At 44.2% G+C, this 72,089-nt stretch overlaps 1 protein-coding gene across 3 annotated transcripts; it reads right to left on the reverse strand.

The window, feature by feature from the left end:
• Positions 1-23,204: 23,204 nt before the first annotated feature.
• Positions 23,205-58,229, reverse strand: INKA2 (inka box actin regulator 2). Of its 3 annotated transcripts, none has more exons than XM_048498648.1 (2): positions 57,547-58,229; positions 23,205-25,134 (listed from the first exon to the last, which is right to left on the reverse strand). In XM_048498648.1, exons 1-2 carry the CDS (start codon positions 57,613-57,615, stop codon positions 24,091-24,093), a joined length of 1,113 nt encoding a protein of 370 aa, XP_048354605.1. In that variant the 5' UTR covers positions 57,616-58,229; the 3' UTR covers positions 23,205-24,090. The 3 variants fall into 3 exon arrangements, with proteins under 3 accessions (XP_048354605.1, XP_048354606.1, XP_048354607.1); XM_048498649.1 differs by lacking the exon at positions 57,547-58,229 and adding an exon at positions 27,000-27,273; XM_048498650.1 differs by lacking the exon at positions 57,547-58,229 and adding an exon at positions 26,321-26,964.
• Between the last annotated feature and the right edge of the window lie 13,860 nt (positions 58,230-72,089).

Raw genomic sequence — 72,089 nt, forward strand, 5'->3', positions numbered from 1 at the left:
TTCCAACCTTTCAAATACTTTTCTTCTTGGCCAGACATACTGCCTTACCCTCAATGAATTATTTGGTAGGACATTTCCTTGGGTATGTAAATCTTAAATGGGTGGTGGTGGGGAATAGGTGAAACATGCAGAAAGGCGATGAATGCTGGGGGGAGGGGGAGAGACGAGGAAGGGTGGCAAGAGCTTTTTCAATGAACCCAGCCTTCTCAATTTCACTAGATTCCATCACTCCAGTGATAGACTTTTAACATGGAAAAAACCCTGAGGAAATTGTCCTGACATGATTTGGGGGTGGTGAGGGGTGGAAATCCCTACACTATCAATAGATGGAACATTGAAAAGTTAAAAGGGGGGGGGGATCCACTGGGGGAATGTCCCAAAACTTCAGCTGGCCAAAACTAGATGAGGCATGGAAGGTAAGGTGGCCAATGGAATGGGAGGAACTGCTGTGATGTGGGCTGGGGATATTGGGGAAAGCAGGGTGAAGCAAGAAAACATGAGGAAATCTTAATGCATGGGGATCTCCTTTGCTTTCTCTGCAAAAGGAGAAAAAAAGTTGTCTTTACAGAACATTCAGAAAATGCAGGAATTCTTTATCTGAGAGTGGGGTGAGTGCTGAAAAGGGAAAACGTGTGTATAAATGAAAATCAAACCCAAAGGGAACGTATGCTCAGAACAAAGGAGACCACACGTATGTAAATAGCCTCTGGACATAAATGTAGTCTGCCCGTGTGGAAAGGCAAAGACAAAGGCACCAATTTTTTATTCAGTTATGATTTATATTCTTCTAAAAGATCTTCTTTTTTAATTATTCCATATCTCACACTTTCCAGTCTGTTCACATGATTATCATTTAATATATTTGCTGTTAGCCTATCTGTCGTTCATTATTTAACAGCTGCCTTGAAGATGCATCCAAAGCTATAATCAACTTATGCCTAAATACTCATTTGCATACAGGTGCTCATTTTGCGCTGGAACTGGAGGTAAGTTGTGCTTCATTTCTAAAATGAGAGGGGCCAGGAGATGTCAAGACTATTGGAAAATTGACTGGATTTATCATTTTATTGTTAAGCCAGTTCAAGTTTAACACATGGAGAAGTACTACCTAATCATCTGAAACAAACAAATAAAAACACAATGGCCTGCATCCAGCCATCTGTGCTCAAAAGGCTTACAGAATTTTCCTGTGCTTCTCTTCATTCTTGTAGTCCCTTCTGACTTTCCCAGAAAGATAATTCCAGGGGTTGTGGGATCCGTCAGGAGGAACAGTGAGCTGCAGTGAGGAGACACAAGGGATGAAATCAGTTCCTATTTTGAGAATAACTGTGTTTACAGGAAAGGGGAAAAGCATGATTTCAACCCCCTCTGACCTTAATCACTTTATACACCCAGGCCTTACGGTTATTCCTCTGGTTTTTTCTGTGTCCCATGATCCTGAGATAAGAACTTTCTGAAAGTTAGAAGTGGCTGCAGGAATAGATAGAAATGTGGGGAAACTCTGCATTCCATGGACGGAGTGGTTTGAGACAGTACACTTGAACCTTCTACACCACATGTTCTTCTACTAACTCTTATAGACTTCATCCATACATTTTTGGACGTTGTGCTACTGTTGCACAATGATTTGCAAAGGTTTTTTTTCCAGTGGTGAGATTCAACTGGTTCTGGTGATGGGATTCGAATAATTTAACAATTTAACAAATAATTTAACAATAGAATGGAAACTTGTAGAATGTAGAGGCAGAGCTTAGGTGGAAGCATACAGAGAGATTCTGCACTCCCTAAGGTATTTCAACCAACATCAAGCAGCATCTGCCTGTTTCTCAGTCCCAGCATACTAAACACTGTTCTTCATTTACACACACAAATATCAGCTCCCTTCCTCCAGCTAGGCAATGTGGGAGGGTCGCCTCTTCCAATCCTGATAGCACTTAGAAAAAAACTATTTCCTGATGCTGAAATCCATTAAGGAAGAAATCTATGAAGGAAATCATCAGGAAACATTATCATTATGCCAGCCATAGATGCAGGCAAAAATTTAGGATGCAAAACTACCGGACCACAGCCACACAGCTCAGAAAACACAACAGCCTGATCCACAGAGGCCAAGTCCATGACAGTGCTGTTTTATTTTCTCCAGACTGGTAACTGACTTCACTCACTGGCTATGTGTGTGACTATTTTGAAGCAGTTCTGTTTATTCTCAGAGGGTTGGCCCCAAAGGAATGTGCTTTTCCGGTCCTTGAGACCTTCTTAGTCAAGGGATGGCTGTGGGTGGGGGAAGGTGGCAAGGCATAAGGGGGAGGGGGAGAGCGGATAGGGGAGGGGGAGAACGGGTGACTAGGGGTGGGGAGTGGGTGGGAAAGGGTGGATAGGGATTGGAGAAGGTGGCAAGGGATGGCTAGAGGTGGGAAAGGGTGGGAAGGGGTTGGAGAGGTTGTCAAGGGGTGGGGGAAGGTGGAAAGGGGTAGGGAGGGGTTGGAGAGGGTGTCAAGAAGTGGCTATGAGTGGGGGAAGGTGGCAAGGGATGGATAGGGATGGGGAAAATGGGAAGGGGTGGTTAGGAGTGGGGGAGGGTGGGTAGGAGAGGGTGTCTAGTGGGTTGGGAAAGTTCTTGTGTGGACAAGATAGTCCATATGGGGAAGAGGAGCATAGAAACCAAAGAAATAAAAAAACAGATATCCATTTGCAAATGACTGAGACCTGGACTAGGATCTGGGGGACCCAGGTTTGAATCTCTGCTCTCTCAGTGCCATAGAAGCTTGCTGGGTGCCCTTGGGCCAGTCACACACACACAGCCTAACTTAATATGGAGGAAAGAAGAATGATGTAAACACCATGTTGGGTGTGCACTGGGGAGAAAGGTGGGGTATAAATGAAGTAAGTAAAAAATAAATAATGCAATATTTTGCTGTGTGTGGATGCTGACCAGGAGAAGCTTTTGCTCTTGGCTCTGCAAAGTGTGTGTAGTCTTTCTGGCTAGAACAAGAAAACTGCATACATTCTCTATTTAGCAGCACCAAGCCTTTATTGGCACATAAGACAATACAGGTAGAATACAGAGGAAAAAAAAACAAAAAACAAAAACCAGATTTAAAACAATCCCCAAAGAGAATGATAACAAAGAATCTCTTAACAGAGTGACACAACAAAGTTAAAAAACAGAACTATCCTTTAGGGTGTATAATTTCTAGTAAAAACTTGACCACCAATTCACAAACAATAAAATCAGGGTTATTTATTCTCTATTTGATGTCTTTTATAAGCATTACTAATGTTGCCAATTTTGCCAGTTCTCCTTTTTTTCACTATAGATTTTGTAGATTTCTGTGTGTTTCATTTGCATGTTGTGCAAATTTTATATGCAACTGACACAGAATTTACACTATCGTTTACCACTGATATGCCCAAAGTTGATTGATTGGAACCCAAATAATACTGAAAAATGTGCACACTTTACAGGAAAAATGTGTGAGAAAAGAAACAACAGCGCAAAACTGAACAAAGTCTAGGATTACACAAGGGAGAAGCAAAACTAAAAAAGGGATTTTTAAACTGAAACAACAGGATGAGCAATTCAAAATCAGCCTTAGTCTTTGCATGTTGCTCATAAGGTCCATTTCTTTTTGAGATGATTTATTTTCTTGTTAGGCTTTTAGCTGAAATTCCTGATAATTATGGAAATACTATTTGTAATTAAGCAGGATTCAAGTAACTGAATAAATACAAAGTCCTACACAGAAAATTAGAACAAGAAATAATAGCTGATAAAGAAAAAATTGGGCTTGGTATACATTTTTCAGCTCTTCAGTGTCTACCAATGGCCACCAGCTCTGATGGATAAATAATAGCCCCCTCCTTGTTTAATCATCCCGTTTTTGCATACTAATATTAATTAAATATTCCTTTGGGATTGTTTGCCTACCAATTAAATAGGGAACTCACAAAAGATTCAGAAGGTAACAAAGGAAGGAGCATGAGTAATCAGGAAAGGGGCAATCTCATTTTTTAATAGCTTGCAAAATGAAATGGAAGTTGATCTGGGATTTAGCCAAAAATAATACTTTGCAGAGCTGGATGTGCCTCCATCGGAAGGTGAGGGACATTTGGTTAGTTTCAAGGAAAGTGCTTTAGATGGAAAAATAGATGGGCTTTACTTGTTGTGAACAAATGGTTTCTTTCCTCTCTCTTCTTATCCTCCTCCTTTTAGACAACTTTGGCAAAGACCCATGAATGGTATCAAAGGGCCAATTAGCTGGCAGCTGCTATAGAAAGGGGGTGGGAAATAAAGGGAAGTGAAAGAGGCAGATTAATATTTATTCATACTGAGAATGACTATCAAAAAGATAGCAGCTGGGAGGTGAGCACATCGCATAATAACAGGTTAGTGGGAAAATCCCATTTTGCCTGATGGTGCCACACCAGGGAATGGGGTGGGGAATATAATTCTTTCCAAGCCAAAAAGAAAAACAGACCGTAAACATCCTTTCCAGTTCCTGCACAACACCTACCTTTCCTTCTCCATTAGTATGAGTACTGCATAGGCTAGAGAGGATGGTCCAAGGACTAGAATGTTGAGTTTCAGAGTGCTAGACACTGTTTCCAGTTCGCCTTCTTTTTTAGGTAGCCTAATTTCAGGTTGAAAGGGAGCCAGCTGAAGTTAAATCCATTGAAGACATTCACTTCCAATCCCTAAACGGCCTTGAGCCATTGTATCTATGGGACCATCTCTCTTGCTTGTGTCTCAAAGAGCACTACACTCATTTAACAAGAACTTGCTGGTGATTCTTGGCCCCAAGGCTGTCTGACTGGCCTTGACCAAGACCTGAGCATTTTTGGCCCTAGCCCTAGCCTGCAGGAACACTCTGTCAGATGAGACCTAGACCTGGTGGGATCTGACACAGTTTCACAAGGGCCTGTAAGATGAAGCTATTCCATCAGGCCTATGGTTGAGGCAACAACAGAATTCCATCCAGCGAGCCTCCCTCTCCTTCTCCTTCCACCCACTTCAAATAATTCTGTCTGTTTCTTATGTTAAACTGGTATACATGTTTTAATTATTTTTTCGTCATCAGTAAATTTACAACAATTGTAAATTGTTGTGTTTTATGCTGGAAGCTGCCCTGAGCACATAAAGTGAAAGGCAGTCTAGAAATGTAAGCAAACAAACAAACAATCTGCATCCAATGTTTCAGCAAAGGCTCAGTAGGGATGAATCCTGAACAGCAAGAAATAATCACTGCTTGACAGTCTATAGACTATACATGTGTAAAGGTAAAGGTGCAAGTGCCAGGTCAATACTGACCCATGGGGTGACATCACATTTATGACTTTTACTAGGCAGACTATGTTTATGGGGTGGTTTGCAATTGCCTTCCCCAATCATCTGCACTTTACCCCTGCAAGCTGAATATTCATTTTACTGACCTTGAAAGGGTGGACGGCTGAGTCATACTTGAGCCACTTACCTGAAACTGACTTCCACTGAGATCAAGCTCAGGTCAAGCTACTGCTGCTTACCACTCTGCACCACAGGGCTCTTCTATATACATGAAATAGACTTTTTTTTAAAAAAAGGGTGTAAATGCAAAACACATGCAAAACACATGCAAAACACATGCAAAATAAACCTTCACTCATATTTGTGCGACAAGAGTAGTCATTGCTCCTTACAGGACTGCATACTTACTTAGTTGGATATTGCATTGCCATTGCCCTACAGCAATCATTTGCTCTTGGATTGTCTTGTCCACATATGAAAAAACCCAGTGGTGGAATTCAGCCGATTCGCACCGATTCACCAGAACCTGTACCTAATTTTTTGTAGAGTTTGGCGAACCAGTTGTTAAATTAATCCCAACTTCTCCTAGATGCCGGTTGAGCTGAGGTGCTTGCATGCTGGCCATTCATGAGGCTGGCCACAAACAGCCCCATCCCTCGGCAAGCTGCAGCACCCTCCACATTGCCCTCCAGGTAGACTCAAGGTGCCAGCAGGTACGCCCTGCTGATCCCCACACCGGATTCCTCCCTCCCGGGGTCTTGGCCTGGGCCCTCCACCCCCCATCCCAACTCAAGCCAGGTTTGGAGGAATAAAATTTCCTCAATGCATCTGAAAGTGTAGGGTCACCAAAGTGTGGTTTAGAGATAATTACCTGGATAGTACGAGGCTCAAAGTACCTCTAATATGCTAATAGTTACCATGAAACAACTTTGCCAAACAAGTTTTAGATTTTATTTAGGGAAACATCTAGGGACAGGAATTGAAAAAATACTCAAGCAGTTATATGGTTGTGTTCAGAAAAATGTGTGTATAAAGAATTAGGAAAGGAAGAGAAAGTGAAAGGCGAGCTAGCTACATGAGAATTCTGTGCCAGAGAATAGCCATGAGTAGGACTGGGAGAGAGAGGGAGTTTTCCAGACAGCCTTAATGTTCCAGCTTAATTCCCCTTTGTTACTATTTGACTTCAAGAAAGAGCAGGGAAAAACATTTAAAAACTGGGACAGCTAACAAAGCTGTGTGGAAATTAGGGGGAAAACAGTAACAAAGGGAAATAAAACTGGAACATTAAGACTGTCTGCAAAATTTCAGGGATTTAAAGAAGGGGAGATGAGAGTTTTTAAGCGAAAAAGAATGGAGAGAAAGAAACCTGGCCACAGTCTGCTGAGTTACGTGGAGTTCATTGTCTGTTTTGATGGCTCACAGGTTGAGAGTAAGAGCTTTAGGCAGAACTTTCAAAGAAAAAATAAGAAGGCAAGGCAGTGGAGGCATGATCCTGTGTAGCAAAACATGTCCCCAAAGTTTTAGAGAGAAAAAACAAGGAGGTGGCAACCTCAGTCCAAGGCCTTTTTTCCCAGTTGTAGTTCCGCCATGGAGCTTTTCACCACACTTCTAGCCCCCACAGCTCCCCGGTTCTTTCCTGGACTCAAGTCAGGGTGGTGCGTTATGCCCCAGCTGTTCCCCCATGAGCCCGGGGCTTTTCCAACAGCACCACGAGCTCTTCTGCAAGTGCTGAAACCCATGTGCGGACAGTGTCCATTTCCTGCATTCCAGTTGGCTGAATCTCACCCCATTCCCCCCACTCACTTTCACTAGTTTATTTTCATTTTTAAACTAGCGGGCCCGGCCACGCTTCGTTGTGGCTTTGTGTGGTGAGCTCAGAGGGGAAGGGAGGAGGACGGGGAGAGGCGTTACTTCTGTTTCTTACTGGGTGCCTGGGAACGCTCCTCTTTCCTCTTCCTGTGCGGGTGAGTCCGGCAGCCTACAGTTGAGGCAGGTGTGCACGTGCACGCCGCAGCGAAGGCAGGCAAGCCACGCCCCCGGCACAGCGGCCCCTAATTGGTCCGCCACGGGTTTTGCAGAAACGTGCAGTTTACTGGGTTCAGGTATGGACTTTTGGCAATTTGAAGGTCTGATTACCTGCCCACCATGGGGAGGGACATCATGGGAAATTTTGGGAGGAATCGGTCCAGCCGTTTCTGTGTTAGGGCGTGAGGAACAAATGCACAAATGGACGGTTAGATTTATATATATATATAGATTTGAGCACAAAACAGGTGCTGAGAATCGCCACCTCCTTCCATCTAAATCCTTGTGCATGTGACAGAATCACCCCTCTGTCTAAATCCTCACACATGTGAGAGAATCGCCGCCTTCCCCCCAATCCTCACACGTGTGAGAAAATCACCACCCAACACTGCCTGCACCCCCTCTTTTCTGTTGGAAAACCAAGCACTTCTTGATTGGTGGGGCAGGCCAGAGTGGCGAGGTAGAAAAAATGGCCCTGGTTTAGCTGCTGTGGAGTTTTTTATGGTAGTGGAAGCCACCAGACCAAACACAGGGGCATTTAAAAAGAACCTCCATTTTGGCGGTTTTTGAAATTCACAGATCAAAGCCAATGCTCCGGGGCACTGCCAGGGCAACAGCGGGGCAGATACGCTGCAGCATTGGGAGCTGTGGGGAACTCTTGATCGCACCGGGTTTTCCCCCATGCTAACAAGGGTGCAATTTCACCGTGGAAAAATGGCCCAAGTGGTGAGGATGAAACTGCACAGTTTTGGCTGAAAGAGCAGAAATAGTTGTAAGAGCCAGCACTGAAGAATATAAAAGAAATAATTGTAAGGTCAAGAAATTCATGTAAGTCCAGGATGAGAATCTGTGGATTTCCTTAAAGATAGTTTCAGAGGGTAGTCTTGTTGGTCTTAAGTAGCTAGATTTAAATTATCAACATCTTAGAGACTAACAAGATTTTTGGGATCCAAACTTTTGAGAGAGATTTTAATCCATCTGTGGATTTCCTGACTTAGATTGAGTGAAGGGGGAAAGGGTGTTCCCAGAAATAAAATAATCCGTGCCTGAGGCAGACTGGTAGACTAGGAAACAGGAAAGATTAGTAATCAGTGATCAGATCCATCCTGCTGCTTCATAGCAATTAGCTTTTGCACTCGGGAAGACTTGCATTTGCTGATGAAAGTACATTGCTGTATGGCCCCTGTGGTGATGGGTAACCAGGGTTTTGGCTACTTGTTAGCATAGTCTAATGAGAGCCTTGACCTCCCTTTCTCCAAAGCAAAGCATTGCTAGATTCTGAAATGAGTTTCTTCACAGATGGCATTATCCACTGAAGGTCTCCTCCTCCGGCTCTTATATTTACAAAACAAACAAACCCAGACCAGTGCATCCTGTGAACATGCTAAATTGCTACAAAGAAAATTATTCTGATGTAACTTGAGAACTCGACTGCTTGAGCAGTTTCCTGATGCTACATGGCAGTACTAGGAAATACTGGACGGCCCAGTAGCCCTGCTGCCTCCTGAAGGTTAAGCTCCTCAGTATCAGCACATTGTTTATATAACTAGATTTGGAGAACAACAGCTGTACCTTTACAAATCAGCACATATCCTAGTTTTAGGCTACATCCTATTGTCCTTTCACTTTCATTTTCACTGGCTTGGGATATCTGCGTGCTTAAAAAATGGGTAATATATATCATTGCTTTTACTTTCAGATTGTGAGAATTTTAGATTTCCGTAGCAAATGACAGAACATGCTGTAATTTATGTCAAGAAACATTGCAGGGCAAAAAGCTTAATGAAGCAAGACAGATTGTCATGTTAGTTTGGTTCCAGAGGCTGTATTACTGATGTTGATTTGCTGTCTGCATCAAAACCCTATGGGAAAGTCCAACATGAGCTGTCTACTTCTGTATCTAACATGGCCTGGACAGAATTGTATCACCTTCATTTGTATAGTAATCAGATTTTATAGCCTACATGCAGCTAAATTCTATCTCTGTTTGATGTCTTTTTTTATTTACTGCTTTGTTTTTTTAGTCAGATGGTGGATTAAATGTAGTTGTTCAAAATGAATTTAAAATCTGTTTTCTGCCAATACAAAATGATGTTTCTGCTTTAGTGATTTTAATGCATTGATCAATACAAATGTGAAATTTCACACAGTCCATTGAAATCCACATCCTTAGGAGCAGTTATTCTGACTGAGAAAAGCTTTTGATAGGATTGCCAACTTCCAGGTGGGCCTAGAGATCTCCCAGAATTACAAATCATCTCCAAACTACAGAAATCAGTGTCCCTAGAGAAAATGCTGAGACTCCGCCCTCAAATACCCAGACAGCTCACTGTCCTACAAAACCCTGAACTTATCTTGGGCAGGAGTGTCACAGCTGTGCATTCCAAGTTTAGCCATAGGCCCATGCTTTCTCATATCTCTGAGAAACTTAGCAAGGCCCCCTAGGGGCAAACCTTCCCCTTTTCTTGAAAAGTGAAACCAAACATAATCTGTTCCTCAGAATGAAGAACTGATTCTGGCTGTCTTTCATGGTCTTGGGGCAGGAGATTCTTCTGCAGAATCAAGGACCTTTACATCTACATGGAGGAGGGTTGTCAGCCCCATGGTGAGGGCAGAGTATCACTCCCATTTCTTACTACCTCTTTGAGCAACAGTTGGATAACTCTTTGTTAAAAACATAGCTGTTGAGCCAACAGGATGATATAGCTTCCAGAAAAGCAGGAAATGATGTCAATTATTTCTTGAAATTGTGGGAAACTCTATGGTTTTACTTCTGGGCTTTCCAGGGAGTTATGTCATTTTGTCACTTTTGGCCTCTCCTCCTCCAGCCCCTGCTAGGAAGCAGTTCTTGATCTTAGTAAGACCTTGAAAACTTCCAACATTTTGTAATTGGCCCTGCCCTCATGGCAGCCAGTTTGAAGCTATTTCTCAAAATTCCAGAAGTATTCCCAGGTTCAGCGGTGTTTAGTCTAAATAATGCTGCTTACAGTGTCCATGAATTAATAGTGTATTCATAAATGCAGTAGAAATGCCAGTAGGAATATTGTTGCATCACTTCAATAATTGTGCACATAAGTATCTTAATTCCATGAAATCTGGGGTCTGGATAATTCTTTTCTCCTGTACGTCCCTTTTCTCTCAGCCAGCAGCATGTTTGACTTCCAGCATTATAACCAGCAAAGGTTTGTGGGAATCGCTTCTCGATATTCTTTGCTCCCATTATACTATCTTAGAAGATTAGCTTAAATTGTATGTTTTTCTTATTTACCTTTATGAATAACATTGCTCTCATGAAAACAATGCAATAATGAAGTGTTTTGAAAGTGTGTCAAAAAACCAAATCGGAATGCTGCATGGTCAGTAGAAGGCATTCTGAGAGAAGCAGGCAATGCTTTTATGGAAATACTTAAATTCTGATGAAGGTCTATTTCCTTATATGCTACAGAGCATGCAAAGCAAATTAATGGAATTGTTCAGTCTGCTGTACTGTAAGAGTCCATTCTCTCCTAGTGCATGAAAAAATGGAGGGAAAGTAAAGCACAGTACATGGTCTGCCAGAGGAGATGCGTGTTGCTGATTGGAAAAGCGCAGTTGAGAACTCCTTTAGTGTCCAAGGGTGTCTTTACAAAGGATGCTGCTGGTGATAATGGAACAAATGCAGACAAAAGAAGCTGAAAACAACAGAAGCGTACGAACTGCCATCTTGCACATCTCTGACTTCTTACAATGACTTCCATGTTTCATGTGAAGCAGAAGGAGTTGCAGAGGAATGAAAGGTATGAGGTTGCTCTGAGTTCACCCAAGTTAAGAACCTCCATAAAGTGATGCCAGCACGTTCTGTCTTGGTCTCTTCCAGGGTTGTGATGGGTGAGAGGGAGGTGAACATGGCTGACGTCAGTGTATCATGAGATGGAGCAGCTGCTAGGACACAGGGCTTCTCATGGGGCCAACTGCTGCTCACCCCTTGTCCATGGGCCTCCCCCACCATCTGCCTGCATGCCCTTCCATTTCCCGCTCGCTTGTGGGTACTCTGCCATTTGCACTTTTGGTGGCATATGCTGACCTGCATCACTGGAAAGAGCTTATGGATGGTACATTGTGGTGGCATACATGCCCACATGTACACTGCCCCCCCCCCCCCCGTGTTGCTGAAATTCACTGGGTCACTGAACAAGTTACAATCTCAGCCTGATTTGCCCTGCAGGGTAGTTGTAAAAGTAAAACTGGAGGAAAAACCATATATGCTCTGAGCGCCTTTGGAGGAATGAATGTGGACCAGATAGTCTTGCCTAGCAAAAACTGCAGGGAAAGATTTGACTCATTATATTTTTTTTTTAAAAAAAAATTTTGCTGTCTTGCTTCTGCCTCCCTAGGTTTCTGCTTACTCTCTGGCATAACTCAGCCACTGACCCCAACTTCACACTGCAGATTATTATTATTTTTGGTGGGTTGCTTTCCTCAATTATGCCACAAGGGGATTTTTAAATTTAAGAAATCTAAATTAAAAATAATTAAAATACAAACAAGCAAAAAGTGGAAGGATACCCCTCCAAGAGTCAAAATACATTTGTTCAGATAAAGAACACCCCAAAAATTAGAAACAGAAGCCATCCGTTAAGTCCTGAAAGATATCAGGCTTCAAAATGCAGAAGTGACAGCACCAAAACCAGACTGCTATTACTGAGAAGGGCCTCCCTGGATCCCCACCCCCCACCCCCGATTCTCTGAAGATGTGACTACTTGATTTGACAGTGTCATGTTGCAGGTCGGTCAGGTTTGATTTCCATGGATTCAGTAGGTTGTTTCTTTCTTTTCCTTTGTTGATGTCTGCTGTCATCAAATTGCCTTTCTTCAAAAATATAACTCCTTGAAGCCAAGAGCGCAAGAAGCCTCCCTGAGAGTAAATGAGAAGGTGTCAGAGTTAATAAGGTGAATACTCAAAACAGGACAAAAATTGCTTGACCTTTAGTTCACATTTTGCTAGCCTTTGACTCAAGGGAAAATCTCGAGAGGGCTGAGAATATCTCGTAGTTTGCTCAAATGCATTTCACGTTCTATTAAAGAAAATGTAGTGTGCTTAAAAGGCAAGCGCTGGCCTTGTGTGACCTGTGAAGGAAAGCCTGGCTGGTTTTCTGGCAAGTGGTGCCAAGCGTGTAGTAATGCATTTCGATTGCTTTAGAAGATAAAAAGGTCTAATTAAATGGTACTTTCTTACAGCAATAGCTGTTCTGGATCTTCCATAAAAATTAAATAAGCTAGAGTAAGCATATTTTTTCTTTCAATTAGGGATTGCTTTTGCATTGCTTAAATGCATACATGCATTCAATGTAAAAGGGATTTGTTGATGATTTTTAAAAAATTGATATAGTTCTAAATATCTCAGAGAACATTTGATTGAACATCAGGCTCTGGCTATTCTGGTAAGCTCTAGCTATAGGCAAGAAATTAAGGAGGTCTTCTTTGCATCCAGTTTATCCAGCATCCCATGTAAGAGAGATGTTCACTCTCATCTTGCATTGGAACAATGAGAGCATGATTCTCTTATGCCAGTAATACTGACCTGCCCAGTTTCTGAGACAAAGAGGGCAGAGTTGGCTTGTCCTTTTCCCTATGAGGGCTATCACACAAGCTCCTATAGTCTGAACTAATTACCAGAGAAACCATCCACATGTACACTCAGTCCTCATAATCTTCCATGTGATGTCTTAGTTGTTTGACATTATATGTTGACTGTAAATAAAGATGATGATGATGATCTTTTCTTCCTCAACGGATGAAACGTATTCTGATTTAGAATAGCATCCCCCAAGTCTGTGAAGAAGTTATTAGAGTAAAATAGCTTCTGGGCGTGTAAAATATTGGCCAAATGGCAGCTTTACAAGGAAAATGGAATAAGATTTGAGTTACCCCAGGTGGGGTTACCAACCTCCAGGTGGGGCCTGGAGTTGTCCCAGAATTACAGCTAGGTTTCAGAGATCAGTCCCCCTGAAGAGAATGGCCGCTTTGGAGTGTGAACTGTACAGGATCATACCCCACTAAGATCCTTTCCCTGTCCAAACCCTACTGTCTCCAGGGTCCAACCCCAATTCACCAGGAATTTCCCTGCTCATGAGACATACTTTGCCTGTATTAGACAACTACTAAGCACTGTTCTGGTTAGATTTTTAAAAAGGTGATATGAACAGTTAAAAACCTTGAGATCAAAATCTAACTGCTGCAAAATTTGTCCTAAAGGATAAATTCATGTATAAATGATCAATAGTGAGTTTGCTTTATTCCCTGGTTTACAATCCTCTGCAGGCAAGTAAAATGTTGGACGTAAAAAAATCTCTGTGTGAGGATAATTCGGTTCTCATGCATGTTTTTCTCGAATTTTCTGAACTACAAGTGAAACATAAAATGATGCTTGTATGCTAGGACAGGAGCAAGAAGTCATCAAAATGACTCCATGCATGCAGTCTCTTGAGGTAAAATACTGCAGGACACTTGAGGAAAGCTATTGTATAAAGAGTCCTACTTGGGGGAGGAGTTTCATGAAAACACATCTTTGCTGTATTAGAGCAAAGACCTGTCTAGCCCACTATCCTGTTTCTTTCTTGCAGAGGCCAGTTGAATGCCTCTGGAAAGCCCAAAATCAGGACATGAAGAGAACAGCATTCCTCTGCATTGTCCTCCAGCATCTGGTGTTCCTTTAATCTTCAGCCCTGTGACTCCATATGAAAGGAATCATCAGTACCAAAGTTAAGATTTCTGCTGTTATGTCTTACGGTGGCAAAAATGGAGTATTCTAATACATCCAAATATGTGGATTTCATTTATTACCCTCCACAAGCTGCGTGAAATAAGCAGGGAGAGAATGGGCTGTAATTAATGGGGAGGGCCAAGAGGTAATGGTGCCATTGTGTGGTGTGCTTGCCACTAACAAATCCCATCCAAGATGCAGGAATCTGATGGTGCCTCATTAAGTATCTCTGTCAGGCTAATTAGGCAGGCTCCATCCTTAACAATAGGAAATTGCTTGATAGAAATAGCATCAGGCAAGGGAAAAGATCTTTATTATTATTTCAGAAATGTCACAAAGGCAATGAGACATTAATTAATGATGCTTTAAAAATGCTAAATAGGTCAGCCCAGTCCAAATTGATCAAGAGTGTCTGTGAGTCAAGATTAGATGGGATTCACCAACAGGGCTGTGGCTGGCATTGCATCCCCTCATCATTCGTGTCTCAGTTTGTACCACAATGGCAATGTTGATTCTCCTTCTATGGGAATTCTGCCAATTGTCTAACACGGACTGCCAAAACTAAAGCTGTGTCTCATAAACCATCCCAACACACCAATCTCTTTTATTTCAATCGTGCTTTAACCACCCTTACGACTTAGCTATTTCATCGCATTTAAAGTTATCATTCTCAATTATTTCAGGTCCAATCTGCATGACCCCAAGATTAGCTTTGAACATGTGGGAAATTTAAAGTGTGTTAGAATTAGCCATCAACGAACTGCTAATCCAGTCAATTTGTAGCACATGATGTTAGGGAAAAGTAAGATTAAGATCCTCCTCATATACAGTTTCTTGGTGATGACATAGCAGTGTTCTAAATCTGTATGGTATTTGCCATGATAAGACCTACTGGACATTTGGAACAGGAAATTTTACATTTGCCTAGTCCCTGGTGTTATCATACTGCCCTGGTTGGGGGTGTGTGTGTGTGTGTTTGTTCCCAAGTGTCCCTACCCTTGGTGTCCTTCTATTGCTGTATTCTGACAGCAGATGGAAACTTGTTTGTTTTGTTTGGCATTTTCCCATTGGCTATTACTGGCTTCCCTCCCAGGTTGTGGTGCTATGTGTGTTTGTATCTACATTTTTATTGAATTGTTTAATATTTTATATACATTTAACTTTTAAAGGCTGTTTTAATGTCTTGATGCTTTAATGTTGAAATGAGGCGATAGTCACTGCCTTGGGACCCTGTCTGGATAGAAAGATGGCATAGAATTTTTTGAATAAATAATAAATAAGTAAATAAATAAGTAAGTATTTCCTCCTTTCCATTACCAGAGTTGCATGGCTTCTATACCCCCCAGAAACTGGCACATGGCCTTACTTTGTGTCTACCTCTTTAGTTTCTCTAGCTCTGCATTGCAAAGTACTCCTGTGCAACAAGAGATCAGTTAAGAGTCATGTATGAATGAAGGCTGACCCTTGGTTGAGATTGCAGCAGGCAAAAGGAAAAACAGATATATCTCAGGATGGCTGTTGAATCATAGAATCATAGAGTTGGAAGAGATCACAAGGGCCATCAAGTCCAACCCCCTGAAATGCAGGAACAGACAATCATAACACTCCCGACATATGCTGATCCAGCCTTTGTTTAAAAACCTCCAAAGAAGGAGACTCCACCACTCTCCAAGGCAGTGAATTCCACTGCCGAACAGCCCTGATGGTCAGGAAGTTCTTCCTAATGTTTAGGTGAAATCTCTTTTCCTTCACCTTGATTCCATTACTAGCCTCTGAGGCAGCAGAAAACAAGCTTGCTCCCTCTTCGACATGACATCCCTTCAAATATTTAAACATGGTTATCATGTCACCCCTTAACCTACGCTTCTCCAGATTAAACATCCCCAGCTCCCAGGGTATGGACTCGATTTTGGTTGCCCTCCTCTGGACCCGCTCCAGCCGGTCAATATCCCTCCTGAACTGCAGTGCCCAGAACTGTACACAATATTCCAGGTGAGGTCTAACCAATGCAGAATAGAGAGGTACAATTACATCCCTCGATCTTGACACTACACTCCTATTGATACAACCCAGAATCGTATTGGCTTTCTTGGCCACCGCATCATACTGCTGACTCATATTTAGTTTATGGTCTACTAAGACTCCCAGATCACTTTCTCATGTAGTGTTGTCAAGCCAGATGTCACCCATCCTATATCTGTGCATTTCATTTTTTTCTGCCTATGTGTAGCATCTTAAATTTATCTCTAAGAACATAAGAACATAAGAACAAGCCAACTGGATCAGACCAGAGTCCATCTAGTCCAGCTCTCTGCTACTCGCAGTGGCCCACCAGGTGCCATTGGGAGCTCACATGCAGGATGTGAAAGCAATGGCCTTCTGCAGCTGTTGCTCCTGAGCACCTGGATTGTTAAGGCATTTGCAATCTCAGATCAAAGAGGATCAAGATTGGTAGCCATAAATCGACTTCTCCTCCATAAATCTGTCTAAGCCCCTTTTAAAGCTATCCAGGTTATCTCTGTTATCTCAGGTTATCTCCAGGTTATCTCTGTTGAAACTCATTTTGTTTGTTTTGGCCCAGCTGTCTAATCTGTCTGGGTCATTTTGAATGACCAGCAGCGGGGACTAGTGGCAGGGGGTTCAAGAATAATTCAGTGCCTTGAAAAACAGATTACAGTAGAATATCATAGCAGACACTTCTGCATGAAGTGTCCAGATGTGAGAATGGCTTAATTTGTACAGTATTCAGAGAACGGTGGTGGTTTGCAGTGTTAAAGATGTTTAAGATTTCAGAATATTATTTTTCCCAAAACCAAGGGAAATGGCACCCGGAGCAGACTGGCAGCTCGGTGCTCCTGTAGTTAGATTTTTTTAGGGCCTGGGAAAGGTCAGGTGTGAGTTTTTTATTGTCTTGGGGTTACAAGCTTGGTTGGTGTAAGTTAGCAATGCCCACATTAGGACTTTGAATTGGATTGGGTTGCAATGGCCCAACTTATCTGTGGAAGGCATCTGCAGTCAGTTCTGGATCTGACAAATGGCAGCCCAAAGGATGCGGTTTTGAACTGAGAGACGCTGTGGAGATTCCTGGACATGCTAGGTGAGGGGGATCGTTGGCAGAGATCCCTCAGCAATGCCCTATTAAGACTGCTAGATGACAGCTGGCTGGGCAGACCTGGACGGAGCTGCCTGCGAGCAAGTGAGTGCGCTGTGCCAGACAACGTCTGTTCCAACCCTAGGGGAGACTGGATGGTGGTGGGGGCTCATGGCAGAGGCCCCCATACAAAGCGAGGAGTTTCCCATGCAGGGTTGGGACACAGCTGCGAAGATGGGGGCCAGTGGCAGGGATCCCCCAAACACAACAGCAACAGCGGGGACCTGTGGCAGGGGATCCCAAACAGTCTCCAAGGAACTTTGACTCAAGCTCTCAAACAACCTCCAAGGAACTCTTACTATCGTCTTACTCCAACTTGGAAACAGAAGCTGGGCGTGCTGGCAAAAACATGGCGGCGACGGCAGCAGATCCATGAGAAAACACTGAACCTGATTGCATTCCAAGTCTGTTGGACATTGTTTTCAAGTAATTAGCTAATTTGGGGGTAGTAGGCTTTTTGATGTAGGATTCTTTACCGTAGTTCTTGATCTTTTTGCCGTGTGATGATATTTAGGCTGTTTTCTTAGACAAGGTATAATTTTGGTAGTGAATTGTATTACTGGTTAGAGTAGGTTGTGCTGTTAAACTTTTAGGCAGTAATATTTAGATTTTGATAGGAAGCTGGTTTTCTTAAGATTGTATTATGCTAATTTTGCTATAATACGGTTTTTTACTATCCTCCTGGTTGGGTTCTTACTGTTTATCATTATGTATAGATGGTGTAATTATTATGCGATGTTATAGGGATATGAGGATGTTTTTTACTGTCATGTTGTGTGATGATGTTATTACTAAAGATTGTGATGTTATATTATGTTGTTAGGATACTTTGGACATTGTTATGCGTTGTTATTAAGAATTGTTATGTTGTTCTGATGTATGATGTTGATTATGTTCTGTTATGAAGGTTGTTATAATATGTTATTACGTTGATTATGAAGAGTATTGCTGATATTGAAATATTGTCCATGGTTTATTGATTGTTGTTTATTACTGATGTTACCGTTGATATGACTACTGTATATGTACTGTATTATTATCCTGTTGTGCACCGCCCTGAGCCCTATGGGAGAGGGTGGTATAGAAATTAAACGTAACATAACATAACAATTTCCTCAAATCAACTGGTTTAAGAGTCTTCTAACTGTAACATGGAACAGGGCAGGATTTCCCTGTTGCAATCTTTTACCTTTTCAATTTCCCCCCGTCTCCAAAATCATATAAAAGGGTCAGTGTTCTGATTCCTTTAACGCAGCTGTCAGGGAAAGGCAGGAGGGGCCAAAGGTCTTTTTCTCAGGAGAAGTTCCAGTTGGCTTCCTTATCAGACAGCAGGGAAACAGCGCTGCTGACAGCTGTTGTTCTGGGGGCTTAAACCATTTGCGAGGAACCATGTGTCATGGCAAAATCAGCTCATATTACCATATTTATAAATCCAGAAGTCGCAAGGCTTGAAAGCAGTTGTCAGCTGTGTGTGAATGGCCAGGCTGGACAGTGGAGTTTACAACAAAAAGTGGTAGTGGCAGAAAGCTTTTTTAAAAATGTGGCATCAGAGTGATCCTTATGGGGTTTTTTTTGCTGCAAGTTTTCAACCCTTCCCCCATTGGGGCCCTCTGCCCATAAAGGTCTGTCATAGTATCCTTCTTTATTATATCTTTTGAAATCATGTGAATAGACCTTGAGGCTGTAGCTGTACTACAATCCCCTAGAATTTCACCTTGGTTGCTACTTGCACTTATTCACCACTTATTGTATTTGTGTTCAGCCATCATGTTTCCAGATGGGATTTTGTCCTAAACTTTGGACTTGCCCCCTTCATATATTTAACCTTTTTTTTACTCTCTTGCTTTTCATAACATGCCTGAAGATATTTTATTCCCCAGTCTTTCAGCAGATCAACAGTTGTTTTTCTTCTCTGATTCTCTCCCCTTCCAATTTTTAAAATGGACTATAAATGAAAAAAGATAAGAGCGATATAGCAGCTTCTGGTGGACTTACCTTTCATGAGTTTGTCTAATCTGTGGCGAACATCAGCATACTGCACCCTTTTGCTTAGCATGCAGAATATGCTAAGTGAACTCCTGAAACACTGGCAGATCTAATGGGATAGTTCCCTGAAGTTTCTCCCTCTCCCCTTTTGTTTGCTGGTGCACCAACATCTCCACACACAGACACTGATGTGTATCCAAACATGCAGGTCGTTCAATGGAATGGTATTTCTGTTTGTAGAAGGGAACGTGGGAAATATTTCTTGTCAATTTCTCCCTCCACTTCAGACTTTCGCTCTGTCCCTCCTATACTTCTGTTGAGGTGCCATTGACCCCCCGCCCCCCAGAACAAAAGTTGAGGGCTCAGTTGGGCTGCAACAGGAAGAGGAAGCAAGAAAATTCTGCTCTCTAAAGTCCATGGATGGTTGGATGAATGAATGTTTTATTTGCTGTTCCCTTCAGGGCTGCCAACTCTGGCCTGGGAAATTTCTGAAGATTTGGGGGTGGATCCTGGAGAGGGAGGAGTTGAGTAGAGGAAGGACCGCAGTGCAGTATAATGCTATAGAGACCGCACTCCAAAGCAACCATTTTCTTCAGAGGAGCTAATCTCTGTTGTTTGGAGTTCCAGTTGTGATCCCGGAGATCTCTAGTCTCCTGTTTATATTTTAATTGCTTAATTGCTTTTCTATATAAAGTGATTTGCAATGTCTTTTTACCTGTTTTCTATCTTGAGAGCTCTAATAGAGTGGAAAGGTTTTATATAAAATAAAATTTAAAATATAAATGTAAATGCATAAACACAAAACAACATGGCTTGCTCCCAGCTGCTGCCCTTTCTGACTCCCCAGCCGAAGAGACATTTGGCCTGAGCAAAGGTGATAAAGCCAGCATTTGTCCAGGCCACCCAGACAGAAGTGATTGTTTGTGTGCTGAATCCTGTCTCCACAAATCTATATATATAAAAAGCAAACAGTGACTTTGTTAGTCACTCCCTAACGCCGAAACGGCTGGACGGATCGCTCCAAAATTTTCACATGACGTCTCTCCCCGTTGCGGGCAGGTAATCGGACCTTCAAATCACCGAAAGCCCATACCTGAGCCAGGTAAAACGTCTTTTTCCTGACGCACCAGGCCATGAAGCTGTTTGTGTTTAACTGTCACCCTTAGAATGTTCGTGCAGCCTGTCTGTGGCCTGAGGGGTTGGTATGAGGGCTTAGAATGTTCGTGCAGATGGCCAGAGATGAGCATTGAAGACAGAAGTAGGTAACACTGTTAGGTAATATGACTGGAAGTGAAACACATACACACTTTGCCGTGTGAGACGCCAGGTGGGATCCCCCCCCCCCCACACACACATGCAGGTAACTTCCACTCTTGGTGCCTCACCCACTGCTAACACACAACACACATACTCTCATACACATCCACTTCATCTTCACACACCTCACTCTGCCCTTCCTCACATCCAACCACCACTTACCCACTTCCTCACCCATATTCGCCACAGCTTTTTTACTAAAAGCGAGCTGGAGTTTGCCTTTTTCTTCTAAGAAAATCCGGGGGGTGGGGGCGAACCAACACTACTGGCTCCGCTTTTTTTCACGTGGCCCTTTAAGAACCCAGGGAGTTGGCCTCGATCTGAGCACCTCACCACCCTGCCTCTGCTGCCTGACTGGGATAGCCTCCTTGCCCCAGTTCTGCCTTACCCAAGCCAGGACTGTGCATGTCAACCAGCCTCATGGACAGCGGGATTCACACTCTGGAGAGTTCCGTTGTGGAATGGAAAGGGTTACCTTATACTAAAAAACCAAGATAGCACCATATAATAATGTGAATTGAAAAGGGAGAGGGATTCCATTTGACCACTCCAAAAGGCTATGCTGCGGATCATTGGACCTGCATGGACATCTGTGTGAGTTGCAGACTGTGATGAGAAGGATAATTGCCACAGCAACGCATGGCCGGGCCCCGCTAGTTTACCATAACTAAAGTAAACTATGGCTTTGTCTTATATCAGAACTGAGTCTGAGAATAAAAGTAGAAAAAGTGCACATACATATAGAAAGATCTATATGATTAATCTTTCCTTTTTTCAGATACAAATCATCAAAGATTATTTTTTTAATGATACAAGAAGATATCTGCACTTCCCAAAGCACCTGTGTATGTTTCTTTGTCTAGGTGAAAAAGCAGCTCGAGGACAGCAATTTTGAACTGAAAAATGACCAGAGGAGTTTAACCAGCTTCTTCTTCCCACTCTTCTTCTATTCAGACCTGCAGCCTACCTAGACAGTTTTGAGTTAACAAACAACGTAGAGGAAAGCCTCACATCTGTATGAAACTGAGGAAATACTGGTCAGTGCCACACCTGGCCCCAAATGTGCTCTTGCATTTTCTTTATGTGAAGTGTTCACCCTCAGCTAGAAGGCATCCAGCTGTTACCATCACAAAGACATGATTAATAGCCCTGGAAGAAGCCAACTTGGAGGGTGGGGGGAAACTGAAAGGGAAAGAGGAAGAATCTACTTCCTGGCTTTAGGGGGGCAAAAAGTACTTGCGTACTTCTGTGCCCACAGGAGCTCCTTTGCCAGCTTTTGATTCCTTGTATGGGCAAAAAACTAGTGTGTCTCTTGTGCCTATGTTTAACTCATTTGTGGAAAGGAGGGGAAAAATCCATGCAGATATACTCTCCTGATAGCTCTTCCAACTTGCCTGTTTGCCTTAGGAAATTTCAACAGACAGCATTTGCATTAATTTTTTTTTACTTTTTTGCCTTTCCCATGGTTTAATAAAGCTGAAAATAGATTAGCAGTGCAGTCCTGGTCTGTAAAAGAAAAATAAAGGCAGAACTACTAATATAAATATACATATAATATTAAATTTAGGGGGTAAACACTGGGGAATAATAGGCTGCTTTCAAACCTAAAAAAGCAACATGGGCCAAACTGATTCCTTTAACAAATTGGGTTGGCTGTTCTGGGGATATAACTTCATTCTTTCACAGACATCTGCCTTCGGTAATGGATCTCATCTGGCAGAGCTCTGATTCTTAGAGCACCCCTGCGTCCCACCACTTTTTGCTATATTTAAGTGAAGGGAGATTAGTAGCACAAGCCTTGGCAAATGCAGATCTTCCTCCTCTGCTGAAAGGAGCAGAGGCCAAAAAACTCTAGAAAGCCACATGTCTGCATATACAAATACTGACATATGCAGATTTCTGGATCATAGTGCTGAGGCAAAACAAGTTGTGGGAAGTGAAATGTGTTTGCCATAGTGTTAATATTTTGTCTTAATGTGCTCAAAGCTAATTCGTGGGGCCACTTATACATAACTGATACATGGTATAAGCCATTATTTGTGACATCGTTTTAACATGTGAGGCCTCTGGTATGCCACAACATGTCAAGGTTTCAACAAATCCCCTGGCAATTCTCTAAAAAGTGGTCTGAATAGAGAATACAGGCATTCAAGAGGAGCAATTCACATGTGCAATATCACATGTCTGCCGCTGCATATGTCTCAGACTTTCCTATCATCTGATACCACATTCAGTGCAAATACTTCAGGGAAGGCCATTCACATTCATCTGTAATGATCAACCCAGTGATTATCAAGTGGTGCAGGGCAAGGTTCAGACCAAAATTAAAAGTGGTAATGGACATCTAATAGGTGTGGCAGAACAATCAAGACTAAAATAGTTCAGCAGGAATTCTTGCTTCTAAAGGCAAGAGACTGGCTAATACCTCTCCATTGTGGAGATTTTTCATTTGCATCTGAATACTCAGACTTTTCATCTGTCCATCTTAAGATCAATGTGCTAACAACTGGGGTCTAAATATTTTCAAGTGAGTAAGATGAGATACTGGAGTGTAGATGGACCATAGACCTAGCCCAATGAAAGTGTAACTATGTTTTTTATTTGTTCTGTTAATATATTTTTGGACTTAACATTCAGGTTGTTTTACTGAATTATTCAGTAAGTCTCCCATAATGTACAAACAATTCCACCCAACCATATTTGGAGACAAGAACATCACTTTATTAGTACATTCTTGGACAGCTGATTGCTGGAGAACTAATTATCACAAGACTAAATTGATACAAAAAAAATTGTGAAATGGAACAACAAAACTAGGGAAGGGTCTACTGCAACTTGGGACTTCAGTGTGGAATCTGAATTTTAAGGCTTTGAGATCAACATGAAGGGGTGAAGAATTTATGGTAACCTGATAGCCGCAACAATTTTGTACTCACTATACAGCACTCCTCAGACACACCCAAGGACAGTTCAGAGTATGGAAGGTGAGCAAGATATAATACTTTAGAAAAGAGCAATCAATACTCAGTGCAATGACTGGGCCAAGCCAATTTCTCTCAGCCATTGTTCAAGTCCTGGAGTTACAGAAATTCAAGCCTCACTCTCAACTGAACCAATAAGTGCTTATTCATTTACCTAGTGAATAACCTAGGATTTAGTGCACACAAGGAAATGTAGAATTTAACATACACAAAAATTAAACACACAAACACACACTGATTACCTAACATTCAGTTCCCACCTGAATTAGAAATGAACTAAATATTATGAGTGGCAAACAAGAGATCTCTAGGAGATAAGACAGAGGGATTGACTAATTAAGACATGCCTCTGGTCCTCAAACAGAGAAAAATTACCACAAGTATTAGCTCTGGAGAGATTCTGCCAACAATCTGACTTCCTTTTTCAAACAGGCACAGTTCTCCTTAAAGTTGTATTAGTCAATGTGATTTGATCCAACTCTCTGTTTCTAGGAACATTGTTGCTTTTCCCTTATCCCAGTCCATACATGGCAAATATCTCCAATACCTTTCCCAGTCTGTTTTGGAACAGACCTGTTTGGCAAAGGAGATGGCATGATGCAATTCAGACCCATACAGCTGTGTTAAAATCAAACCCTGACTGACTGTAGTCTATTGTGTTGTGGGTCTCCTTGGTACAATGTTTAGACTTGACCTTGCTAGTTTCCTTCTTTTGGCACCTTTCGGCTTTGTCCTGAGTGTTTGATAAGTTTCCATGAACTGGGAAATAAAAAATTCCCTTCTGTTTGTTTACTTTTTTGGGCCTCTTTAAGATTTCAGCCTTTTTGTCTTCAGCTGGCAACCAGCAAGGCTTCTCCTTCAGCAATCTGTCTCGATCTGGTCGGACGCTCCTTAAGAACTTCTTAAATATATTGGCTGTGAGGGAAAACTTCTTGTAGAACTCCTGGGATTTGCTGCCTGATAAAGTCTCATTCTTTTCCCCTTTCTTGTCTATCTCTGGCAAATCCAACCAGTTTCCAACCAAATCAGCAAAGATGTTGTCACCCAAGACCAGAGGCTGTCGGTTCCTGCTTTGAGACATTAGTGAAGAGGTCCAATCATCGGTCTCATCAGAGAACTGGCATTCTTGGCATCCAAATTTACTCTCAGAGAGGCTGCTTGTATCATGAGAAAACCAGCTTCTAGACATATGCTCACTGGATGAATCAAGTGTTCTAGGTGAGTGGTACTCTGCTGTGCTCACTGTTGATGACAGCCCACTGGTATGATAGCAGTCGTCACTGCTCATGCTACTAAGGGATGAAGTCATGTGCTCATGGGTACTATGTGGCAAAGAAATGTGGTAAAGTGGGCTGGTAGGCTGTGGCATCTGAGCAGAGCATAAAAAAGCTGAAGAGCTGCAGCTCTCCAAAGAACTTGTTCCCAGCAGTTTCTCACTCTGCCTGGTGGCTTCGCATCTTAACCTTGGCACTTCTTTATTGCTCTGACAATACGTATGCTGGCCAATTCCTGAAACCTGGTTTGGCTTGCTTGAAATCTCCAGCTGCTCCAAGGCTGTCTGGACCTGGAGGAGTTTCAGCTCTTGCAGAGCACCCATCATGCAGTTCATCTGTTCATGCAGACCGTCCCCAACCTCCTTCATGGATAACTGTTTGGGGAAGAAAAGAATACCAAATTAGTGCTGAAGAAGAAAGAGGAATAAAGGACAAGTTTCAGTGACAACAAAGCGAGAACTCTGCTACCACTTGTAATTTGTACCACTTGAGAGTCATAAGTGGAGCTAAATATCATATACTAGAGTAACTTTCTTTCACATGCAGCTGTCAAACTGACAAGCATGTTTCTGGTAGCAGATACTATTTTTATTTCTAAGCCTACTTACAAAAAACCTATAAGATTCAGAAAATAGATCAGGATTTCATCACGCCCTTTTGCCTCTTAAGATTTGATTGCGTTGGAAATGTAAGACTTCATCGAGTTCACTATTTTCCTATGACATACAATTACATTTATAATTAAAGAATCACCCACCACAGACTATTTCAGATGACATTTCAAAGAGGTACACCCAGGTCTTGGCAGAGTCAAAGCATCAAATTGAGGAAATACAGATAAAGTTCATTTCAAAAACCAGTGCTATAATACTGCGACGTTGGACTAGTTCTCACAAACATCAAAGGAGTAAGCCTGTGCCTAAACTGTAGCACTTCAAATTGCAGCTGGGAGTTCACACGGTTAAATCTTCCTTATAAAACATTCCTTACACTATCGCATCAGGAAAAGGGAGAGCCTGCTATTCTCCCTGACCTGCTAGGGCTTTTATGCACAAGGAATGTTTTTACACAGAGAAGCATTCAATCATGTAAGTCTCTCCAGCAGCCCTGGTGTACCATCCAAGCACTATTTCATCTTCTGTTCCTTCATATCAGGTCTTACTACTGTAATTCAGGCTAAAAATGATAGACAAATGCAATCACATTGTCAATTATCATCGTTCTTATATCTTTAAAAGTAGCCACAACTTCAGGAACTGTAAAAAATATTATATTTGTTTCTGGACATATCCATTGTTAGCATGCCTCTTTCTTTCTTTCTTTCTTTCTTTCTTTCTTTCTTTCTTTCTTTCTTTCTTTCTTTCTTTCTTTCTTTCTTTCTTTCTTTCTTTCATTGAAAATCTGCATGCCATGTTAAACTGGTCAGCTATTTTCTCCTGCTTCTAAATCCTACACAGTCCCCTGTCACTGTATTTCTCACTTATGGACGAACTAGATCTCATTCTCAATGTGTCATCATGAAACCAATGGGCCATACTTTCTAACAGCTGCCATACTCACTCTTTTCTCCCTCTGCTGGAGGGCTGAAGGAAAAGATGGAGCTCTTGGAGGTGCTGAGGTTTGCAGTCAGGTTCACAAAGGCATAGAAACGCCTGTATCTCTGTGAGTTATCATTGTACAGTGTTCAAAAGCTCCTTGCAGTCTTTTGGGAAGCTCTCTTATGCTGCAGCTGTCCCTTTAACACCTGTGTGCATGGCTGGCAACATCATCAGCCATTATCTCCCATTATTTCGCTACATTAGCTCGGCTGCCAGCAGTTTGCTGTTTCCTTGGGAGCAAAGATGCAAAATCTCACCAGGCGAGATCGAAAAGGCTACTGATCTACAGAAACCTTTCTGCAAAACTAGTTAAGCACACTCACAAACATGAAACAACTTCTCCAATAACTCAGGCTCAAAATCAAATCCAGGGAAAACAGTTGATGTAGAAGCTGAGAAACCATCTGTCAGCCAGACTGCAAACTAATAGCTATCAGGTTTAAGTAGAGAATATCTCCCTAACTTCTGATTGCATGTACATGTGCCCTTCTTGACTAGTTCTTAATAAAACCCCAGTACAGCTATGTCAAGTGCATCAGATATAACACATTCTTGTAATGAAAAAGCTCTTATGTTACCATTCACAGAACCTCCTGGGGGCCCATCTGTTCTCTAAGTCTCAGCGAAAACTATCACCTTACCTCTTTCCAGATTTGCTGTTATGCCTCTCTCGTCCTAACCTTTCCTGATGTATTAATGGCAAGCCCCCTTTTTATCTGAAGCTTTGCAAAGCTGGCTTGGGAAACAGCTTGAGCCCTCATTGGACACTTCCCATCAAATCTCCTCGCAGGCCGAGTGGTGTAATCAAGTGACGATGAGTAACAAAGGGTCCTGCAGTAATGACTGGGGCTGAACAGAAAGTCAGCATATGCTGAATGGCTGTGCTGTTCACTTCATTGATTCAATTAACTCCCCACATTGGGGGAAGGAGGGGGGTATCATCATAATGCTTGCCTCATGTGACAAAGACCTATTAGGAATTATTAATATTTCAAAGGTGCTAATTACCAGCTTTCATCAAGGGAGCAAATGATCACAAATGGAATGTCTAATTGTCCAAAGGTAAGGATTTTGCATCCTCACTACTGTGGCTTCAGTTTAATTCCCAATTTGGGAAAAGGCCTTTCCCTATATTTTCCCCCAAAGGGACCATATCTGCATGGAAGAACATATGCTTTGCATGCGTATGGCTCCCAGATTTTACCCTTGGAGTGTTCTTTGGCTGCAGGGTTGGGAGACACTTCTGTTTGAGGCTATGGCACTACAAGACAGTTCTGAACTCTATGAGAAAACCAGTGGGACAAAGTTGGTAGATGTTGGTGAGTCTATAGAGACCTTATCCATACCCTGTTCTGAAGCTCACAGGGGACCATGAGCCAGCCACTGTATTTCAAACAAACTTTACCTCACTGGAGGATCCCATCCATTGTTCTGTGTTTCTATGAGGAAAGATGACATTCAAATGTAACTACAAATGTAATAGCTTTGGAAAGAAACTGTGCCTCAGTGGAAGAAAATCTCATGTTCAGTCCTTTGTTTGCACTCCCATAGTCAACTGGGCCACAGCATCATGATATTAAACCACTAGATATATCACAGTATCCTTGCCTAGTCATTTCCCACCTGTACTATTGCTGCTGCTATTACTACTACTTATAACAGTTCCCACAGTTTCCCACACTAAAGCAAATGTAAGCTCACATAAAATTTAACAAAAATTTCATCAAATTCAAAAAGGCCAAAGATTTAACCAATGAGCCCTACCCGCCTTGCGCCTTGAAGCAGTGTTTCAGTGAATACTTACCATCGTGATTTATTAACAGTAGGCAGATACACTACCATTACCCTTAACCCAATTTTCCATATTTTGCATTTATGGTGATATAATTTCATACTGAGCCTGCAGTACAGCATAAAACCTCAAAGAGAGAATCAGCGTGATGCAGCCTGTGGTGCTCTAGCAACAGTTATGCAAAGATGTTGTATAATTCACCCTGCAGAATGTCTAAAGGAACTTGTTCCTATGAGCACTTTATGGGTTTTATTTTTGTAATGCTGCAGGTCTATTAATGGAGCAAGGGACTGGTCTATTGAACTATTGGATGCCAGGGGGAAAAGGGGGGGGGGAGTTTTCAGGAAAACAACCATGTAGAATTAAAACTTTTGTCACTGTTGGACTGGCAGGAGTACTTTGGATAAATAAAAAAGGACCCATTTAAAATGTAATAGAGTAGGCAAAAGGGGCTCTGCTAGGGTGGTACATTTGTTGTGTATATATGTATATAACAGGAACACTCTGCTCCTTTCCCATTATGGGTGATTTTGTTTGGAGATCTTGATTTCAATATGTTAGCTAATGCTGATGGTTATAAAAGATGCCTTCCTTGCAAATAAAAGCTGTGGTTATGGACCAGCTTGCCTCTGCTGAATGAGAACTGAGTGAGTACTCCAGCCCAACCTCTTGTGTATTCAGAAAACCTCCAGAAAACCCCACTGGGAAGCAAACAGCCTTGAGGCAAGCAGTGAGTGCACAAAAGCCCAGTAATGTGAAGTGAGCTATCCACTTCCAGTTTTTGCTGAGCCCAATTTGTACATGAATTCAAATGCAATAGCTTCATACTCGAGTCTCCTTATGAAACTGGTTGCTGACATATGGCAACCTTAGTCCATTACTGAAACTCCAGGCAGACTGAAGTGCTCTCTCACTGAGTGTTTTTATTTTTGTGTCCATTCCTATAGGGACTGTTTAGGTGGGCGACTGACAAAGGGCACTGTTGATATATATTGGCATTTCTTTATTTACTTCATTTATAACCTGCCTTTCTCCCTAACTGGGCCCAAAGCAACTTACACCATTCTCCTCTCTTCTATTATATTGTAGGTTAGGCTGAGAGCATGTGATCTGGCCCAAGTAACCTTCCATGGCCAAGTGGGGATTTGAACCTGAGTATTCAAGCTGCTAATAAAGAATATACAGGTAAATGAGACCTTGATGGTATGGCTAAAAGAAGGGGCTGCAACCTGCGGCTCTCCAGATATTCATGGACTACAATTCCCATCAGCCTCTGCCAGCATGGCCAGTGGGATTTGTAGTCCATGAACATCTGGAGAGCCGCAGGTTGCAGGCTCGTGGGCTAAAGTTACTGGGTCAGGCAGTAATGGTATACAGGGAGAAAAAGACAGCACTGGCATGGGAATTTGTTGCAGGGTCCTTGTATCTTTACTAGGTGGTACACTGTTTGATGAGATGCTGCTTCAAGTTGTGTGTGTATGGTGGAGGTATCTGCAAAGAAGTCCATCCTACCACCCGGCAAGGAGTTGGAAAGACAAGGATCATTTAACATCAGAATGATGTGCTAAAGAGGTTTTAGGTGGGACATACAGGTGAGAACTGCAGAAACCCTATCTCTACTGGGCGTGTTCTGTAGGTGACTTCTGGATACCCATCTGGTATGTGCTGAGATTTCCAACCCCTCTCCCAAGGATTCCTTGTTGGTCCTTAGCTGATTTTTAGTAAAATGATTTGCAGGTAAACACATAAGCCAAACTGCTCTTAGTCTTAGCATTTGAAATGTGGTGAAATAATATCAGTACTGGCCTGATCACAGGGAAATTGGGAAACTTGCTGGATGGCCCCTTGCAAACTCTCAGACTATACTACCACAGGAGGTTGTTGTGAGAAGGATAAAAAGTGAGAGGTAGTAGCAGATGTGTGCCACCAAAAAGTATCTTGGGAAAAGGGGGTGATAAAATGAAATCAATATATTCAGTACTGTTTTTAGAAGGGTTGCCAAGTTCAGACTCTGAGGGTTCATATATCAAGCAGCTGCATCTTCGTCTGTCACAGCAGTTCTGTGATGGCAAAAACTACAATGAGAGATGGTGGAGAGGGTGCTGGAATTGCTGTAGTTCTAGAAAAGTCTTCTTAGGGTCTTCATCTGGCAGCCTGGTCTTCAAACTATCCAGTTTCCTGATATCACTTCTTTGAATTTAGACTGTCACAGACATGGACAGTAGTATTTTCAGTCCTGGGTTATATTGTTGGAAGTTACAAGAGAACCATTTCAAATCTTTAAACATTGAGTATGTTCTCCTAGGAAGCTACATCGATAATGGAAGAAGGGTCTACACTAAAAATGTTTACTCAAAATGTATACTAAAAATTGTTCCATTTGTGCAGACTTCTGCAGTTGAGATCTTAATGTGGAGGCCATAACAAAATGAGAAGCTTCAATATTTTATTTATGTGATCCTTGCATAACAAGGCACAGAAGGTACATAATAGACTCTGCAGACAAAGTTCCACTGAAGGAAGTTGACACACACACACACACACACACACACACACACACACACACACACACACACACACACACACACACACACACACACACACATATATCTATATCTATCTGTACCTCTCTCTCTCTCTCTCTCTCTCTCTCTCTCTCTCTCTCTCTATATATATATATATATATATATATATATAGAGAGAGAGAGAGAGAGAGAGAGAGAGAGAGAGAGAGAGAGAGAGGTGCTTCCTGAAATTGTAACATATTTCATTGAATTAAGGAAGATTTCTCAGAATTAATGGGAAATGTAAGAACTCTGAATAATGCAATTTTTGAATTATAATTGCAATTTTCAAGTTAGGTCATTGCTGTAGATACCTAACTTTCTGTCAGCCCATAGCTCTGGATAGCTGAGGAGTATATTCCTAGAGTGGAAAGAAGGGGACTCTTGATTTCTTCTTTGATTATCAATTCTGATAACTTAACATTTTTGTGTGGTATTATTTGTGGCCTTATTTGCAAAGCTTGCTTCAACCTTTGATTCACTCTCTGGATGTATAAGCAAGTTATAGGTTGATTCAGATAAAGTGGGGATTTTTACAGACATGTAGTATGTGACATATATAAGCTGTGCATGCTTTATGAAATACTCAAAACAGAATACAAGTTATAGTTCAAACAAACTATGCTTTTGTATAATTTGATAAAAAGGGGCAAGGGATGTGAAAGGAATAGAGCTGAAGGGCTACAATGAAGAAGGGAAGCAGCACTAAGGATTGTCTTTTTAAACTCTGGTACCACCCTGAGCCTTCAGAATGGGCAAAGCTGTAACATTTCAAACATTCCTCGAAATTCTTGTTCAGTTTGATAATACAGACTAAGGATGAATACATGTAACACAGGAAAACAGGGCTGTGCCCTGTCCCAGTTTGTTTTGGACTGGACCTTTATATTACACAGACATCCCCCAAACATCACACAACATTAAATTAAAAAGATCAGATCAAAAGTCCCCTCCAAGTAATCAAGATCCCCAAAATTTGTCCCCTCATCATATTTCCCCTATTTTAATGGCCCTAGATTTAAAATGCATTAACACGTTTTGTCTCTCTCTTTTGCTAAACATTTCAAGATTTGGACATGAATATAAGAGAGTTCATCTCCTATAGTCAGTGATTCACTCTCCACAGATTGAACTCAGTAACAGCCTGAGTTTGCAATGGAGCCCCGGAATTCAATCTCAGCCAGTCCCCATAAGTCGGATTTGTTTTTGTTTCTAGCCTGTCACCACATCTGTGCTGTCTGGGAGCATGCTAATATTTTGGTACAAATTGAAGGAGAGGGAAATGATAACATGGCCCAGCTGAACGAGAGACCAGGAGAGGCTTCTCATAATTGGAAGGAAGACAGATGTCCAGCTGTTGGGTGAAAGAGGTGTTGTGAGAGGAAGTTATTGCTAAGTGAAACCCTGGGAACAGGAAAAGGGGACTTGCTGTGGCTGAGGGGGAGGAAACAGAGCCCTCAATGAACAATATTGGGATTATTGGAGGAGGATGCTATAATCAGCACAAAAGTATTTTAGGCCAAGTGACATCATTACAATTGGAAGTTTGGGGGGAAAGGAGGGATAAAGCAATTGTACCAGATTTCATAGCTGAAAAAAGTGTACTGTGTATTTAATTTTTCAGAGAAAATAATAAAAAACAAATGGACTATCCTCTAGATACTTCTTCTGCGTAAGTTCATCTGGGGGGCACTGAACTGGATCAGAGCTGTGGTGAAAACGAAGGGTTTTTTAAAAAGCGTTTTCCCTGCATAATTAGGCAACAGAAATCAGTATCAACATTTACTTTTATCTTTAAGCGAGGTGCCTGCCACTTACCTGCATACTACTAATCCAACCCCACCTCCCACTTGAGCTTTTTTTTAAAAATCAGTAGTACAAGGGTCTTCAAAGTGGTGCCCATGAGTACCATGGCTTCTGCTGACACTTTTCCTGGTGCCTGCCAAGTGTTTTTAGTGAATGGGGCCAGGTGAGGCTCCTACCCAGCAGGGCTTCTGATTGGCCACTGGAGATCTGACTGGTTGTGCAAATTAAACTAAAGTTTCAGTGGCAGCTACAATCACTGTGTCAATTTCATTCTCCTCTTTCCCACTGCATTTAAAAATGACTGCTCTTGTACACTGTACTTGGGCCTCCTTTGTGTGTGGCTCTGCTTTCCATGGTGGCCATTACATGGTGGTGCTCTACCACCTTTTGTCAGAATTTGAAAGGTGCCCACAGATAAAAAAGACTGGGGACTCCTGCAATAGTAGATCTATTGATACAGCATCCTACCACTATAGTAATATTCCTACTACCAGTCAAACACACATACACGCACATTCTGGAGATAAGAAGATACAGTGATACAGTGACTACTCAATTATCAGTGGTTATTTTATTATCTGTTAGCTACCTTGAGGAGTTATAAATTTTAAAATAAGAAGAATAAATGTACAGTCCTCCTCGGGCCCAAGAATTTTGTTATTAAGAAATCAACGAGAACAATAAACAAAAGTACTATAACAACCAAAGCAAAATGTGGAACATCAAGATAGCTCTTTCTAACCTGATTGAATAGAATGTTCGTTGCAATACAAAGTGATCCGATCCCATTTTCCCTTCTCAAAATAAACTGGAAATGAAAATCTGTGTCTTTCATGAACCAAATCTGCATATTTTTGCATACGAATAAAAAATTGTTTTGAAGAAGAAAGCATACTGTGTTTTTAAATATCTGCACATGTTGCAGGGGTCGTGATCATAGAAGAGGGATTCCCTTCCACATGGAGAAGGCGACATACCATGTTTAGCCTGCCATCTTCAGTTCAATGTTAATTCTTTTTAATATTACAGTATAGTTAATCAGTGGTATCTCTTTATTGAATCAAAAATTGTAAACTGATAATCAACTAGTTTCACTTCTATTTAATCTCATTTTGGTTTTTACAGTAAGAATAAACAATCCCATTCTTCAGTGTTATGAATACCACTTGTTTTCTCTTCCAGCTGTGAACGTGCTGTTACCCTGTAGCAAGGCTCTTCACTATGCATCATCGAAATGCATATCATACTACTGCTGATGAATTAGTATAGTACAGTGATAAGAGAATATCCTGGGCTTTTAATCATCTAAGAGTCCTATGAGTAAATTAAAACGTGATGCAACTATGCAGCTATGAAATGTCCACTAAACTGGATTTGCAGAGCATTTATATATATATATCCTCAGAGTTGTATGATTTGTGGAGTGTTAAGGAAAAAGTACAGTTCCTATAGAGTGATTCAGAGCTAACGAGTTTCAGATCTGCTTGGGACTAAATGTACCTTGGGTAATTCTCTGCAGCTTGAAACAGGGCAAAGGGAATTTAGCCAAAGGGTGCTAATCCTATTTCCCTGCAAGGTAATCGCCAAGGCTTTTACCTTTTAGACATATGAGTCAAAGGTATTTTAAGGTTGGCGCCATACAGATAAGCTACAAACAACATTTTCATGACTTGAGGAGGAATAGCTAAGACGGGGAGCTGACTCAGCTTTCCTCCTGGATCAGACCTCATCTGACTAACACACAAGACTCTACCTGACTTTATCTGTTCCTCTCAATTACTGGAACAAGTGTCCCTTTGCTGCTACCAGGCAATCCTGCCAAGTGGTTGACTAATGCTTCCTTAAGAAAGGGAATGGCCACACAAGCCTTTAAAGAGGCTGTAGTGCATCCATTTCTCTCAAAACATACCCTTGACCCAAGAAATCTCAATAATTATCACCAGTCTCAGGTTCCATTTTTGAGCAAGGTGATTGTTTGGGTGCTGGCTGGACTACTCCAAACTTTTCTGGATGAAGCAATTTGTTTAGACCCCTTCCAGTGGAGTTCCCCTGGTTATAGGACTGAAGTAGACTTGGTTGCCCTGGTGGATGACCGGATGATTCTGTTGATCTCCTGGACCAGTCAATGGCTTTTGATGCCATTGATCATGGTATCCTTCTGGACTGCAGTCAGAAGGCACTGTTCTGCAGTGGTTCCAGTCTTATCTGGAGAGTAGGTTTCAGAAGGTGGTGCTGGGGACTGCTGTTAACCCCTGGATTTTGGCCTATTGGTATTCCACACAGTTCCTGTCAAGGTCTGGATGCTGGATGAGCAGGAGAGGCATGAAACCCCCACATGAGTGAAAAGGCTGTCTCTGGTTGCCACCTGGCTCACCTTGGTGGGGGTCTCAGCAAGCAGGGAGTGTGAGACAAATTGTCTAATTTGTGTGTTAGACAATATGTAAGGAACCAATCTACCAAATTTGGCTGCAACCCCAACAAAAACCTTCTTGAAGTCACAGAACCCTATCTGAGCTCATATCCTGGAAATCTAGCCCTAAAACTGGGAAGGCCCAGTCTTCTAAGACAAAAATCTCTTTATACGCAAGAGATGTGTTCAAAGATTATTAGCAGAATCTTGCTTCCAGTTCAGCTCTCTCACTTAATAGTGCCTTTCACATAAAATCCACTTCAGAATACGTCTGTTAGAGAAGATTTTCAGCACCAGATTCTGTAACTGCAATGACCGGAGGGGGGGGGGGGGCGAGGGAGGAAGGGAGGGAGGGAGAGAGACTGCTGCCACAATCAGAGAACTGCTGTTGGCTACAGACCTGTCAGTTCATACATAACATTTGTTTGTTAGGATGAGAAATGTATTGTGCGAACAGCCTTTAAGCTGCAATAAAATAAGCACGCTCTCTGACAACACAGTGTCCAGATAGAATAATGCCAGGGGTAATGGGATCACTACAAAGATCAGGCCTCTAAAATGTAGTGAAGTAGTTTTCAGAGAAGGAATAAAATACAGATTAGATTTAATGAAGGAAAGGTATAAGAATAAAGAAGGGACAGTACACATCTCAAGTTTAAACACTGGTAACTGAGTGAAGAGTGCATTTCTTTTACCCAGATTGGCTTCCATTAACTCCTTATCTACTGCAAAGCCTTACAGCAGACTCCAAATGTGTTAGTATATGAACTACTATATCTTTCTTTCGCTCTCTGGTTTAAAGTGCTGAACAGTCATATCAGTAGCTGCTGTCTTTCATATTTGCAAAATGAGAATGCCAGTAGTTTTTCTCTTTTTTGATTCAGCAACTTGTTTTATACCCATCACCACATAATCCAGACATCCCTAATGGTTTTGATCTTGGATTTCAGACACAGGGGGATGGGCGCAGCCACAAAATATCTGCTGCAAGAGGCAAAATCAATGATAAAAATGCCAGGGATTCATGTAGAGCTGCCAACCTTCAGGTGGACTTGAAGAGCTCTCAGAATTACAACTGATCTCCAGACAACATAAATTCACTCCCTTGAAGAAAATGGATGTTTTGGACAGTAGACTACGGTGTTACACCTGGCTGGGGTTCCACCCCAAGCCCTGCCTTCCCCAGGTTCCATCACCAAATCTGCCAGTCTAGATGTGCCTGCCAATCTAGTTGGATGATTGGTCACTTCTAGATCCAGCCCCCAGACCACCTTCAACACACTGTAGAAGCAATTGGTTACTGAGGCCGTTTCCGCACGGGCCAAAAACAGCGGCCTGGGGGTGGTAAAAACGCCGCCCCCAGGCCGCCGTTTGCACAGGCGGCGCTGCTGAAATGCAGCAGTGCCGACCTGGCTGCCCTTCCCCTCCCTCAGGGCGGCGTCAGGCCGTCCTAAAAAACAACCCTTTAAAGGGTTGTTTTTGAGGGAACAGCGTCTTCCTGGCGGCGCGGTGCGAACAGCACCGCCGGGAACACGCTGTTTCCCCTTCCCTCTCCCACTTACCTCTCGCTGTCGTCGTCCTGCTGGCCTCCTAAGTCCCTCCCTCGCTGTCCTCCGACCCCTGGAGGTCGGAGGGCAGCGTGGGCGGGCTTAGGAGGCCAGCAGGACGACGACAGGCGAGGTAAGTGGGAGAGGGAAGAGAAAAGAGGCGACTCCGTCTTGAGCCGCCTCTCTCGCGGTGGCCTCTGCTGGGCCCAGCTCGCACACTAGCGATGCGAGCGGGCCTCCACCTACGCCGGCAGAATTCTTGCCGGCGTGAAATGCATAGAAGCCCACATCTGAAACTTGGCCTCAGTCTTTCTAATGCCTCAACTTACTTTCTCCTTCAATAAGACTGCTTGCCTTGTCATTCTATCAAGGGAAGACCATGCAGCCAGAAACAATACTCTTGTGGTGCTGGAATCTAAACTGTAGAATCTTCTTTCATAGGTTATTTGAAAACCTATATCCCTCCTAAGCTTCCAGAAAGGTTGCCAAACATTTTGCATTTAATACAAAAGGCAGTTGCTCTATTTGCTTTATATCTGGCTGTTCTAGATGTGTTGTACTCTGGCTTTTCTGTTGTATTTTTATGTTATTTTCATTGTTATTTAAATGCACTAAGGTTTGGAAAAATTGATATAAAGTGTTCTATTCAATCAATAAATAACAGGATATGTCTTTAGCAAAAGTGAGGGACATGCAACACATTGAATTTGGCACTTAAAATCTTTTCCTGGCATGTTTTGGGACAGATGAGGGCTGAGGAGACACTATGGGTGGAGAGATTGACCCAGGAACTGAGGTGTCTCCTGTTCTGGATGGGGCTGTCTCCCTCTAAAGGAGCAGGTTCATAACTTGGGGTGCTGGAGGCCTTGGGCTTGCAGCTGGAAAAGGAGGTACGGAGTGGTGGCCAAGAGAGACTTTCACTTACTTCTGCTGATGAGTCAGCTGCAGCTTTTCCTGGCTAAAAGATTGCTTGTGGTGTGTACTTTTGTAACATCTACATTAGACTACTGTGATGGGGTTTACATGGAATTTTCTTTGCAGTGTGTCTGGCAGCCACAATTGGTGCAGAATGCTGCAGACAGAATTCTGACCAGAGTGGGTTGTAGGGAACATGTCACTTCAGCTTTGTTTCACCTAAACTGTCTTCCTAGTTGCTTCTGAGCTCAATTCAGGCTGTTGGTATTGACCCTTAAAGCTCTGTACAGCCTACTTGCATGTGACCCTATCCAACCTCTAGGGTCATCTTTGGAGATCCTTCATCAGGTGGCACTGTCATCTGAGGCCAGATAAATAGCAATTCAAGAATGGGCCTTCTCAGCCATTGTACTAGAACTATGGAATTCTCTCCCCAGGGATAATCATTGTCTCCTTCCATCATTGTCTTCCACCAGCAACTTAAGACTTTTCTGTTTTGTCTGGCATTCTCTCACTGATCCTCCTTCCTGTTCATGTATTTATGTGTTTTGTTTTTATTTGCTGTGTATATTATACTGCAATAAAACAAGCTAAACACACTTTTTAAAAGCTTCTTTTAATGTTTTTATTATTTATTATCTTGGAAAGCCTAAGTTGGGTGGATTTGTGACTTTAAAAGTTTTAATAAGAAAAAAAAATTACACCTTTCATCCTTGGAAAACATTTTTTCTGTAGATTCCTTTCAACGAAGAGACAGCAACTTTTTGTCATAGCTTTCAGGTTTAAAAATACTTTCAAAAGTGTGTGTGTGTGTGTAAGTAAGCATGCTGCCACCTAATGCTGTTCATGTCACATCCAAATCATGAAGAATTAATATCTGTCAACGCTGCCCTTGGCTCGGCCGTTTACAAGAGCATCCTAGACCCAGCCACCTTGTGATGTAGCTGCTTGGCACTTCAACTGAATTTATAGACAGGAAATTGGATTTCTGTATCTGTAAGGATAAAGATCAATGTATCCACCTAAGAGATTTTCATTTCATGGCAGGATTTATGAGCCAGACATCAGCTGAGCAGAATTTGATGTCTGACTTTTTGGACTGGGGGATGCTGACGTGGGGCCACATGGGATTCTTACATATGCCTGCCCTAATCTTCACCATATTGATTTGATAGGGCACATTCTACAGAGCATCCAGGGTTTGGTACACTTTAGTGCAAAAATGTTTGCACAGGAAGCAGAACCCATGAAAATGGGACACAGGGTTTATATGCAGATATTGTTAGACTGACTGCATGTAAATATTTGCCCTATAATGAGTCAGACCATTGGGCTGTTCTAGTAACACCTGCCTTGACAGAGTAGCTTGAAGGGATTCTCTCCATCCCATCTTCACACAACTGCTACATGGCATTATTTAGAGGACATTTTCTGTTCCATTGTAAATAGTCAATATATAACCCTGGTGTAACTCTTAGGATGTACTTTCAGGGTACTGAACTGGGTACTGTATAGATGCTTTACCACATTTTCTATTTGTGTTTTCTTTTTTCAACAGATGGCAAAAACAAAGATACATGCGCTAAAGTAGCACAGAGTGCAGCAGTGTGAAGCTCCCCCTCTCTCTAGCATTGGGTGTCTCTGGATAAAACAAAAGTACAATCCAAAGGAGGGGCTCAAATGGAGCTTTGGAAACAGTGCAGTGTTGAGCCAACATGGGTGTCTACTCCATTAGCATAAGGGGCAAATACGCTGGTGGAGGGGTTAGTATGCAACTGTGCAGCACCTGAACCCAGGAGCAGCTGTGCATGCTACCTTCTTAGGAGCCTGCACTGGTGTGGATGGGGACATAGATGACTTTGGTCAGCTCCCAGTGCAGTTTCAGCCTGGGAATGTACCCCTTCAGTGGTACAGACCTATGCCACTCAAAAGTCATATGCTGCTATAGGTTTTCCCGGGGTGGGGGAGTATTTCTTCTCCCCCGCTGCTTGCATCACCAATAACCTCTTTGGAGGCAGTGCCACCTTGTCCTCCCCGGCCACTACTCTTCCACCCAGCCTGAGTGATGAGGCTACTTCCTAATGATTCAGGTTATGAACAGACGATTATGGGTTGGATTCAGCATTTGTAGATGCCAGATCTTCCCCACCTTCCTCTCACCCAGAAGTCTATTCCAGCCCTGGGAAAGCTGATTCCTGAAGTTCTACAACCTATCTGGAATAACAGACACACAGGTCAGTGGGCTGCTGTGAGCCAAGAGAAGAGGTGAAATTGCTCTCTCCTGATTCTTCCATAAGCGTATCTCAAAGGATGCAATTTCACTCCCTTGGCGTTGCTCATTGCAGCTCACTGGCCCTCATGGCCATTTCTCCAGGCAGGTCCCCCGATCCCATGAATCAGCTTTACCAGGACTGGAAATAGGGTTGCTAGTTCTGGGTTGGGCAATGCCTGCAGATTCTGAAGATGGAGCCTGGGGAGGGGAGGGACTTGGTAGGCCATAATGCCACAGCATTCACTTTCCAAAGCAGCCATTTTCTCCAGGGGAACTGATCTTGGTCATCTGGAGATCAATGGTAATATTGGGAGATCTCCATGTGCCACCTGGAGATTGGCAAGCCTAGTTGTAAGTGGCCGCTGAAGGAAATAACATGGAAGATATATGACTATTAGCAACTTTTTATGGAAGAGGAGAGTGAGCCTTTTCTCTTGCAGCTGTTGTGTTAGTAGCTATGATCGAATTATTAAATTTTTACAGTAGGGGAAAATATCTTTTGCCAGTGGTTTTCCAGTGGCAGCTACTTCACCTAGTTCCATACAAGACAAGATTCAAAAAGCCTCTGGTGGTATCACTGTCATTTCAAGGAAAACAGAAATGTTGGGGTGAGGGACAGATGCAAAAATGAATAAGTACCACAAGAGTGTGTTTGTGTGTGTGTGTACGTGTGTGTGTGTAGCGTATTTTTAATCTTCTTCCTTTAAGGAGCTATGGGCAGCAGGCATACAACCCTTCACACATTTGTTCCTCAGAACCACTCTGCAGGGAGTTACACTGAAAGAGAGTGGGACTGGACGAATGACAACTAATAAACTTCACCTAAGAGGAGATGTGAACCCTTTTAATATTCCAGCCTGATACTTTAAACACCAAGCATATAAGCTCAAAGAACTTTGGGCAAGACAAAGCCTTTACTTCCCAATAATGCTCAAGTCTTAAATATTTTGTATGTGTAGCTAATACGGAGGAACCCAATCTACCCAAGTTGGAACATGGGTGTACAGAAGGGTTGCCAGCTCCAGGTTGGGAAATATCTGGAGATTTTTGGGTGGAGCCTGAGGAGGGTGGGGTTTGGGGAGAGGAGGGACTTCTCTGAAGCATAATGCCATACAGTGTACCTTCCAAAGTGGCCATTTTCTCATGTGAACTGATTTCTGTTGCTTGGGGATCAGCTGAAATCCCAGAAGACATCCAGCCATCAATTGGAGGTTGGCAACCTTAGTGAACAGCAATAAAGCTATGACCCTTAACACCAATGTACCTATTGTTTTGTGAATATGTTAACATTTATTTAGAATTTTAAAACATTATTTGGCTAAGTATGTATTTGGAATGAAAATAACTGGAGCATATAATTACCAAACTTTATTTTAAAAAAGAATGCAAACAGTTGCATAGTGCAAATATACCTATGCCAATAAGAAGTCACCTGGGGGAATGTGGTACAATGTCTAAATGTGAAGTTTGCCATGCACTGAGCCCTACTATTCAGTTAGTTGTGCACTTCCTAATAAATTAAAGTACCAGCTAAGAGGATCACAACTTTCAAGCACTTGTATTTCGACAATTCAAGTTATCTGAATAACAGCCAAGTGGAAAGAAATATGAGCACCTCATTGGTTATCAGCTTCCAAGGGGAAACACCCTACTCAGACATCAAAAAAGGTATTCCACTCATTCAGATCACGTTTATTTTGGGAGCTGTGATCACGTGGGTGTTTAGACAGACTTTGTCTGAGAGATCAATTTCAGCATATTTATATTCAGGGTGTGTTTATGCAAGCAGCATTTAACACAGAGTTTACTTGGAGGCAAGACTCTACACAGTTCCTGGGCTGTTTGACTGTATAAAGGGTGCTGGTAGGAAAGCCCCAAGACACTGTATGCTTTGCAAATAACTCTGGTTGAATTCTACCTGCCTTCGTTCTTGCATGTATGTTGCACAGTGGCAGAAACTGTCAATGTTGTTTAAGCTCAGGCCCATTTACACATGCACTCTGCTAGCTGTGTGTCTCCATAGGCATGTGATAGCACAAAGACATGTAAAGCAGGTCCTAGCAATACACAAATGCATTCAGTTACATATGTCACAATTTTGTTGACTTTTCTGGAATCATCACATTTATGGAAATTGCTTATTGAGTTCACTGGCATACCACCCGAACATGTGCTATCTTTCCACACTCATGATAATACTTGAGAGCAGCCAAATGGAGAACAGCATGAGAGAAATGTGTGAACCAGAATTCCAACTGCAGCACGTTTCAGTTTTATAAGGTAACAGTCCAGCATTTGCATTTTAAGGTTTAACACCTCCCCTGACATAAGATACCCAAACAAACAAACAAACAAAGTTTAAAAGGGACACTGTGCTTCAACCTAGCAATTTGTCACAAAACTGGGACCTCTGCAGTGACTTTTCATTCTCATGGTGGTTTTTACACATGTCAGAAATTCTGATTAACCATTTTATGAAGCTATACTTTGGGGAAGGGAGGGGTTGCCTAGGGGAGAAAGGCAGTCTTTGAAAACAGAAACCAAAAAGCTGTAGATCAAATGCAGGAAAAAAAGAGCAATCATGTTTCAAATGTTCTGCCAGCGAAGACTAAAATATGACCCAATGCCTAGCGTAATTAGGGTTGCCACCTCCGAGTTGGAAAATTCCTGGAGATGTGGAGCTTGGGAAGGACAGGGTTTGGGAAGGGGATGACTTCAGCAGGGTGTAATGCCAAAGACTCCACCTTCCAAAACATCCATTTTTTTCCATGGGAACTGATCTATATGGTCTGGAAATCAGCCACAACAACAATTTGCTATCATCCCTGCTTGCAATGTCAAAAACATGGAAAAACAAACCAAATAAAACAATTCAGCTCCTGAAGCTCTGGCTGCCTTTAATTTTTTCCTTCCTTGTATTACCTACCATTAACAAGAATTGCTTCTGTAAGTGGGCTGCTGAACAAGACTGTAGTAGTGCACTGCCGACCCAGCAGCGCCGTAGTGGAACGTTGGGACGCCAGCGGACCTGCGGCCTTGCCGGTCGCATCGCACCCCCACTCCTCATCCCCCCATGAGTCACAGGTCATGAACTGTCTGGCTCAATCACCGGGCACAGGGACAATGGTCTTGCCCCCAGGTGAGGATTAGGCTCAGACGCGTACGCTCCTCTCCGCACGTAGCCAGATGAGATCATGCATCACCTGATGATCTCCCGACCTCCCAGCTCTCGGAGACTCCCCCCAATCACCTCCCTCCCTACTGCGCCCCGATGGAAGTAACAATAAGGTGCCAGGAACCCGGCAGGCGGGAGATTCGCTAGGAACCACGGACCTCGGTCTCCCGCTGCTGGCGATCTCCACCAGATGTTATCTCCAGGCGTCTACCGTCTCCGTTCTTACAGCGGTGACCGCGTGGAGTGCGAGCTACAAGCTGGTGCGAAACCCGGGAATCTCGAACCCCCCCCCCCCCCCCCCCCCCCCCCCTCCACCCTGCTCACCCGTGCGCCTGGGGAAGGGCCGCGATACCGAAGTCAGCTGAATCGGCGCATCCAGGGACCACCCGTTTAGTTAATCGCCTGTCCTCTGGATCGGCATCCAGGAGACACCATGGCGTCCTAGGACACTCTCTGCGTCCGACGGAACACCGGTGAGTATGGGGAGCTTGCAAAAGCAGGTGCTTATGACAAGCACGTTGGCCGAACTGAAGCGTTAGCGAAATGCGGCCAGGGGTCCCCGTAAAGAGGAGGGAGCTCCGCATAAATTGGTTGAGAGATTGAAGCTCGAGTGTCCATGGTACCCAGAGGGGGGGACATTGAATCTTAAGGACTGGGAAAACATGGGAGGCACTCTTACGCTGACCTCGTAGGCGCCCGATGTGCGCTGCTACTGGCACGATGGAGACAATGTTTTGTGGCCATCCAGCCTGCAGACCCTACGACCACTTGCTGCTTAGGCGCCCCTCCTTCCGATCTTTCACCTTCAATTTCCAACCCGGAATTTTCTCTATCCACTAAATTGGGCCGCCTGTCACTCCCTTCACCCCATAAGCTCCTTCACCCATTTCCAAACTCTCCCAGCGGCTCAGCCGCTTCTACTGCTCCGCCTTCATTTTCCGGAAACCACTGCACCTCCGTCAGCCTTAATACGTAATGGCGGGGTTTCAAAACTTTCGCCAGAGCATTATTAGCCCACGATCTGCAGAAGAAACCACAATGGCGGAGAACTGATGCCGATATTCTTGCATTGTGCCCCATCCGCTTCACGAATCACGAGGAGGATGAGCAGCTGGATTCGTGAGTTGTCGAGTACCGCCCCCCCTGAGCTATAATAATATCCTTGCCGAGAGCTCCGCTAGAAGCAATGCGGGGCAGTAGGAGTCACTAGCCCCTACATTAGTGAGAGGCATGCTGGAAGCCATGTAAGGAACCACCTAATGGTTCCAGATGGCTGGAAAACCACCTTTAAGCATGCTCCTGGGCCCAGCAATTTGTGGTCTGCAGGAAAGTGAGTTCCGCCAGCAATGCTTCAGCAGAGCAACCACCTCTGGCTGGCCTACACGCCCGCTCAGCACTACGGTTTTCGATGCTTTTGCCAACCCCAGCGATCAGATTGTCCTGCCCACAGGGCCACCCTTGCGGTGCGCCTCTGAGTGCGCATCTCAGGCATTTATCAAAGTCCCCAATGCCCGGCCAGCCAGCCAGAGTTTCTCCTCCATCCGTAAAAGTCCCCAAGAGCCCTATGCTGAATTTGTAGGCAGGCTCCAGAGCGCTCAAGAGGCGGGTAGCGAACAGGCGAGGGGGAGGCTAAAGCGGCGAGGCAGCTCCCTCATGCTTACCATGTAAAGGGAGAATGCTTCCATGTGGAGTGCGCGGGGCAATCCTGAGCCTGAGCAAAATCACTGAACTGGCCGACATGCTTAAGGCTTGCCAGGACGGTGGATCACCAGCCCACCAGAAAGGCCAGCCTCTCCTGCGCCATGGCGCTCTCCACCGGTGAGGAGACAGTCTCAGGATGACTGCTTCCCCAGCTGCGGCAGACCCGGGCACTTCGAGAGGGAGTGGAGGCAACCCGGTGGGGGGGCCTACAACCCTGATGGAGGAGGGTCCTCCCCAGGAGGAAGGCCACCTAGAACCCGGTGCCACGTTGCCAGAAGGGCTTCCCATTGGAGAAAGCTGACTGCCGACCGAGAAACTCCCGCCAGGCGTCTCCTAACCAGGACCAAGGAGGAGGAGGGTACTAGAGCAAACCAAGCATAGAGGCCCCTGCCGAAGCCACCCCTTCATCGGCGGCATCACCGGCTGGCATGCACCCAACCCATCTCCTTTAAAGTTCCCCACGAGGTTCTTGTGGCCCCAACCCAGTGTGGCGAGGCCCATCCCTACGGGACAATTGGGCTAGATGCCTGTAAAGGCCTCTCTGCGGCTGAACGGGGACTGTTCGCCGATCCCTGGAGTGATACGACTCCAGCACCAGGACCCATCCACCTCCAGGTCTGGACAAACATCCCACAGGAGCTGCCGCCGGAGCCAGCTGCGCTCAGCTGATTCTCTTGCCCCATGCGCTGCCGCTGCCGACCCAATAAAGGGCCTCCCCGATTTGCCCCAGCGGCCAACATGGCGCCAGCCTACACCACCGTCATGGCCCGGTGGAAGGCATGCTATCGGGGAGCTCCGTCCCATATCTGGAGCTTCGCCATAGAAAGGATGTAAGTTCAAAGGAGCCTGGTGGACACGGCGCTGATGTTACCGTCATCAGAGCAGCCGAAAATTGGCCCGACCAGTGGCCGACCCGACGAGGCTTGCCAGCACATCACAAGGGGGGGGTGGGGAGACAAACCCAGCGAGGCCGAGGGCATCCGCCCGGCTCACGGTCCAACAGCCCAGGACTTCGGCGGCAGCTCACAGTCCGCCCATCATTTGGACATCCATGTCAAATCTCTGGGGAAGGGACCTCATGGAGGTCAGGTCCAGAGCGACTCTCTGGTCTGGAGGGCCGAGGTAAAGCCGTCACCCGGTGCGTTGATCCCCAATCTTGCCCTCCGAAATTATTTTCCCCGATTTCCTTGGGAAAACTGTCCCTCTCCCTCCCCTTTTCCCTTCCTGTTTTTACGACTCAGTAAAAGTGGAGGGCCAATTGGCTGACTGGCCCTCCCTGGATTAAAATCTGGGCCCATCCTGGTACCCCCCAGCACCGCCAGGAGGCGGGCTAACTTAAGGGAGGCATCTCTGCCATCTGCACAGCATACTAAGCAACCAGCCGTTTGGAGTTGCGGCCAGCCAACGATGGCGTCTTAGTCAGCGCCTGGCAACTATACCAATATCATGTTAGCGGCCCAGGCTTGCTTGACTTTCGCCCAGCAAGGAGTGGTTTGGTATTCCCCAAGATAATTGATCACAAGAACAGCACCATCCAGCTTCCTGTATTAGCCACCAAGGTCTGCGCTAAGTGCACCTCCCTTGCAAAGAAACCCCGCTTCCTTTCTCCACTTGTGTGCGGGGAATTTGCCTCCCTAATAAGCCTGATTTGGCATTGTTCCCGGATGCCCATCCCCCCAAAAGGTGCTGCAAAGCCCCTTTGTGTTGCTGATTAAGCATGCATACCCATAATCCCCAGGACTGCGCCTTCTGTTCCCTCCCCTGGGGCTCGGACCCTGTGGCACCCTGATGTCGCTCTGAAGCCAATTCCCACCAGGGTCGGCTACCTCCTGCCCTCCCCTGTCAAACAACTAAAGAAGGGAGTGGCTCCCCAGGAGGGTTGCATTAAAGCAACCTTCACAGGCTGCAAAACAAGCCTTCTTCCTTCCCATATTAAATCTAAACCTTTCGGTCAATCTCCGCCATCCGGCTCTAGAACTGAGCCTGGCGGGACCAGCCAGTAACCTGGGAGAAGGGTGTGTGTTTCAGTCCCTCTTCCTACAGGTTCCGGTGGACTCCGATTCGCCATGACAGGCCAACCCATGGAGATGGCCAGGAGGAAACCAACCCCATCCCGAGATGGAACGCATCTCTCTAGAGGGATCCCATGGCCAGCGATCCCAGCAGAACGCCCGTGTAGCGCCCAAAGACCGAATGACCTGGGGGGAGGCGTCCAGAGGCGACTACCAGCCAGGCCCCTAAGCTGCTGCATGGCAAGACCACCCCGAGACACCCAGCGGAGACCTCTGTGCAGCTCTGCTGCGATCATCACACCCACCAACTCAGCGACCACCATCCTTTGCCTGCTCTGCTTGCCTCCTGCGATGGCGTCGGCCCACCCTGACGAGAGCTTTCACCAGACCAGCATCTGGGAGCAGTTTGCTGCCTGCGCTGCCAGCGTCTCATCTTTCTGCCTGGGCCGGTACTCTGGGAGTGAGGAGCCTGCTGAGCTCCTGCCTGCTCCCCGTCCTGCAAAGCACTTGGCGGGACTTCTAGCGATGGGAGTCTGGGCTACGAGCCCCTTCATGAATGCCTCATCCATCCAGATGCTCTATGAGGCGATACTGGACTGAGGGACCCGTCTGCCAAAACCCTCCCGGCTGGCGCTCTCCCACTTGTCCACCCAGAGACCGTGCAGCTAAGCCACGAGGTCTAACACTCTGCGCCCGGGTGATCACCGAGGCGCAGTCAACGAGAACCGTACCGGGCCCATTAAATTGCCGCTCGGCCAGCTGGAACTGCACACACATGGAGGGACATTCCCCGTGTTCGAAACATCCTGCTCCCCAGGGGCTGGTTCCTGGGACTCCAAGTGCGAGAGAGGGACGCTTAACTACATCCCTCAGCCCGACTCCCCTGCCGGAACTCTTTTGCTGCCTCCTAGTCAGCTCTCACCATTGTCCACACTCCCAGGCTTCCACCTCGGGGAGCCTGGACGCCCGCCGCCGCCCAGCTCGGGCCTCTGCCTTTCGACTCCTCCCTAACCGTTTGAGATGCAGCAGTCGCTGCTCTTCCTCTCCTGAGGAGTTCGCCTCCCTCGCCTCTCCTCCTGAGTAGGAGTCCCAGGACTCGCTTCCCTACAATGCACTATGACTATTGGCCTGACTGGCCTGTTGCCCTTGCTCTTTGGAGGAAGTCCATCAACTCTACACCTCCCACCATCTCTGGATGCCCTGGCCTCCGAGAAAGCAGCTTGGGAACTTCGTCAAGCGACCCTAGACAATCGTGGCCGCTATTGATTATTTGTTGTTGTTACAGCATCACCAAGGTTGTGAGAATGTACATAATATGTGTTGTTTTAATCTTCTTCTGATGATTCTCCTAAATTGTTTCACGTGGAGTTGCAAAGAGATTGTATCTAATCTGAGGGTGTAGATGTTTTATTCCCCGTGGGTGGTCAGCCCTCTGGAGCTGGCTACACCGAGAATGGTTGAGAATGCTATTGTACAGCTCATGCGTTGTACTAATTATTATGTGCCTTATTATCGGATCTTGTTTTAGTCTCAATGCGGTTCTAATATTGCCTGTAACGTGTGTAAAGCTCCCTAAAATTTCTTCTTACCCCACAATAACCAAATTCCCTAATGTTGCACAGTAATGTGCTTGGTCAGCCTGGACCCGAATGGGCCGGGAGAGACAAAGTTTCCTTTAAATCAGCTTATTAGCGTTTCGGCCCCCGCTTTTCTAAAATGTAAAAGTGAGGAGATGTAGTAGTGCACTGCCGACTCCAGCATGTTTCCGTGGTGGAACGTTGGGACGCCAGCGACCTATGCCTTGCCGGGTCGCATCGCACTCCCCACTCTCATCCCCATGAGTCATACAGGTCATGAACTGTCTGTCTCAATCACTGGGGCACAGGGACAAATGGTCTTGCCCCAGGTGAGAGGGGATTAGGCTCAGACGCTGCACGCCTTGCTCCTCTCCGCCGATCGTAGCCAGATGGGAGATCATGCATCACCTGATGATCTCCCCGACCTCCGCATCTCCGGAACTCCCCAATCCTCCCTCCTACACTGCAGCCCCGATAGAGTAACAATAAAAGGTGCCAGGAACCGGCAGACGGGAGATTCGCTAGGAACACGGACCTCCGGTCTCCCGCTGCTGGCGATCTCCACCAGATGTTATCTCCGCGTCTCGTCTCGTTCTTACGCTGACCGCGTGGGTCGACTACACAAGACCTTTCTGCAATGTGACATTTGCCCTGCTCCATGAACATAGCAAAGAATTGCTTGTTGCACATGCATAATGCAAATCAGCATTTTACGCAGCTCAAACTGGGAGCATAAAATGGAACTCCTACTTAAACATAGCACAGGCGGTTTATTGTCTTTATCTGGAAATACTAAGATGGCTTTTGGTTCTGGTGCATTAGCAGCTCAAGCCATGACCTGGCTGGTAATGAAGAAAGTGGAGAAAAAGTCCAGGGTCAAGAGATTCAATTCCCACCCCAATTAAGTCCAGACAGTCCCAGCTGTCTGTTAAATTGCTAACGTGTTTAGAAGTGAACTTCATCTATTTTAATGCCATGCTATAAGAGAAGAGTATTGATTTGAAATATTTTATGTTAGGGATTTAATACAGGATGGTTTTAATTAGCATATTTCTCAGGTTATTGAGGATTTACTCCACTGCTAAGTGGTGTATGAAATGATAAAGAAATGAACATAAATCACTGCTGTCTCAAGATCAAAGGCCATATCCTGAAACGTTCTGAAATCTGGAGCTCTGACAGTTGAATCCTAAATGTAATTCATCCTTCTAAGTCCATTTCATTTGGTTTAGAAAGTTGTAACTCTGTTTAGGAATGCATTGCAAAGTTATTACACTTGAAAAACTTGGAGAACGTGCATTCTATACTTTATTAATATGTTTCAAATTTAACACGTCTTTTAAAAATTCTGACTTTACCAGAGATTAGCACCTTGTTAAAGAAAATACAGAGGGAACTGAACCTATCCAAAACATACCACAATGAACGGGCACTACCAATAATGTGGAGAGTCAGGATTTGATCCAGTGTTCTGAAAATTGATTTGAGCCTACAGGAATCAATAAAGCTAAAATGTGCTTATGATTGGGCTGGCAGGATATCATCCAGTTTCCATTAAAACTAGTGGCAAAACTCCCATGAATATAACGATTATGGATTGAGTTTTAATGTAAAGTTGCCAATTTTTTTCCTGGCAAGGTACCTAGGACATTTAACACTTGCATAACAGGAAAAAAAAATCAACATTTTCTATCACCACATCTTCGTGTTGGGAGAATGTCTGTTGCCAGTTCGTATGGTTTGAAAGAGATTGAGCAGTCCTAAACTATGGTTTTATCTGAATTGGAGGACTGCTGCAGGTCTGTGTTGAAACATATGAACTATGATGTGGATGGACCTGAATAATGAACATTATCGAACTTTCACAGCAATGTCTAAATTAGGCAAACAGATTCACAAGGCTAGGTGTGGCACTGGCAGACACTTGTAATGAAGTATATTTTACCTTTTAAAACAGATATATGTTTTCCCACTACCAGCCTAGGGAAACAGGAGAAAAATAAAACAGATGCCGTCCTAAGCCCAGCCTTGGTTGGGAAGGGTGAGATATAAATTTAATAAAATTAAAAAATTTTAAAAACTGAATCAGGGCTTCTTTGTCACTTTAGAAACTGAAGTCCTGCTGAAATCTACAAGATTCAGCTGGGGATAGCAGTCTCAGATCCACTTTCAAAAATGCTGCTTATTTTCAATGAGACAAACTGTGAAGTCCTGAAGCACCTTTGAAAAGAGGTCCTGGACACATAAGAACACAACCTGCAGCCAACCCATGACACATGATGCAACGCTGATTTGAATCCTAGCTGCACCTCAAGGGATTGTATTTGGTTGACTCAGGAGCAGCAGCCATCTGGCCCCATGTCACACTGCTGTTATATCATAGCATAAATTTCATACACAACATACACAAACACATAGAAGCCTAACTGTGATTCTTCTGTGTGATTTTTTTGTCTAGCATCTTTCAGATCTGCTCCATTTTGGACTCCAATCTGAGAACAGATCACATGGTAGAGGTGTCTAAAACACCATCTGGTCCTGATATCGAGTGTCATCCTGATGTCCCTGATCAATGCTGACAGTGTCCTGGGTGATGTGAAGACCACCACATGAAGACTTCACTCCTGTCTATCTTGGCAGGTAAAATTATGCTAGAATGAGTTGAGAGGGCCATAATGAGGACTATTAATTCCCTTTTGATCATACCAGTTTTTCTTAAGGCTTTAAAAAGATGAGAGGGTGGATTGTTAAATTCTGCAGTCCTAACAGGGAACAAGGTAAATTATGAGCAGCCCAATCCAAAGCCCTGGGGCGGCTGGGGACACCGCTGCTGTGGCACCACCCTGCAGCCACCCTCCACCATGCCTTTTCGGTGGCACAGGGATGCCCCCCAAAAAGCCTCCCCATCAAAAAGCCTCCCATTGGGCATCCTAGGAGGCAGTGCTGGGATGGATGCTGACTAATGTCAGCTTCACTCCTGGCCACACCTCCAGAATGCCCCCAATAAGCTGGCGGAGCCACTGAGAATTCAGGGGTGCTTTGTGTCAGGGCATCCCAGGAGGCCATGGCAGCTGCCCCACAGTGGATTTGCCCCTCTGCCGGGGTAAATGCCCCTGGGAAGGCAAATCCACCAGAGTAAGGCCCATCACCTCCATAACTGCCTTCACCCCTCCCACTCTGGACTGGGCCTAAGCGTGTTTTCTGCCAGCTTCATCTTGCATGAAAACTGGTTCCTTTTTTGGACACAGCTGACCTGACATGCTGATCCCAGCTACCATAACCTCAGTGTTATGCTGCTGTAACATGTTCTACATAGGGCTACCCTTCAAAACAGCCTGGAAGCTGCAACCGGAACAATATGTGGCAGCCAACTTGACAGCTGATGCTAGCCACAATGCATATTTTATGCCGATGCTGATAATATGTTACATTGGCTGCAGTTATGTTTTTGTGTTCCATTACGTGTGCAAGTCCCTTCATGTAGGCACATTAGATTAGCCTCTTCCCATTCACCACTCTTCCCTGTAGTGATTCTTCCGTGTGGAATAGGCTTCTAGAACAGGGGTCTGCAACCTGCGGCTCTCCAGATGTTTATGGCTAGGGCTTTGCTAATCATTTTATGTGTAATTTTGTCAGCTTTTATTTGCTGTTTGTGAGCCATCTTGGGACACTATGGAGAAAGGCAGGACAGAAAAGATTTTACTGCATTGTTTTATTATTTTGAAATCTGCTTTCAGTCTCAATGAAAAGGTGGACGATAAAGTATTTCCTAAGGAAATGAATTCACACCCAGCTGCTTAATGTTTTTTTTTCTGCACAGCATAAATAAAATGTCTTGCAGATGTTATAAAAAGAACCATTTTGGCTTTTTTTGCCCACCTAGCACAGAACATTAAAGTGTTTCAATTGAAAACGGTTCTTTTCCCACTGCCCCATGTTGTCCGCCATTTGCTGAATGTTGTTTCTCACAGCCACCTGCCATTTCAGTGTTTAAAGTACATGAATAAAGTTAATTTTGCTTTCTGATTCCGCACATGTGTCTTTTTCCTTTTATTGATTTCAGTGAGGTGTCTTCAAAGCCATGAAGATTCAATATGAGAATTCTCACATTGATGCTTCATAGCTTCAAAAACACTCATTTGAAAACAAAAACAAACAGAAAAGGAAAAAATGGGCCATTGTGAAGACATACAAAGTCATTCAACAACTGGGGAATGACAGCCCATGTGGATATTGTTTAATGTTAATTTTGTTGTGAGCCCTATGTAGAGGGACTATTTGGTTTATGTCCCTTTGTAATAAGCCTGCTTAGATATTGCTTATGTTAAACAGTACAAAAGTTTATTTGAAATTGTTTGAGTATATACATATTGTATATCAGAGACACTGGTATATTAATACCAGTAGCCCTATAAGCAGTGGTGGGATTCAGCAGGTTCACACCACTTCGGCAGAACCAGTTGTTAAAATGGTGCTTGTAAACAACCAGTTGTTAAATTATTTGAATCCCACCACTGCTATAGGTGCTTTTCGGATGGTTATCTCTTTAGTAACCTACCCCACTTTCAGTATGGTTGATTCCTACCTGGAAGTTGGCAACTCCACTACAGCATGTGTCTAATAAGTTTGCTACTTATACTTAACATTGTGCTGGCAAGTACAAAATAAGAGTAGTGAGCTGAAGTACTGCAGCCAAAGCTCTGCTCATAACTCAAGTTCGATCCCAATGGAAATAGGTTTCAGGTAGCCAGCTCAAGGTTGACTCAGCCATCCATCCTTCCGAGGTTAGTAAAATGTGTACTCAGCTTGCTGGGGGTAAAGTGTAGATGGCTGGGGAAGGTAATGGCAAACTACCCCATAAACATAATCTGCCTAGTAAATGTTGTGATATGATGTCACCTCATGGCTCAGAATGACCCAATGATTGCACAGGGGACTATCTTTACCTTTTAAAAAGTATAAAATAATTGGGAGTTCCATTGGGCACAGCCAAATCCCTGCCCTCTCCCCCAGCCCAGCTGTTTGATTACCTTAGAACAAGGGTCCCCAATTTTTTAAAGCCAGCAGGTACATTTGGAATTTTGAAACAGCACGATGGATGCCATAAAATGGTGGATGCAGGAGGTGGCGCCAGCAAAAATGATTACCACTGAACACAATACAGATCATTGTGTTGTGGTAACAGTTGCTGACAAAGCAACATTTTTTTAATGTGCACAGCCAATCAGTGGGTGCATGACACCTACAGACACCACACTGGGGACCTCTGCCTTGGAACTAGGTTTGTCCAGTGGCATATTTGCCTAGGGACAGGGGGTACCCTCTGTCCCCGGGTGCCACTGATCTGGTCATGTGGGGGGTGTAAAATCGGCCCCCCACATGACCAGGAAGACGGCAAGGCAGCAGGAAGTCCTTCTGGCGCCCTCGTCTTCTGGCGCCCTCGTCATCGGCAGGACCAAGGAAGCCAGAGGACCCCTCCCCCCAAGCCTTGCTCCCTCCCAGCTGCAAGCTCTGAACCGGGAGGGGGGCAGGGTTTGGGGGTGAGCCCTGCCCCAGGTCTGGTGGGGACACCCGGAGAATGGATGTCTCCAGGCGCCATTTCCCCCCGGTACACCTCTGGGTTTGTCCTGTATATATTGGTGAGAACTACAGAGGTGTTGTAGATACCTTGGTTTAGATCAGAAGTGTCTGTTGGGCATCAACTTAAAGGACTGCCCCATGGTACTAAGTAGTACAGCTGCAAGCCACAAGTCATTTACTCAAAGGTAGTTTTATTAAAATAAATGGAATTGCTCTAGTATGATCTCAGCAGGATTACTCCAGTGCAAGAAGACTAGCAAAATCATCTAGAAGCCTCTGGCCTATGAATGATATTATCAGATTCTTTTATATTGAAAGGTTAGTGACACTTCAAACATGTCGTGTTTAGAAATATTTCTAGAACTGGTTTATGGTCCTCAAATCTTTACAGTGGATGTGTGATTTAGGAGGATGCCAGATTGGAGAAAGTTATGTTATTTATGGTTGCTATCTGCTGTGAGCCAAATAGCTGGAGAAATTCAGAAATCTAATGGAATAGAACCTAAACTGTTCTGTTCATAAATTTGGGTCCTTATTTAAAAGTCAAAGACTGCAAATCCCATACATCTTTACTTGGGAGTAAATCCTAATTGTTTCAGTGGGATTTACCTTTGAGTAAGCATACACGGAATTCAGCTGTAAATGGGATACAATCCATTTGGCACATCTAGACCTGTACAGTCTGCACCAGTCCTATGAGGCTGGGATCCTCAATGTTGTTGAGACTGTGGACATTTTTGGAATTTTGAGAATGGACAATGGGACCCTCACAATAGGGCTGCCACAGGATGCTGTGACCAATCACAAGGTGTAAGAAGGTGCTAAACCAAGTGTCCTCCTAAGATAGAAGCAGCTGTTTCTGAATGCAGACATAAAAGTGATGCCCTCTGGGTTCTTTTGAAGCACCTTCCCCTTTAGTGAGTAGGGGGGAAAGGGGTGGCTCTTTCCTTTGAGGATTTGCTTTGTCAGTTAAACAAATGGGTACCAGGAAACCCATTGGGCAGATGGCATGCTACTCAGGGGTGCTACATTTGGGATAATTGTATACCAAGGCCTTGAATGCAAGTGTGATAAAACCATCAGGCTAGCCTCGACAAGGGCCAGGGCCTTTTCAGTCCTGGCCCCTACCTGATGGAATATGCTCTGAAGTGAGATCAGGGCCCTGCGAAACTTGAGTAGTTTCTACAGGGCCTGTAAAATGGAGTTATTCCGCTGGACTTTCCCTGATGGCCAGCTGGGTTAACATCTTCTCTGGCCTCCTGGAGGTGGGGAGGAAGGACATATTTAGTTCTGTAAGTCGCCATCTGTAGTTAGATTTTAAAAATGATTGTTTTAAAATATTGATTATGATTTTATTGTGTTTATTTTAAAATGCTGTTGCCACCCTTAGCCCCTTGGGGGGAGGGCAGGTATAAAATTAAAAAAAATATTCAAGTAATATTACTGATTTTTAATGAGGATTCCTTTTGTGTTTAAAACCTGCAGGTTTATGATCTTGGACTTTTGAGCACACAAGACTGTAGTTTGGTCCTTCTTGAATTTTGTTGAGATTGTAGTCATCCTTCTTAAGTAAAGCAATTGTTTGTATTCCAAAACTCTTCCTACAATTTTCACTCCTGCATGGCCCTTTTTTTCTTGACAAACAAGCTGCAGTTGCTTTTATTTATTCATGTATCTGTTTTTTCTCAGTCCTTTGGGCTCCTGCCTGAACAATTCAAGTGTTTTAATTCAAGACATCCTGACTCTTCATAACTAATCCATTAGAATAAAAACAAGGACATCGAAAACATCTGCTGGTGGAAGGCAAGCTCAAGCATGCTACAGAGCAAGGAACATTTGTATCTGAAGAGTGGCATGAAGGAAAGGTTCAGCCTAACATGGGGTGCTAAATATCCCACTAACTGGCTTTTGCCCAAATGGGCATTTGTTTCCAGGACAGTGACAGCAACTGTTAGGATGGCTGCCTACTTTGGAGGCACTGTGATCTAGTAATTGAAGTGTTATATCTCAATGTGAGAGTTATGAATTTAACCCTCAGCTCACCCCGCCCCCCCATTGCCTCATTGGGTGGTTTTTGTTTGCTTCATATCACCTCACAGAAGAATGATCTACCTCACAGGTTGTTGTAACGATGACTAAGAAAAAAGTTTTGTAAACCAATTTGCATGTTAGGAAAAGTTAGCGAAATCTTGTTGCAATGGTACATCAATGAAATTATGCTGGGGACCTTTTAGCTGATTGGTTGTCTCCATCGCCATAAATCTAAGTACAAGTTCGTGGATGGAAATGGTGTTGATAAGACAGATAGCAGATAGAGAACTGGAATTGATCTGCGGTGGACGAAGGGTCAGAACACTCTCCAGTGTATAATAATGTCTTCGTAGCCTATGTGCTGGGTGTAGTAAATCTCTTTCCTCACTTATGCATCACCCTTTCATGGAATTTTAGCAAAATTCCTGGGTTTTGTTTTGTTTTTTCTGCTGTAATGTTTCCGAGTCATCTATCCATGCTAATAAACTCTGGCCACAGTAACTTAACAAAACTCTCTGATTTACACCCATGCATAACTGCAATAATTTAGTGCAAGTCAGTGCCAACACTCCACAACAGAAGTATGTTTCTGGGAAGTGGCAGTAATGCAGTCCAATGTACTGCCTGGGAGAACTGGGTTCAAATGGTATTGGTTTTGCTGAGTAGTTCTGTGCAGATACCATGGGATGCATACTAGCTGCCGCAGGTGTAGAGGTGAATGAGATTTACACCTTTCAGCTCTGTATGACACAAAAATCTATCAACGCTGTACGGAACTTCCTTACAAGATACTTCCTAGCAACTTGGGCCCTAAGAGACCCTTTTGCATAAGAAGGACGTTACTTGAAGCAGGGCTGTTCGCAACAGTACTGTGCCATATCAAAAAGAAGTGGATAAGAGAGAGTTAACAGGGGGGAAAAACCTTTTGTGGAATGCAATTCTCTGAAGCACCGGAGGTTTTGTCGGCACCCATATCATTAAGTGAAGAGCCTAACGGACAGACTGCTGGGGGAGATTATGTTGGCACATCTGTGCTCTGGAAAAAAAAAGTCAGATGAGGGCGGCTGAAACAGAAAATGAACTGAGTGAGGGGATGGGAGAACCTGCAGACCTCCCGCCTAAGTCCATGTTAGGAAAGGGAAAGTGACCAGGGCAAGGAGCAACCTGCAGGATTTTGACACAGCCAGCCCTTCCCTTTAACCGAACGCGAATGTGCAACGGCAAACCAGTTTACAGGTTGTCCTGGGGTGCCAGAGCATAATCCCACACAGGCACTTTCAGGCTCACGGTGATCCACTCTGCAGCTGAACGGATTATAAAGTTCAACAGCGTCTGTCACACTTCGACAAGAAGAAACCATTCCTTGACAGGTCGGGCAACGGGGGAAAGGGCAGGGGGCTTAAGAAGGCCAAGGGGCTCACTCTTTTGCAGCCAGAGAAAAACTAACAGCTTAAATGTCAGAAGAAAACCTCAAGATGTGCGAGCAAAAGTCTTCCAAAAAAACATTTTCAAACATCGGTGTGTGTGTGTGTGTGTGTGTGTGTGTGTGTGTGTGTGTGTGTGTAGTCTCATCTTAGTATCCCGGGGGCTCGCCATACTCCCTAGCGGCGTAAATAGCAGCTTCACAGCTGCAAAGGAAGGCAACGAGGACGCCGGAACATTGCTCACAAAGCTCGGAAAATAAGCAAAGGAAGTAACATCCAGGGAGGCCGACGCTCAATTGCAAAGGCGACAAAGAGCAGGATTTTGCATTTCTATCCGAGAGCCCGAACATAACCCCCCCCTCCCCCGTCCCAAGTCTCTTACCAGCTCCTGCTTCAGACGGCGCAGGTAATGGTCCATGCTTTTCTTTTCCATCCTCACGCCCAAGTCCATCGGGCAGCTCCAAAAGAATTCAGCGGCGACGACCCTTTCCTTTGCACCATGCAGATCGCACCAGGCGGTCCCGGCCGGTGTTTCTAGCTCTTCCCTACTAATCTCTCCAAATGCCTATTTCCATTCCAAGTTCCCGTTATAAAGTTTGTCTGCTGAAGAAACGGTAGCCGAGGCACCGCCGCAAGCAACAAGCCTGATCTTTGCTTTTAAAAAAGAGAGAGAGAGAGAAAGAGAGAGGGAAAAAGTTGATTCCACACGGACGCCTGTTCCGTGTCCCGCAAACGTGGAGACCTGCAGACAGCGGGATGCGCGCTCCTCCCAGGTCGGCGGCGCGCGGTTGTTTGCAATGCAAACTGCCAGCAGAATCCCGCTCCTGTGCAAACAGCAGCAGCAAACTGGGGAGGTTCTGAGAGACCTGGCGGCGGGGCGATGGTCGCTGGCAGGCAGATCGCAGCTGCCTTCGCACGTGCTGGCAGAGGAAGGGCCTCGGTTTGACTACCAAGCCCCTCACCCTAGTAGGGCAATCCTGGCTCCCGCCGGTGGGCGGGTTTTCAGTCGCCCCACCGCCTCGTGGCTGGTGGCCTCCGCTGCAATTATGACTCGTCTGCGTTTGTTTGGGTTTGCTTTCGCATTGCATGGTTGGTGTAGCCTGCCCGCGGTGGGAGTGGACGGCGTGCTGCGTTGCTGGTAACCAGCGATGATTTGCACGTGGGAATGACAGTCGAGGTTAACTTTTGAGGGCCCGTGTCTTTTTGGGGAAGGATGTTTAGGGTCCTGACCAAAGTGGATCATCCCAAAGTGATGTTGACAGCGTTGATACTTAAAATAGGCACGATTAATTCATAGCATTGCTTTCAGTGGGAGTGGTGACCAACGTTAGCTCGGATTGGGGATCCTTGTGCTTACTTTGTGCACTGGCATAACAGCCAATTTAGATGTTTTGTTTCCGGCAACATGACCTGAGAAATGTAAAGGGAAGAACTGACATATGTATGTATATAGTTAGCATCCCATCCAGAGCTTTCCTGTGATAGAGGACTCTTTATATAAATGGACTAGGACTGTAGTTTTAACTTTTGCAAAACTCAGGCGGGCATTTTTCTCATGTTGTATTGTACCATTTTTGGTTGTATTCAGTGGTGTAAGAAGGGTAGAGTGTAAGGGGACTAGAGGCTTGTGAGCAACTTGAGCAGGTAATGTGGGTACTGGATTTGGCAGGCCACCCCCTCCCAAGCAACTGCCCCCTGCCCCCGAACTCCACATGGGCATTTGAACGCTGAACTCAGCCAGTTTAAAGCTTGAGCCAACCAGGCTCAGCCCAGCGTCAAACTGGTCTGGGTCTGCCTGGCTCCAGCTTTATACTACTGGCTTTGCCCTTCAAGCTCCACCTGCAAAGCCTGCAGTTTAAAGCTTGATCCAGCTGAGCCCAGTGTGAAATAGGTGCAACTCCCCTCACCCCCAAAATGGAGTTTGGAGGGTGGGACAAGCCACTGTACTTGCCTCAGGTGCCATTTTAGGTAGCTATGTCCTTGTTTGTATTATACTGTATTTATTTCATTGTTTTCTAATTTTGTGATCCATCCCCTATGGAAAATTATGTAGTCTCTAATCTGCCCTTCCTAGGCAGATTGAGAGAACAGCAGCAGACCAACTTCAGATCTTGTTGGTTAACTCATCTGCTGTACACTCTTTTCTGTCTTTTTTCAGACCAGGCTGTGGGATGGAAACAGCTCTGCTGGCACTAACTCACAGTCTAAATGCCAACAAGTCAGGCCTCCCCGTTGCTTCTGTTGGATTTATTTGCTGCTTTAGACATGGCTGACCATGCCATTTTGTTAAGGTGTTTGAGTGATGCTTTAGACTGGTTCAAAGCATTCCTGATGGTCTAGACCCAAAGAATTGCCATTAGAGACCAGTTATCATCAGTGTGGATCTATTGTGTGAAATCCCACAGGGTATAATTCTAACCTCCATGCTTATCAATGTTTATGTAAAGCTGTTAGGGCAAATTGTTCATAATTTTGATGATACACAGCTACATATATCCTTATCCATATCTCCTGGTGCTGTGGCAGAGGTCCTAAACCACTGCCTGGTTGCTGTGGTGAAATGGCCAATAGTGAACAAATTGAAAGTAAACCCTGGAAAGACAGAAGTAATGTTGGTTGGGAAGGTGCAGGTCTTGGAAAACTTTCCACTTTCCACTTTTGATGGAGTTCAGCTGACCCTTGCTGACTCAGGTAGCAGCCTCAGAGTTATACTGGGCTGGAGAATCAAGTTAATACAGTTGCCAAAAAAGGCTTTTTTCCAACTTATCCTAGGTCAAAAAATGGCCCTTTACCTTGACAGGGCTGATCTGGCCACACCATGGTGACATCCATACTAAACTACTATAATGCGCTGTACATTCCCTCAGAATCAGTTCAGAAACTCCAATTAGTGCAGAGTGCTGCACCTTGGCTATTATCGGGAGTCAGACGGGGCATGCATAATACTGCCATTCTGCAGTCACTGCTCTGGCTGCTGATCTGTTACCGGGCTCGGTTTAAAGTATTGACTCTGACGGACAAAGCCCTTCATGGCATTGGGCCCTCATATCTGCCGAGCGAGTGCGGAGGCCACTGGTGGCTGACTTGGCAGCTGCCTGCTCTTCTTGTCTCTCTCTTTTGCAAGGACAGGGCAGGGGAAGGCAGGGACAGTGAGCAGGCCCTGGCAGCCAGCAACATCTGGGTGGCAGAACTGAGGCTAGGACTATCACTCAGGGCTGCTACTTGCTATCAGCAAGCTTCTCTTTGAGCATCTGCTACCCCAGACCCTCTTGTGCCCTAGGCAATAATTACCTATGCCCCTCTAATGGACAGACTGGCTCTGGGCATCCTGGACATCAGGTTGTTATTTCTCAGGTCTTTAGGTTGATCCTACTGGCCTGTATGATGGGTCTGATCAGTGTCAGCAGCCATCCATACATGTTTGCCCTCTTCTACTTCAATGTCAGACACAAGACTGCTTGTCTTCTTCAACAGGCATCCTTCCTTCTCCTAGCTTTGCTGCAAACATCAAAAATCTGCTGCCTTTTAGTTGCGTGTTACCTTCCTTGGTTTCCCAGATTACTAGTTGGTCACCCGCTGTTGTCTCCTGCTGATATTGCATGTTACCCTTGTATGGATGTAATTCAGTTTCTTATGTATGCAGCACTTGTTAACTTGCAATTTAAAGCCATGTTCTACCTGGCCCTTTTTTGAGGTGATGGGAGGTGATATGGAAGTTCTGATTATGCTTTTGTTTGGTCTTTGTTGACTGATCACATAACAGTCCAGATTATTATATGACAAAGACATTTTCCTTGGTTACTTAGATTTGTAAGAAATTGGGAATTGCCATTTACACTTGCTGACACCCTTTTATCCAGATCTACATTCCTCCCCCCACCCCCACCCCCCAGGCTGGAGCCATACTTTGAGAAAACTTTTGTTATAATCTGATACAGAGAAGAAAAGTAAAATCCTCCAATACTCTCAACAGGCCTTTAAAAAATAGCAGCTTTCAAACAGGAATAAGCTGAGTAAAAGCCTGCTCACTCTGATAATGAAAAAAAGTGCTTTGGTAGCCAAACTGTCTATGGCCGGTCTTTCTTTAGTACAGCATATATACTACAATATAACATAACCTGCAGGAATTATAGACACAGTTGAACAGTGTTTGGGTAGGATCTGTGAAAGGTATTTGTTTTTGTGTATTCCATAAACTTGAAAACTGGAGTTCACAACAAGGTAAGTAGACTGCAGTTTTGTAAATCACCGTGGGTGAGAGCTGATACAGTTGATACAGTCTTAAAGTTCAGAAGCAACATAAAAATTTGCTTTCTATTTTGCCCTCCATGTGGATTAAAAGATCTGCTCAATGGGATCACCTGTTATTATGGTTGAGGTTTCTGCAAACCTCAGAGAGCTGACAGACTTGCCAGGGTGGGGGTGGGGGTGGGGGTGGGGGTGGGGGGCACAACTCACCAATGGGAACAGCATCATCTATGCATGCAAGGACATCAACAAAAAAAAGCCATCAATCTTTTGGTAGCATTTTTGGTTGCTGTAGCATCTAAGATTACCCTGTTTCCCTGAAAATAAGACATCCCCTGAAAATAAGATGTAGTAGAGGTTTTGCTGAAGTGCTAAATATAAAGCATCCCCCGAAAGTAAGATGTAGCAAAGTTTTTGTTTGGAAGCATGCCCGTCGACCAGAGCATGCAGCCGTGGAGCGGAAAAATAAGACTTCCCCTGAAAATAAGACGTAGCACATCTTTGGGAGCAAAAATTTATATAAGACACTGCCTTATTTTCGGGAAAACGGGTAGTTATTAGAAAGAGGCGATTGGGGTGGGGGATGAGTGAGGAAAAGGGGGAAGGAGAGACTGAGTGAGGTCTTGAGGGAGAATAAGATCAGGTGTGGGGGGAACTAGAATCCAGCAGCAGGACAGGGAGGGGAAGATGGGAAGAGAGCAGAGCCAGAAGGATGATGGTGGGAGTAGAGAAGTAAGCAGGGACAGGTTGACAAAGGTAAAGATAGAGGAGAATGGAACTGGAATTGGAAAGGGTAGTAAGAGACAATGGGAGTTGGAGCCAGTGGTTTAGAAGCAGTTGCAAGGTTAAGAACATAAGAACATAAGAACAAGCCAGCTGGATCAGACCAAAGTCCATCTAGTCCAGCTCTCTGCTACTCACAGTGGCCCACCAGGTGCCTTTGGGAGCTCACATGCAGGATGTGAACGCAATGGCCTTCTGCGGCTGTTGCTCCCGATCACCTGGTCTGTTAAGGCATTTGCAATCTCAGATCAAAGAGGATCAAGATTGGTAGCCATAAATCGACTTCTCCTCCATAAATCTGTCCAAGCCCCTTTTAAAGCTATCCAGGTTAGTGGCCATCACCACCTCCTGTGGCATATATCCAAACACCAATCACACGTTGCGTGAAGAAGTGTTTTCCCTTTTATTAGTCCTAATTCTTCCCCCCAGCATTTTTTCAATGAATGCCCCTTGGTTCTAGTATTGTGAGAAAGAGAGAAAAATTTCTCTCTGTCAACATTTTCTACCCCATGCATAATTTTGTAGACTTCAATCATATCCCCCCTCAGACGTCTCCTCTCCAAACTAAAGAGTCCCAAACGCTGCAGCCTCTCCTCATAGGGAAGGTGCTCCAGTCCCTCAATCATCCTTGTTGCCCTTCTCTGCACTTTTTCTATCTCCTCAATATCCTTTTTGAGATGCGGCGACCAGAACTGGACACAGTACTCCAAGTGCGGTCGCACCACTGCTTTATATAAGGACATGACAATCTTTGCAGTTTTATTATCAATTCCTTTTCTAATGATCCCCAGCATAGAGTTTGCCTTTTTCACAGCTGCCATGCATTGAGTTGACATTCCCCGGGGATGGGGCGGTATAAAAGCTTAAAAAATAAATAAAAATAAAATAAATAAATCTATCAACTAAGACGCCTAAATCCCTTTCCTGGTCTGTGACTGATAGCACTGACCCCTGTAGCGTGTATGTGAAGTGTGGATTTTTTGCCCCTATGTGCATCACTTTACATTTTGCTACATTGAACTGCATTTGCCATTTCTGAGCCCACTCACCTAATTATCAAGGTCCGCTTGGAGCTCTTCGCAATCCTTTGTGGTTCTCACCACCCTACATAATTTGGTATCATCTGCAAACTTAGCCACCACGCTACCCACCCCTACTTCCAGGTCATTTATGAATAGGTTAAAGAGCACTGGTCCCAAAACGGATCCTTGGGGGACACCACTCCCGACATCTCTCCATTGTGAGAACTTCCCATTTACACCCACTCTTTGTTTCCTGTTTCTCAACCAGTTTTTAATCCATAGGAGGACTTCCCCTCTTATTCCTTCATTGCTGAGTTTTCTCAACAGTCTCTGGTGAGGAACTCTTTGTCAATAGCCTTTTGGAATTCCAAAGTAGACAATGTCCACCGGTTCAACCCCCCCCTGTCCACATGCCTGTTTATACCCTCAAAGAACTCTAGTAAGTTTGTAAGACAGGATTTGCCTCTGCAAAAGCCATGCTGACTCTTTCTCATCAGGTCTTGCTTTTCTACATGTTTTATAATTTTATCTTTAATGACAGATTCTACTAATTTACCAGGAACAGATGTCAAACTGACTGGCCTGTAATTTCCCGGGTCCCCCCTAGATCCTTTCTTAAAGATTGGTGTGACATTGGCCATCTTCCAGTCTTCAGGGATGGAGCCTGATTTCAGGGATAAGTTGCATATTAAAGTGAGAAGGTTGCATATTAAAGTTGCATATTAAAGTGAGAAGGTTGGAGCAGGAAAAGCAGGAGTTGGAAAGGGGGGCATGACCAATGGGGGAAGAGTGGTTGGGGTGGTTTCATGTCTCCTGAGAGTTCTCATGGGTCTTCATACTTAATGTTCTACCACATTTTTATCCTGCTGTTTCACAAAAGAGCTCAGTGTGGCATATATAGTTCTTCCTGTCACGAACCCCCAGTGGTTTCAGTCTGGGTCCCAAGCCCTCAGCTTAGGACAAGTTTCTTCTGGTTTCCCTTTGTCCTTGATGGAGATGTCTTCACACTTTTCTATCTGTTCCCCTCACAGGTTCTTGTGCCATAATGGACTCCTTTACTCAAGGCTCTTCTGTGTGCTGCTCTAGGTAAATACTATGTGCTTTCTGCTGGCTTCCTCCTGGGTCAGCCCATGGACCTTTCCTCTGTTCAAGCCCCTTGTGCCTAGGCCTGCCCCTCATTCCGAGGGTCCTTGCTGCATTGTTGGCTGGAGGCTTGCCTTCATCCTGGGCCTTCCCAGACTATCTAGGATATAATTTGAATGTCTTCTGAGTATTTTCTCCAGTTGTGAATTGGAAGAACACATGTTCTGGATGAAGATACACTGCCCTTGAAGGACCAGATTCAAAGATTGAGGGTGCTGTTGGACCTGGCTCCAGTTCTAGGACCCCTGAGAGCAACTGAGGCACCTTTTATCTCTTTTGGCTGATTTGTCAGCCCCACATACTATTGGAACAGAGACTGAATTAATGTCATGCATGATAACTTTAAGTTTTGACGGCTGTAATATGCTGCAGGGGTGGGAGGGAGACATCCTTGAAAATTGTCCTGAAATGTCATTTGGACAAAAAGGCAGTCATTTGCCTTTAAATGGGTTGTTTGTCTTTTAATAGCTTAGTACTCCCTTCTGAAACAACTTTAGGTACTTACAGTTTATTTCTGGACCCAATAAAAGGTTTTTGTTTTGACCTGTGAGGCTATTGGTGATTGGGTACCATCACTTTTGGTAGCAGTATCTTTGTAGTATTAGCTTCAATGTTCAGGCACTCGTAGTTTGTTTCTGGACCCAATTAAAGGTGTTTGTTTTAACCTTTGAAGCTATTGGTGGTCAGGTATCATTTCTTTTGGTAGCCTCATCTTTTTAGTATTAGCCCCAACATTTTGGAACTCATCCCATTTGCAAGGTGGTACACCTACCTCATTTGCCTCCTGTAGGAGATGTGAAGACTTTACTTTCCCATTAGATCTTCATCAGTGGATGCTGAGCTCCACTTTCTTGTTAAATAGATTTTGTTAGAATGCCTATATGCCAATACTTCATAGATTTTTAATGTGAAATGTTATTGTTGATTTTTCTCATTTGGAATGGGAAAACACAGTAAAACCTCATACGGTACATAAAATAAATATTTGTGGTAACGCATGTAAACTGCAATGGGAAAAGATTCCAAAGTGATAAATGTATGAGATTCAGCCTGTGTCATTTGACCAGAGGCATAATCGGGGCAGATGACAAAACAGTAAAGGCAGAATGGGGAATTCCAGCAGTTCATATTTTTCATTTAAGATACAATAAATATTATAAGATTTCTGCTATAAATTGGAACACATCTACATCAAAATAAATTCAGTGGGATTTACTTGCAAGCAAATTTCCTTTTGCCATTCATTCTTAATTGCAATGCTGTATTAAAAGGGTTCCCTATTTAATTTCCTCATTAGTGTTTTCACCCACACACCCTTTATCTTACATATTGTGGTTACCCGAAGATCTTCAGTTTTAACAGGACTGTCTTTTTCCCATACCTGGATTTCCATTATCTGATGAATTAAAAAGAAAGCAATAAACCAAATCTTTTGACTGCACAAGACTTCCTATTACTTTAGGTTGTGAGTTTCACATAATGTAGAAAGAACCTTATTAAAAGACTTTCCATTGGAGGTTCTTTCCACCTTGCAAATGGGAGTTTTGCCAATTTAAACTGTTGTCTAAAATCAAAGCCAAGAAGGCATAGCTTCATGCTGCACATTTCATCATGAAATCTGTCTGCTTCTCTCAGCCAACTGGACTCTCCCTCAAGACCATTCAGATTAGGGTATATATTTTCCCAGCTTTGCAAGGATATCAAATATCATATGACAGCTTTGAACAGCTACTCACTTTTTAGACGAGACCCACACAGAATGGCATTATATTAAGTGGACAAGCTGAAAAGTCTGTTTTCTGGCAATTATTAACGGTATGTGAGATGACCTAATTTCCCATGTTTGTGCTCCAATGCTGAAACAAAGACCTTTAAGAAGACTGGATGCTGTATTGCATTGCTATGTATTTGTGTTGCTGTGTATTATACACACATACACACACACCTTAGAACCATGCCATAAACTATGCTGACTATTATTTTGGTAATAATTGTTTCACAGACCTGAAGGTGAGACTTCCTGCAGGCTATCAAAACTCTCTGGGTGGGAGGGGAGAGGGAAGTTATTGCCATATGTTTATTTCGAGTTCAAATTTGAAATTGTACCTCGGGCTGATTAAACTACATGTTCAGTTGCCAGTTGATTAATTCCTAGATTGTTTTCCAAAATGCAGCTACAGAGGTTGCAATATAAAGTGGAAAACACATGAGGTGCAGGAAGAGGTTTCCTGTTGTGTTTTCTCCTCTCTGTGATATACTTTATTTACACTTGAAACATGGGTGAGGTTTCCTGTTGTGTTACTGTCCCTATTTATATTTTTGCAGAGGCATAGCAAGGGGGGAAAGCACCCAGTGCACTGGTGTGTCCTCTGCCCCCATCCCACCCTGGAACGTCCCCAACCTGGAATGCACTCACCACACCCCCACAGGGGCATGTACTTGGTGCGTCACGCCCCCCGCCCCCTTGGAGCTATGCCTCTGTATTTTTGCCTTTGCAACCTGTTGCAGAGCCTTTTCTCCTCACTAGTTTTGAACTTCAGTCATTAGAGGAGTGGGGATTGGGAATAAACTACACGTGACAATTCACAATTGTGTTCATCTCATTCACAGCTGCCTTAATGACCACTGGGCTTGTCTTGTGTACATTTGAGTTCTGTGAAGGAAATACCACAGATCCAACCCCTTGCATTTTGTGACTTTTAATCTCACTGTTCACAACTGCTCAATCTGTAGCCCGCTGCAGACGTTCTGCAGGTGTACCATTCATACAAAGGCAAAGCCTACTGGCCATACATATTGGGACTGTAATTCATGTAATCATGCTCCCAAATTGCATGGCTGATGCCCTCTCATGTGAATAGAACATCAATGTAATGTCTGCAGAATGCCAAATACAGGTGGGGGATTCATTGAGACAAGCAGGACAACTCAATTGTGTCAAAGCCCCCACCATGCTCAACAACAGGACCCAGAACTTTAAAAGTAGAATTCTTGTTTTATTGATAGCAAGCATAGGAAAGTTAGTAATATTATTATTGTCTGAACTGGCCAGATCTATACAAGACACAGATGATATGTTCCCTGCAGTAATACGTCAATAATATGTTTTTCCCTCCTCTCCCCATCAAGCAAGATATTCTCAGGAAAGAAAGGGTCAGGGAACGAGGAAAGAATGGAGAGGCAGTTTCACCCAGACATATACATTCCAAAAGGCAGACAACATTCTTGACTTGATAACTCTCTTTCTCAGGACAAAAAAGTGTGAGAAGGTCCTTAGTAATAAACAACATGGCAAGACTCAAGCTAACTTTGACAGAGGTCATGATGAATTGTCCCTTCCCTGCTACTTCCTCTTTCTCTTCCCTGAAAACCTTCATAGCCTCTCCCCTTCCCTGCTTCCTTCTCAACTTCCCATCCATCGGCCAACCTATCTTTACCATTGCTCCATCTTCAGTTTTCTCTCCATTCCTCCCAGTTTGTGGCTCCACCAATTGTGTGTGTATTCTGATACCCTTTTCCCAGGAAAACTATGGCCCAGTTGTTCAGTGTCAGCTGTTTGGTCAGGTCCAGGTGCTCTGTGGGGACCTCTTGTACCCCCTTTCCTACATTATTTCCTCTATTTCTATTCTAGCAGCCTTGATATTGTCACCTTTTTCTCCTTTTCTTCCCACCCAGAAACCAAACTGTTGTTGTGGGTTTTCCAGGCTGTGTGGCCAACCTTTTTTCTACTGCCATCCTAAGCTGTATTTAGTACTTCACACTGGCGTTCCTGCCTAGGGACATGGGGTACCCCTTGTCCCAGGGCGCATCGATTGAGGTCACGTGGGGACGCCAAAACATCCCCCTACACAGCCAGGGATTGATTGCAAGCCCTAGAAACAGGCACTGAAGCAGCCCACTGCTCCCAGTGCCTGTGGTAGCCCCGCCCACTCTGTACGGTGGCCTGGAGTGTCTAGGGGGCGGGGGAGAAGTCCCACTGGGCTCCCAGGAGCAGGACTGGGGAGCTCCGCCTCCCCTCCCTCTAACCCAGCGTGCCTTATTCGCCTTAAATTAGGAGTGTGGCATTACTCAGAAGCCTTCTTCCCCAGCAGCTTCGGGCTGCAGGCACAGTGGAAAAGAGCAAGTGCTTTGAGCAGGGGAGCCCAGAAGCAGCAGCAGAACTGAAGATGATGCTTGACGTTTGCTTCTGGTAAACCCTCTCAGATGGGGGGTGACTTGTGAGAGATTTACATGCTTAAAAGTTAATTCCCCTTTCAATTGCTTGGAGCTGTTTCTCCAGTGGCTAGCAGCCTACCTCACAGGGTTGGTGTGGAGGACACAATTAGGAAAGTGGTGGGGAGAGAGCCATGCCTGTTTTGCTTGGGGGGTAGGAGGGTGATTTTGGTGAGAGATGATGCTGATGTTTGCTTGGTAAACCTTCAGATGGGGGGGGGTGACTTCAGGTGATAGATTTACATGCTTTAAAAGTTAATTCCCACTTGCAAAATTGGCTTGGGAGGCTGTTTCTCAGGCTAGGCTTAGCCTGGCCCTCACAGGAAGTTGGTGTGAGGACACAAATAGGAAAGTGGGTGGGGATGGAGAGCCATGCACTGTTTTCCTAGCTGGGGGTAGGAGGTGATTTGTGAGAGATGATGCTGATGTTTGCTTGGTAAACCTTCAGATGAGGGGTGACTTGTGATAGATTTACATGCTTAAAAGTTAATTCCCACTTGCACTGGCTTGGAGCTGTTTCTCAGGCTAGCAGCCTATCTCACAGGGTTGGTGTGAGGACACAATTAGGAAAGTGGTGGGGAGGGAGCCATGTATGTTTTGCTGGGGGTAGGAGGTGATTTGTGAGAGATGATGCTGATGTTTGCTTAGTAAACCTTCAGATGGGGTGGGACTCTGTGAGAGATTTCCACATGCTTAAAAGCTTAATTCCCCTTACACTGGCTTGGAGCTCTTCTCTGGAGGCTAACAACCTACCTCATAGGGTTGGTGTGAGGGACACAATTAGGAAAGAGAGTTGGTGGGGAGAAAGCCATGTATGTTTTGCTGGTGGTGGGAGGTGTTTTGTGAGCTGGTGCAAAAAATCATTGTTTGGTCGTTGTGGGGGAGGGTGGTCGTCCATACCTGGGGTGGGGGTGGGGGGGCACCAAACTCAGATTTTGTCCCCGGGCTCCAGTTTGCCTAGATTCGCCCCTGGTACTTCACCTATACCCTGCCTTTCTCCACAATGAGGATGGAAAGCAGCTTAAATCATTCTCCTGACCTCCGTTTTATCCTCACAATGACCATATGAGGTGGTTTATGCTGAATATGTGTGCAAGTTGGATTTCATTAGGTGGCTGCTGTTAAACATGCAACCAGTCCTGGGTGAATCATGCAAGTTGGATGGTAGCAAGTTGCGTGTTGCTTGCTGGTAGGTGTGGCCTCAGTAAGTTTCGACAAATCCCCAAACAACCTGGAAAGAGCGCTTCCTCTTCCACTTACTTTTGCTGATGGAAATCAAGGCTGGAAGGCTAACAGAACTGTTGTGGTTTCCTTGCAACCACCACTGGGGACATTTGTTTCTCAAAGCTCCTGGTGCTGCTTCTATTGTTCAGTTTTTTAACCTACCCCATATTTTATTTTTAAAATATTCACATTTTTCTGTACATGGAGCTTTGTTCAGGTTTGTAGAAAGATTTGACTCATCTGTTCATGGATGCAGTCTCCAGATTTACATATCCACAGATCTGGAGATGATGATTTTGCATGTGTGTAAATTGAGATTTTTCCTCATGCGTCTGATGAAGTAGACTTTGGCTGACAAAAATGTAGGCAACAATTACATTTTTAGTGTTTAAAGTATGACTATTCTTTGTTAAATGACAATAAAATAATTCATAAACACTTCCCTTGCCCCATTTTTCACTTTTGTAAAACACAGATATTCCTCAATTTTTCTGCTCTCATTTGACCTCACTACGGCCCTTTCCGCACGGGCGAAATACAGCAGCCCAGGGACGGCAAAAATACTGTCTCTGGGCTGCTGTTCGCACAGGTGGCGCTGCTGCATTGCAGCAGGTCGTTGAGCGAGGTTGTTGCAAAGCGGCGTCTTCCTGTCGGTGCGGTGTGAATCGCGTCGCTGAGAAGACACTGCTTTTCCCGTCGGCTCCACTGACCTTCATGTCCAGCATTGCTCTGGAGGGCTGCAGAGACCCACCCACACTGCTCTCTGACTCCTGGAGGTTGGAGGACAGCGTGGGCGGGTTCCTGCATCCCTCCAGAGCAACGCTGGACATGAAGGTCAGTGGATGGAGCTGACCAAGAGCCTCTCTGGCTGGGGGGGAAGTGGGGGCCGATCGCATGCTACATGTGTGCGGAAAGGGCCTACATCATTACTCAAGAGGGCAACAACCTATTCTGTGTTCCCACCACCCTGGGATATAATTCAAGAATTTCAAAATGACTGACAGTGTAGAATAAGTTTCTATCTGAACTAGAACTTCTCATATGAAGACAAATTTGTTTTCAAAGCACTCTTGCTTGAGTGTTTTTAAAAATTCAATGGTTAAAAAGATACATGTAATTCTTCCGCACATTAACAACTGGGTTAAGCAAATATTAAACTGTCCAGCATATACAAATACCCACAGGGAATAGCTTCATCTTTACAAGGTAGCTGGCAGGAGCATTGTTCTGTAGCTCTCATACATAATTTGCAGAACCAGTGAGCTGTGTGATCTATGAACAGGGAATACTTTTTTGTCCTTTGCTTTCATTCCATTTACTACTGTTAATTTGGGCCACAGAGACAGAGAGGCTTGTTGGTGCTCAACTATGATTCAACCCAGATGGACTCTTTGATCATGCCTGCTGGAACTTCCTAGAGGAAAGTACACCCTGTAAAGTTTATGTAGCTGTCCTTATTTCACTCCTAAGTGATCTTATTTCTTTTTAGCACCCTTTTAGGGTAATCAAATATTCTTTCTCAGAGACTCATTTATGACTTCGTACTTTTGAAGGGGTTACTGGTATTTTTTGCCTGCAGTAGATGCTCTACTTATCCATCAGGTTGACACTGATTATACAATACTTCTCATCAGTGTATCCATCTCCATCTAAACATTTGTGAGACTGACTACTCTTGGGATACTATTGCATAATTTTCAAAGTGTTCTGTTCACTTGGACTGCTTCCTCTCTTTCTGCTGGAATACATGCACCCCGCTGCAGCTAAAAATGTCTGCTCTGTAGTTCTTGTTTTTCGGGTCATTGCTCAGATTTCTTAAGGCTCTCATTTGTTAGTTCGCTGTTAAACTACCCTTAATGAATGGATGCTTGGGTATATGCGTGTGTTGATGCATGAATGTGCAGGCAGTGGGGGGAAGAAACAAGGTCTGCATCTTACCATTTAATATGCTTTCTGGAACAGGGATGCATTTTTTTAAAGCATCTATGTCCCATTTTTCAACTAACATTGACATCTGAGGCAACTGGCAACATTTTACAAATAGTATGAGTAAAAACTAAAAGCAAGTAAAGATGAGACAAAGATGAAAACTTTAAATAGTATTCTGCTTTGCAGAATGAGAAATGGACACTATAATTGCTGTGTTTTTTTGCAGCAATCACATGCTGTGTGAATGCTATACTGACTTTTTTGAACCTCCATGAACACCTGGGATCCCCCAATATTTTGGAAGTTAATGAAAGGATAGTCTGTTCATTGGTTTAATGGTGAAACTGCCACCATAGCGTGCAGT

The sequence above is a fragment of the Sphaerodactylus townsendi genome, linkage group LG05, assembly GCF_021028975.2.
Source record: "Sphaerodactylus townsendi isolate TG3544 linkage group LG05, MPM_Stown_v2.3, whole genome shotgun sequence".
NCBI lineage: Eukaryota > Metazoa > Chordata > Lepidosauria > Squamata > Sphaerodactylidae > Sphaerodactylus > Sphaerodactylus townsendi.

Bases quoted from the DNA above. Each gene is read 5' to 3' on its own strand.
- INKA2 (XM_048498648.1), bottom strand. From the start codon at position 57,615: ATGGACTTGGGCGTGAGGATGGAAAAGAAAAGCATGGACCATTACCTG. The intron at 25,135-57,546 runs GTAAGAGACTTG...TTCCCCAAACAG, and splicing joins GCCGTCTGAAGCAGGAGCTG to TTATCCATGAAGGAGGTTGG.